The sequence below is a fragment of the Oncorhynchus nerka genome, linkage group LG2, assembly GCF_034236695.1.
Source record: "Oncorhynchus nerka isolate Pitt River linkage group LG2, Oner_Uvic_2.0, whole genome shotgun sequence".
Lineage (NCBI taxonomy): Eukaryota > Metazoa > Chordata > Actinopteri > Salmoniformes > Salmonidae > Oncorhynchus > Oncorhynchus nerka.
This window is the reverse complement of record NC_088397.1, coordinates 14,120,894-14,192,982: the sequence shown is the minus strand read 5'-3', so window position 1 is coordinate 14,192,982 and position 72,089 is coordinate 14,120,894. Positions and strand designations below refer to the sequence as shown.

At 45.9% G+C, this 72,089-nt stretch overlaps 2 protein-coding genes across 2 annotated transcripts; one reads left to right on the top strand and one right to left on the bottom strand.

The window, feature by feature from the left end:
• The first annotated feature begins 30,358 nt into the window (after nt 1-30,358).
• Nucleotides 30,359-62,411, top strand: LOC115115851 (fibronectin-like). Its single transcript, XM_065023590.1, is given in 43 exon segments — nt 30,359-30,711; nt 30,951-31,073; nt 31,261-31,398; nt 31,492-31,623; nt 32,903-33,040; nt 33,134-33,280; nt 33,803-34,036; nt 35,190-35,372; nt 35,561-35,737; nt 36,369-36,524; nt 37,590-37,718; nt 38,487-38,630; nt 39,979-40,100; nt 41,457-41,625; nt 41,796-41,975; nt 43,187-43,315; nt 44,908-45,192; nt 46,210-46,488; nt 46,719-46,982; nt 47,979-48,242; nt 48,516-48,602; nt 49,116-49,307; nt 50,522-50,803; nt 51,810-52,001; nt 52,169-52,258; nt 53,781-54,047; nt 54,990-55,271; nt 55,726-55,881; nt 56,067-56,183; nt 56,335-56,604; nt 56,680-56,867; nt 57,003-57,090; nt 57,180-57,359; nt 57,648-57,818; nt 57,821-57,928; nt 58,111-58,200; nt 58,813-59,279; nt 59,634-59,772; nt 59,987-60,151; nt 60,359-60,484; nt 61,023-61,129; nt 61,245-61,346; nt 61,466-62,411. Coding segments are annotated over 43 exon segments (7,497 nt in total). The 5' UTR covers nt 30,359-30,563; the 3' UTR covers nt 61,556-62,411.
• Nucleotides 62,412-63,680: 1,269 nt separating this feature from the next.
• atic (5-aminoimidazole-4-carboxamide ribonucleotide formyltransferase/IMP cyclohydrolase) lies at nt 63,681-69,893 on the bottom strand. The gene is made up of 14 exons (XM_065023588.1): nt 69,785-69,893; nt 69,275-69,401; nt 68,849-68,992; nt 68,001-68,089; nt 67,390-67,541; nt 66,164-66,320; nt 65,854-65,979; nt 65,571-65,764; nt 65,404-65,493; nt 65,151-65,276; nt 64,969-65,061; nt 64,603-64,785; nt 64,272-64,427; nt 63,681-64,116 (listed from the first exon to the last, which is right to left on the bottom strand). The coding sequence occupies exons 1-14, from the start codon at nt 69,801-69,803 to the stop codon at nt 63,997-63,999; spliced, it is 1,776 nt and encodes a 591-aa protein (XP_064879660.1). The 5' UTR covers nt 69,804-69,893; the 3' UTR covers nt 63,681-63,996.
• Between the last annotated feature and the right edge of the window lie 2,196 nt (nt 69,894-72,089).

Below are 72,089 nucleotides of genomic sequence, written 5' to 3'. Positions count from 1 at the left end.
GGTGGAGCATCAGGTGGGTGGTTTTAGTTACTATTGGAGCTGAAGGACATAAACTGTAGGTGGAGCATCAGGTGGTTTTAGTTACTATTGGAGCTGAAGGACATAAACTGTAGGTGGAGCATCAAGTGGTTTAGTTACTATTGGAGCTGAAGGACATAAACTGTAGGTGGAGCATCAGTGGTTTTAGTTACTATTGGAGTGGAGAATTGGAGATTAAGGACATAAACTGTAGGTGGAGCATCAGGTGGTTTTAGTTACTATTAGAGCTGAAGGACATAAACTGTAGGTGGAGCATCAGGTGGTTTTAGTTACTATTGGAGCTGAAGGACATAAACTGTAGGTGGAGCATCAAGTGGTTTAGTTACTATTGGAGCTGAAGGACATAAACTGTAGGTGGAGCATCAAGTGGTTTTAGTTACTATTAGAGCTGAAGGACATAAACTGTAGGTGGAGCATCAGGTGGTTTTAGTTACTATTGAGCATCTGTTACTATTGGAGGACATAAACTGTAGGTGGAGCATCAGGTGGTTTTAGTTACTATTGGAGCTGAAGGACATAAACTGTAGGTGGAGCATCAAGTGGTTTTAGTTACTATTAGAGCTGAAGGACATAAACTGTAGGTGGAGCATCTGTGGTTTTAGTTACTATTAGAGCTGAAGGACATAAACTGTAGGTGGAGGTGGTTTAGTTACTATTGGAGCTGAAGGACATAAACTGTAGGTGGAGCATCAAGTGGTTTAGTTACTATTGGAGCTGAAGGACATAAACTGTAGGTGGAGCATCAAGTGGTTTTAGTTACTATTAGAGCTGAAGGACATAAACTGTAGGTGGAGCATCAGGTGGTTTTAGTTACTATTAGAGCTGAAGGACATAAACTGTAGGTGGAGCATCAGGTGGTTTTAGTTACTATTGGAGCTGAAGGACATAAACTGTAGGTGGAGCATCAAGTGGTTTTAGTTACTATTAGAGCTGAAGGACATAAACTGTAGGTGGAGCATCAGGTGGTTTTAGTTACTATTGGAGCTGAAGGACATAAACTGTAGGTGGAGCATCAAGTGGTTTTAGTTATTATTGAGCTGAAGGACATAAACTGTAGGTGGAGCATCAAGTGGTTTAGTTACTATTGGAGCTGAAGGAGATAAACTGTAGGTGGAGCATCAAGTGGTTTAGTTACTATTGAGCTGAAGGAAGAGCATCAGGTGGTTTTAGTTACTACATAAACAGATAAAACTGGTTTAGTTACTATTAGAGCTGAAGGAGGTAGGTGGAGCATCAGGTGGTTTTAGTTACTATTAGAGCTGAAGGACATAAACTGTAGGTGGAGCATCAGGTGGTTTTAGTTACTATTGGAGCTGAAGGACATAAACTGTAGGTGGAGCATCAAGTGGTTTTAGTTACTATTAGAGCTGAAGGACATAAACTGTAGGTGGAGCATCAGGTGGTTTTAGTTACTATTGGAGCTGAAGGACATAAACTGTAGGTGGAGCATCAAGTGGTTTTAGTTATTATTGGAGCTGAAAGACATAAACTGTAGGTGGAGCATCAAGTGGTTTAGTTACTATTGGAGCTGAAGGAGATAAACTGTAGGTGGAGCATCAGGTGGTTTTAGTTACTATTGGAGCTGAAGGACATAAACTGTAGGTGGAGCATCAAGTGGTTTTAGTTATTATTGGAGCTGAAGGACATAAACTGTAGGTGGAGCATCAAGTGGTTTAGTTACTATTGGAGCTGAAGTAGATAAACTGTAGGTGGAGCATCAAGTGGTTTAGTTACTATTGGAGCTGAAGGAGATAAACTGTAGGTGGAGCATCAGGTGGTTTTAGTTACTATTGGAGCTGAAGGACATAAACTGTAGGTGGAGCATCAAGTGGTTTTAGTTACTATTGGAGCTGAAGGACATAAACTGTAGGTGGAGCATCAAGTGGTTTTGTTACTAGAGCTGAAGGACATAAACTGTAGGTGGAGCATCAAGTGGTTTTAGTTACTATTAGAGCTGAAGGACATAAACTGTAGGTGGAGCATCAAGTGGTTTAGTTACTATTGGAGCTGAAGGAGATAAACTGTAGGTGGAGCATCAGGTGGTTTTAGTTACTATTGGAGCTGAAGGACATAAACTGTAGGTGGAGCATCAAGTGGTTTTAGTTACTATTGGAGCTGAAGGAGATAAACTGTAGGTGGAGCATCAGGTGGTTTTAGTTACTATTGGAGCTGAAGGACATAAACTGTAGGTGGAGCATCAAGTGGTTTAGTTACTATTGGAGCTGAAGGACATAAACTGTAGGTGGAGCATCAAGTGGTTTTAGTTACTATTAGAGCTGAAGGACATAAACTGTAGGTGGAGCATCAAGTGGTTTAGTTACTATTGGAGCTGAAGGAGATAAACTGTAGGTGGAGCATCAAGTGGTTTAGTTACTATTAGAGCTGAAGGACATAAACTGTAGGTGGAGCATCAGTGGTTTAGTGGCTGAAGGACATAAACTTTAGTGGTTTTACTATTGGAGCTGAAGGACATAAACTGTAGGTGGAGCATCAAGTGGTTTAGTTACTATTAGAGCTGAAGGACATAAACTGTAGGTGGAGCATCAAGTGGTTTAGTTACTATTGGAGCTGAAGGAGATAAACTGTAGGTGGAGCATCAGGTGGTTTTAGTTACTATTGGAGCTGAAGGACATAAACTGTAGGTGGAGCATCAAGTGGTTTTAGTTATTATTGGAGCTGAAGGACATAAACTGTAGGTGGAGCATCAAGTGGTTTTAGTTACTATTGGAGCTGAAGGAGATAAACTGTAGGTGGAGCATCAGGTGGTTTTAGTTACTATTGGAGCTGAAGGACATAAACTGTAGGTGGAGCATCAAGTGGTTTTAGTTACTATTAGAGCTGAAGGACATAAACTGTAGGTGGAGCATCAGGTGGTTTTAGTTACTATTGGAGCTGAAGGACATAAACTGTAGGTGGAGCATCAAGTGGTTTTAGTTACTATTGGAGCTGAAGGAGATAAACTGTAGGTGGAGCATCAAGTGGTTTAGTTACTATTGGAGCTGAAGGACATAAACTGTAGGTGGAGCATCAAGTGGTTTTAGTTACTATTAGAGCTGAAGGACATAAACTGTAGGTGGAGCATCAGGTGGTTTTAGTTACTATTGGAGCTGAAGGACATAAACTGTAGGTGGAGCATCAAGTGGTTTTAGTTACTATTAGAGCTGAAGGACATAAACTGTAGGTGGAGCATCAGGTGGTTTTAGTTACTATTGGAGCTGAAGGACATAAACTGTAGGTGGAGCATCAAGTGGTTTTAGTTATTATTGGAGCTGAAGGACATAAACTGTAGGTGGAGCATCAAGTGGTTTAGTTACTATTGGAGCTGAAGGAGATAAACTGTAGGTGGAGCATCAAGTGGTTTAGTTACTATTGGAGCTGAAGGAGATAAACTGTAGGTGGAGCATCAGGTGGTTTTAGTTACTATTAGAGCTGAAGGACATAAACTGTAGGTGGAGCATCAGGTGGTTTTAGTTACTATTGGAGCTGAAGGACATAAACTGTAGGTGGAGCATCAAGTGGTTTTAGTTACTATTAGAGCTGAAGGACATAAACTGTAGGTGGAGCATCAGGTGGTTTTAGTTACTATTGGAGCTGAAGGACATAAACTGTAGGTGGAGCATCAAGTGGTTTTAGTTATTATTGGAGCTGAAAGACATAAACTGTAGGTGGAGCATCAAGTGGTTTAGTTACTATTGGAGCTGAAGGAGATAAACTGTAGGTGGAGCATCAGGTGGTTTTAGTTACTATTGGAGCTGAAGGACATAAACTGTAGGTGGAGCATCAAGTGGTTTTAGTTATTATTGGAGCTGAAGGACATAAACTGTAGGTGGAGCATCAAGTGGTTTAGTTACTATTGGAGCTGAAGTAGATAAACTGTAGGTGGAGCATCAAGTGGTTTAGTTACTATTGGAGCTGAAGAAGATAAACTGTAGGTGGAGCATCAGGTGGTTTTAGTTACTATTGGAGCTGAAGGACATAAACTGTAGGTGGAGCATCAAGTGGTTTTAGTTACTATTGGAGCTGAAGGACATAAACTGTAGGTGGAGCATCAAGTGGTTTTAGTTACTATTAGAGCTGAAGGACATAAACTGTAGGTGGAGCATCAAGTGGTTTAGTTACTATTGGAGCTGAAGGAGATAAACTGTAGGTGGAGCATCAGGTGGTTTTAGTTACTATTGGAGCTGAAGGACATAAACTGTAGGTGGAGCATCAAGTGGTTTTAGTTACTATTGGAGCTGAAGGAGATAAACTGTAGGTGGAGCATCAAGTGGTTTAGTTACTATTGGAGCTGAAGGACATAAACTGTAGGTGGAGCATCAAGTGGTTTTAGTTACTATTGGAGCTGAAGGAGATAAACTGTAGGTGGAGCATCAAGTGGTTTAGTTACTATTGGAGCTGAAGGAGATAAACTGTAGGTGGAGCATCAAGTGGTTTTAGTTACTATTAGAGCTGAAGGACATAAACTGTAGGTGGAGCATCAGTGGTTTAGTTACTATTGGCTGAAGGAGATTTAGTTACTATTGGAGCTGAAGGACATAAACTGTAGGTGGAGCATCAAGTGGTTTTAGTTACTATTCAGAGCTGAAGGACATAAACTGTAGGTGGAGCATCAAGTGGTTTTAGTTACTATTGGAGCTGAAGGAGATAAACTGTAGGTGCATAGTGGGTGAGCTGAAGGAGATAAACTGTAGGTGGAGCATCTGGTGGTTTTAGTTACTATTGGAGCTGAAGGACATAAACTGTAGGTGGAGCATCAGGTGGTTTTAGTTACTATTAGAGCTGAAGGACATAAACTGTAGGTGGAGCATCAAGTGGTTTTAGTTAAAGCTGCAATACGTAACTTTTTGGGTGTCCTGACCAAATTCACATGGGAATGTGAGTTATAGATTTGTCATTCCCATTAAAAGCAAGTCTAATAAGCGGTATTCTGTGTGTGCTATTTCTATGCTTCCCGTTCTTGAGTTTTGTTTTTGCATCTTTTACTTTTGGTTTTGTACACCAGCTTCAAACAGCTGAAAATACAATATTTTTGTTTATGAAAAATATGTTTCACAGTGGTTTAGAAGGTACAATGATTCTCTTTACTAGTATTGCTTGTTCTGTCACATAAACTTAAATTAGGCAAACTATTATAATTTTTGCAACCAGGAAATGGCAGTGCGATTTCTGCACAGTGCATCTTTAACTTTAAAGTAGCATAACAATCAGAGGTATGTTTGTTGAGGCTGTCACTTTGCCTGGGGGAATCTCAGTCATGTCTGTTTTGTGAGCGGATCCACAAGTTATAACTGGCCACAGTACAGGTGTGGGATCTTAATTTGATCCTGTTGTTGCACCTAATGTCACTTTGAGTGTATTCTAGAATAAAAAAGCTAATAAAATTTCTGATTTGATTTTCCCTAAGTAAAAAATTATCAACCCCTACAAAAATGTCCATTAATTACAATCCACACAATAATTCCCATTTCCTGTTGCTGCAGGATTATTATTCTGTTGTGAGAAATTGGTCAAATTAAGATCCTGCATCTGTAGGTGAAAGCAGATCAGATAGAAGCTAGAACAAAACAAGAAGCCAGGAAACTGAAGTAATTTGTTTGATTTGTTGGAGTGGTAGGTGGAGGGATGAGAGGGGTAGTGTGTCTGGTTTTCTCCTGACTCTGCAGGATGGTATCCATGGTATTCATGCACTCGTCTTTCGATGAGGTCATCCACCATCCAGCTGCTTCAGCTTTATCGTCACGATGACAGGAGCCAACTGGAAGACGCTGTCTCTGACAGGGTGCCTGTAGGTGGTGTGTGTGTGTGTGTGTGTGTGTGTGTATGTGCATGTGTGACACACACACCTGGAGGGGCACCTCTTTGGAAGGGCACCTCTTTGGTGGGGAAAACCCACTAATGAAACTCAGAGACCCATATCTGATTTCATACATTCCTTGGTAAGGATAATTTTAGGTCGGTTGGTTCCCCCCTCTCTCGCCATGCCTCCCCTCTCCACAATTCAATTCAATTCAATTCAATTCAAGGGGCTTTATTGGCATGGGAAACGTGTTAACATTGCCAAAGCAAGTGAGGTCGATAATATACAAAAGTGAAATAAACAATCAAAACGAACAGTAAAGATTACACATACAGAAGTTTCAAAACAATGAAGACATTACAAATGTCATATTATGTATATATACAGTGTTGTAACAATGTAGAAATGGTTAAAGTACACAAGGGAAAATAAATAAACAGAAATATGGGTTGTATTTACAATGGTGTTTGTTCTTCACTTCTTCACTTCACACCATCTATAAAATGTCTCCATGCTGCATTAAATGGACACTTTGGGTGTTAATGGAGGTTACCAGAACCAGACAGCTGCAGAATGTTAGCCTGGCCTCCCCCTGGCTCTTCTTCACTCTCCCTGTTCCCCCTGGCTCTTCTTCACTCTCCCTGTTCCCCCTGGCTCTTCTTCACTCTCCCTGTTCCCCCTGGCTCTTCTTCACTCTGCCTGCTCCCCCTGGCTCTTCCTCACTCCTCCTACTCCCCCTGGCTCTTCCTCACTCTCCCTGCTCCCCCTGGCTCTTCTTCACTCTTCCTGCCCCCCTGGCTCTTCTTTACTCTCCCAGTTCCCCCTGGCTCTTCTTCACTCTACCTGCTCCCCCTGGCTCTTCCTCACTCTCCCTGCTCCCCCTGGCTTTTCTTCACTCTCCCTGCTCCCCCTGGCTCTGCTTCACTCTCCCTGCTCCCCTGGCTCTTCTTCACTCTTCCTGCTCCCCCTGGCTCTTCTTTACTCTCCCTGTCCCCCTGGCACTTCTTTACTCTCCCTGTTCCCCCTGGCTCTTCTTCACTCTCCCTGCTCCCCCTGGCTCTTCCTCACTCCCTCTGCTCCCCTGGCTCTTCTTCACTCTCCCTGCTCCCCCTGGCTCTGCTTCACTCTCCCTGCTCCCCTGGCTCTTCTTCACTCTTCCTGCTCCCCCTGGCTCTTCCTCACTCCTCCTACTCCCCTGGCTCTTCTTCACTCTCCCTGCTCCCCCTGGCTCTGCTTCATTCTCCCTGCTCCCCCTGGCTCTTCTTCACTCTTTCTGCTCCCCTGGCTCTTCTTCACTCTCCCTGCTCCCCCTGGCTCTGCTTCACTCTCCCTGCTCCCCCTGGCTCTTCTTTACTCTCCCTGCTCCCCCTCTCTCTTCCTCTAATCCTAGTTATCAGTCCACATGGACAAGCCTGGCGACTCCTCTCTCTCGCCTCGCTGTTGCAACACATCTATCCTGCCTAGTGATAAACTAGGCTTCACCTCACCTCTCCCGTCACCTCTCCCTACAAACTCACTGTCATCTTCCCAGCCAGAGAGATACAGTGAAAAGTACAGTCTTCCTATAAAGCGGTCGGTCTATCAGCAGGGGATCTGTGAAGGTTGTTATCTATTAAGACCATTCATAATTCAAGACTGTGGGAGAGTGTTATGTTTGTCTATTGGTTCTGAGCCCCAAGTTAAACAAATGGACAGCTTTACGAGCCAAGGTATCCTGCTGTTACACAACTATGGAGACTGGTTATCTGTTAAAACGAGTAGGTTAGGGTTGGGGTTGAGGCTAAGCTTAGGGTTGAACCGGGATGTGGACATGAATCTAGGGTTATGGCTAGGGTGAGGCCTAGGGTTAGTTGGCTAGGGGTTAGGGTTAGTTCGCTAGGGCTAGGCTTAGTTGTCTTTGGGTTAGGGGTTTGGGTTAGTTGGCTAGGGGTTAGGGGCTAGGGGTTCGGGTTAGTTGGCTAGTATTATAGCCTGTACCTCAGGGCAGCTGTTGGTTCAACCCAGAAGAATTCACCAGTGCAGAATGTTCATTCTTCCTTATATGGGCGAATGAGAGAGGAGGATAATTATTGGAGCATTCTTACTGACATTCTTACTGTTACCGGGCAGAAGAAGAAAACGCTTATCAGACGGGAACTCCCAAAATAAAAAGTCCCCAGAGGATAACAGGGTGGGGATGAAGAACAAATGTTTTTGTTTCTTTATTTTATTCCTCTGGTTTCTTTAGGTTTCTTTATTTACTTACACTCAGACCACATCATAATACAATGGGGTATGTTATTGTCTGATACACTTCCTGCTCATATCCTAGAGTTCTCCTAAGGAAGGCTTATATGACCTTGTGACAAAACACCACAGCTAACCCCCCCCAAAAAGTGCATCCATTCACTGGCATGTCTCCCATTCCCAGTCAGACCTGTGGGTAGATCTTATAGTCAGATAGTGGAGAGATGAGAGGCTGGCTGTTAGAGTCTGGGTTAGTGAGGAGAGATGAGAGCCTGTTAGAGTCTGGGTTAGTGAGGAATGATGAGAGGCTGGCTGTTAGAGTCTGGGTTAGTGAGGAGAGAGGAGAGTCTGGGTTAGTGAGGAGAGAGGAGAGTCTGGGTTAGTGAGGAGAGAGGAGAGTCTGGGTTAGTGAGAGAGTGAGAGAGAGAGTCTGGGTTAGTGAGGAGAGAGGGAGTCTGGGTTAGTGAGGAGAGAGGAGAGTCTGGGTTAGTGAGGAGAGAGGGAGTCTGGGTTAGTGAGGAGAGAGGAGAGTCTGGGTTAGTGAGGAGAGAGGAGAGTCTGGGTTAGTGAGGAGAGAGGAGAGTCTGGGTTAGTGAGGAGAGAGGGGAGTCTGGGTTAGTGAGGAGAGAGGAGAGTCTGGGTTTGTCCTTGAATGATCATCATCCAGATGAGTCACAGGAACTCCCTGTTCTGTCCACTCCCCACCTCCCCCGTCTCCCCCTCCTCCTTCCCTGTCTCCCTCTTCTTCTCCCAAGTCTCCCCCTCTTCCTCCCCAGTCTCCCCCTCCTCAGTCTCCTCCTCCCCAGTCTCCCCCTCCTCCTCCGCCGTCTTCCCTCCTCCCCCACCTGACATATGAAGGGGTTTTGTCTGAAGTGTTTTTCTCTCACTCTCACACACACCATCCCTCCATGACTTCATTAGTTGATTATCTTTCTGTGTATGTTCTCATCATGGGGGTATAGTGTAATTAGGTTGGGAAACTCCTTGTGCTTCGGGCCATGTAGAAGAGCAAGAGGGAAAGAGAGAGAGAGAAAGCACTAAGATCTTCAGCACAGATTCTGCCAGACCTGGGCCCTGACAGTAAATCTCAGTAAGACAAAAATAGTGTTCCAAACGAGGTCCAGTCGCCAGGACCACAAATACAAATTCCATCTGTACACCGTTGCCCTAGAGCACACAAAAAACTATACATACCTTGCCCTAGACATCAGCGCCAAAGGTAACTTCCACAAAGCTGTGAATGAGCTGAGAGACAAGGCAAGAAGGGCCTTCTATGTCATCAAAAGGAACATAAAATTTGACATACCAATTAGGATCTGGCTAAAAATACTTGAATCAGTTATAGAACCCATTGCCCTTTATGGTTGTGAGGTCTGGGGTCCGCTCACCAACCAAGACTTCACAAAATGGGACAAACACCAAATTGAGACTCTGCACGCAGACTTCTGCAGAAATATCTTCCGTATACAAACGTAAAACATCAAATCATGCACGCAGAGCAGAATTAGGCCGATACCCACTAATTATCAAAATCCAGAAAAGAGCCGTTAAATTCTACAACCACCTAAAAGAAGCGATTCCCAAACCTTCCATAACAAAGCCATCACCTACAGAGAGATGAACCTGGAGAAGTCCTCTAAGCAAGCTGGTCCCGGGGCTCTGTTTCCAAACACAAACAGACCCCTTAGAGCACCAGGACAGCAACACAATTAGACCCAACCATATCATGAGAAAATAAAAAAGATAATTACTTGACATACCGGAAAGAATTTACTAAATAACAGAGCAAACTAGAATGCTATTTGGCCCTAAACAGAGAGTACACCGTGGCAGAATACCTGACCACTGTGACGGACCCAAACATAAGAAAATCTTTGACTATGTACAGACTCAGTGAGCATAGCCTTGCTATTGGAAAAGCCGCCGTAGGCAGATTGGCTCTCGAGAGAAGACAGGCAACAGTATGTGCTCACTGCCCACAAAATAAAGTGGAAACTGAGATTCACTTCCTAACCTCCTGCCAAATATATGACCATATTAGAGACACATACTTCCCTCAGATTACACAGATCCACAAATAAATTGAAAACAAACCCAATTTTGATAAACTCCCATATCTACTGGGTAAAATACCACAGTGTGACATCACAGCAGCAAGATTTGTGACCTGTTGCCACAAGGAAAGGGCAACCAGTGAAAAATAAACATAATTGTAAATACAACCCATATTTATGTTAATTTATTTTCTCTTTTGTACTTTTAACTATTTGCACATCGTTACAACACTGTATATAGACATAATATGACATTATAAATGTCTTTAATCTTTTGAAACTTCTGTGAGTGTATTGTTTTACTGTTCATTTTTATTGTTCATTTCACTTTTGTTAACAATATTAACATGTGTTTTCCATGCCAATAAAGCCCTTGAATTGAATTGAATTGAATTGAGAGGGGAGGGAAAGAGACAGTGATAGAGAGAGAGAGAGAGAGAGAGATTGTGTGACAGAGACAGGGATAGTGTGTGATAGAGGGGGGGTAGAGAGAGAGAGAGACAGAAAGAGTCGCAGGGAGAGAGGGAGAGAGAGATAGTGTGACAGAGACAGGGATAGTGTGTGATAGAGGGGGGTAGAGAGGAGAGAGAGATAGTGTGACAGAGACAGGGATAGTGTGTGATAGAGGGGGTAGAGAGAGAGAGAGAGACAGAAAGAGTCGCAGGGAGAGAGGGAGAGAGAGATAGTGTGACAGAGACAGGGATAGTGTGTGATAGAGGGGGGTAGAGAGAGAGACAGAAAGAGTCGCAGGGAGAGAGGGAGAGAGATAGTGTGACAGAGACAGGGATAGTGTGTGATAGAGGGGGTAGAGAGAGGGGAGAGAGAGATAGTGTGACAGAGACAGGGATAGTGTGTGATAGAGGGGGTAGAGAGAGAGAGAGACAGAAAGAGTCGCAGGGAGAGAGGGAGAGAGATAGTGTGACAGAGACAGGGATAGTGTGTGATAGAGGGGGGGTAGAGAGAGAGAGACAGAAAGAGTCGCAGGGAGAGAGGGAGAGAGAGATAGTGTGACAGAGACAGGGATAGTGTGTGATAGAGGGGGGGTAGAGAGAGGGAGAGACAGAAAGAGTCGCAGGGAGAGAGGGAGTGAGAGATAGTGTGACAGAGACAGGGATAGTGTGTGATAGAGGGGGTAGAGAGAGGGAGAGAGAGATAGTGTGACAGAGACAGGGATAGTGTGTGATAGAGGGGGTAGAGAGAGAGAGAGACAGAAAGAGTCGCAGGGAGAGAGGGAGAGAGAGATAGTGTGACAGAGACAGGGATAGTGTGTGATAGAGGGGGGGTAGAGAGAGAGAGAGACAGAAAGAGTCGCAGGGAGAGAGGGAGAGAGAGATAGTGTGACAGAGACAGGGATAGTGTGTGATAGAGGGGGTAGAGAGAGAGAGAGACAGAAAGAGTCGCAGGGAGAGAGGGAGAGAGAGATAGTGTGACAGAGACAGGGATAGTGTGTGATAGAGGGGGTAGAGAGAGGGAGAGACAGAAAGAGTCGCAGGGAGAGAGGGAGAGAGAGATAGTGTGACAGAGACAGGGATAGTGTGTGATAGAGGGGGTAGAGAGAGGGAGAGACAGAAAGAGTCGCAGGGAGAGAGGGAGAGAGAGATAGTGTGACAGAGACAGGGATAGTGTGTGATAGAGGGGGGGTAGAGAGAGGGAGAGACAGAAAGAGTCGCAGGGAGAGAGGGAGAGAGAGATAGTGTGACAGAGACAGGGATAGAGAGAGAGAGGGAGAGAGAGATAGTGTGACAGAGACAGGGATAGTGTGTGATAGAGGGGGGTAGAGAGAGAGAGAGACAGAAAGAGTCGCAGGGAGAGAGGGGGAGAGAGATAGTGTGACAGAGACAGGGATGGTGTGTGATAGAGGGGGTAGAGAGAGAGAGAGAGAGAGAGAGACAGAAAGAGTCGCAGGGAGAGAGGGAGAGAGAGATAGTGTGACAGAGACAGGGATAGTGTGTGATAGAGGGGGGGTAGAGAGAGAGAGAGAGAGACAGAAAGAGTCGCAGGGAGAGAGGGAGAGAGAGATAGTCCAGTGACAGAGACAGGGATAGTGTGTGATAGAGGGGGTAGAGAGAGAGACAGAAAGAGTCGCAGGGAGAGAGAGACAGGGATAGTGTGTGATAGAGGGGGGTAGAGAGAGAGACAGAAAGAGTCGCAGGGGAGAGAGGGAGAGAGAGATAGTGTGACAGAGACAGGGATAGTGTGTGATAGAGGGGGTAGAGAGAGAGAGAGACAGAAAGAGTCGCAGGGAGAGAGGGAGAGAGAGATAGTGTGACACAGACAGGGATAGTGTGTGATAGAGGGGGTAGAGAGAGAGACAGAAAGAGTCGCAGGGAGAGAGGGAGAGAGAGATAGTGTGACAGAGACAGGGATAGTGTGTGATAGAGGGGGTAGAGAGAGAGAGAGACAGAAAGAGTCGCAGGGAGAGAGGGAGAGAGAGATAGTGTGACAGAGACAGGGATAGTGTGTGATAGAGGGGGTAGAGAGAGAGAGAGACAGAAAGAGTCGCAGGGAGAGAGGGAGTGAGAGATAGTGTGACAGAGACAGGGATAGTGTGTGATAGAGGGGGTAGAGAGAGAGAGAGACAGAAAGAGTCGCAGGGAGAGAGTGGAGAGAGAGAGATAGTGTGACAGAGACAGGGATAGTGTGTGATAGTGATAGGGGGGGTAGAGAGAGGGAGAGACAGAAAGAGTCGCAGGGAGAGAGGGAGAGAGAGATAGTGTGACAGAGACAGGGATAGTGTGTGATAGAGGGGGTAGAGAGAGAGAGAGACAGAAAGAGTTGCAGGGAGAGAGGGAGAGAGAGATAGTGTGACAGAGACAGGGATAGTGTGTGATAGAGGGGGGTAGAGAGAGAGGAGAGAGACAGAAAGAGTCGAGGGAGAGAGGGAGAGAGAGATAGTGTCAGAGACAGGGATAGAGGAGAGAGGGAGAGAGAGATAGTCGGAAAGATGACAGAGACAGGGATAGTGTGTGATAGAGGGGGATCAAGAGAGAGAGAGAGACAGAAAGAGTGACTGTGTAAAGACAGGGAGAGAGGCTCCTCTCCTGTCTGGAGAGAGATAGTGTGACAGAGACAGGGATCAACTGATGTGATATCCAGGGGGGTCAACTGAGAGAGAGAGAGAGATCAAGAGATCAGACAGAAAAGTCAGATCAGGGAGAGATTTGAGAGAGAGATACTGTGTGACAGAGACAGTTTCCCTTACTTCTCTCTCTCTCTCTCTCTCTCTCTCTCTCTCCTCTCTCTCTCTCCCTCTCTCTCTGTCTCTCTCTCTCCATCTCTCTCTCTCCTCTCTCTCTCTCTCTCTCTCTCTCTCTCTCTCTCTCTCTGTCTCTCTCTCTCCTCTCTCTCTCTCTCTCTCTCTCTCTCTCTCTCTCTGTCTCTCTCTCTCTCCTCTCTCTCTCTCTCTCTCTCCTCTCTCTCTGTCTCTCTCTCTCCTCTCTCTCTCCTCTCTCTCTCTCTCTCTCTCTCTCTCTCTCTCTCTCTCTGTCTCTCTCTCTCCTCTCTCTCTCTCTCTCTCTCTCTCTCTCTCTGTCTCTCTCTCTCTCTCTCTCTCTCTCCTCTCTCTCTCTCCTCTCTCTCTCTCTCTCTCTCTCTCTCTCTCTCTCCTCTCTCCCTCTCTCTGTCTCTCTCTCTCTCCCTCTCTCTCTCTCTCTCCTCTCTCTCTCTCTCTCTCTCTCTCTCTCTCTCTCTCTCTCTGTCTCTCTCTCTATTTTATTTCTTAAATATTTTTCTCTACAGGATAGTGTGATAGAGGGGGGTAGAGAGAGAGAGAGAGAGACAGAAAGAGTCAGCAGGGAGAGGTCATCTGATGAGAGAGATAGTGTGACAGAGACAGGGCTAGTCTGACAGCTTTAAGTAGTGATAGAGGGGGGTAGAGAGAGAGACAGAAAGAGGGCTGAACTTTCAGTGCTGATCAAGAGATCTCCCCCAGGGATAGTGATGTGATAGAGTGAGGGGGGTGAGAAGAGAGACAGAAAAAGAGTCTTGGGAGAGAGGGAGAGAGATATGTTGACAGAGACAGAGGGAAATTGGGTGTGATAGAGGGGGTAGTTACACACACACACACAGAGATTAGAGAGACAGAAAGACTCTACAGCTGGAAGAGCAGAGAGAGATTAATAGTTGTAAGACATTCTGCTTCACTACTCCACAGGGATAGGGTGTGTGATCTCAGATGAAGGAGAGGGAGGAATGGGGGTAGAGAGAGGGAGACAGAGGAAGAGCCATGGAGGAGAGGGAGGGGAGGAGAGAGATAGTGAATGACAGAGACAGGGATAGTGAATGTGAGGAGGGGGGGGAGAGGAGAGAATGGAGAGAGACAGAAATGGAGGAGAGGAATGAAGGATTGAGGGAGGAAGAGAGGGAGAGATGAGGGAGGAGATAGTGTAGGAGGACAGAGATGATCCTTTCTTACTTTCTATCACCTGCCATCTCCTCCCTTCATTCTTCCTCTTTTTTTACCGGACACAAGGGAGGAATAGTGTGTGATAGAGGGGGTAGAGGAGAGAGAGAGAGACAGAAAGAGTATTGGAGAGAGTGGAAGATGATCCTTTCTTACTTTCTATCCCTTACTCACCATCTCCTCCCTTGAGAGATCCAGTGTGACAGAGACAGGGATAATGACTATCCAGAGGTTAGAGCCTACACCAGTGAGAGACAGAAAGAGTCTATGGGACTCCCAATCACAGTAGTTGTGATACAGAGGGAGTGACACCTCTAGCACTAGATGCAGTGACAGTAGACAGGGAGCCCTCTAGTGTAATGACAGATGGGGATAACACATCATATCAGTGTTCTTAGAAACATATTGCCTTCTGATATTTTACTATGTGGTTGGGAAAGAGTCATGTTTTCCAGTGTTGGAGAGAGGGAGAGAAGATAGTGACTCTGACATGTTCCAGACATTGGGATACATCTAATACTCTGATGATGTAACCTGTTGCCTTTGGGGCAGATGAGGGGGTAGAGAGAGAGAAAGAAGAATGATCAGATTTAACAGAGCATTTGCTAGGTTCTGTGTAATTACAGGAGAGAGGGAGAGGAGTTAAGATGAGGGGAGGAATGCATGACATGAGACAGGGATAGTGTGAACAGTGATCAGAGAAACATAAGGGGGCCCATCAAAGAGTCAAAACATTCTACAAAGAGACATTGAAAGAAAACTTGCAAACTTGTTGGAGAGTATCTCAGATGGAGAGCATGGAGATAGTGGGTTTGATGATTACAGAGACAGGGATTTTGTCCCAGATTTGAAATGAAGACTTTTGGTCCCTCATTATTATTAAGAGAGAGAGAGACTTAGAAAGGGACTCCAAAATGACACAATACATGAATGGGCACAAAATGATCTGAAACACAGCCAAAACAAACAGGAGGAAAAGAGAGAGGACCAAAAATAATGAGTAGATAGTGGGGAGGCAGAACAACCATATGAATGAAAATACTCTCACATTAAAGCTAACAGTCTGAACTTTAACCTCGTAGTCATTGTGTCTTTTCAAATCCAAAGTGCTGGAGTACAGAGCCAAAACAACAAAAAATGTACCACCGTCCCAATACTTTTGGAGCGCAATGTGTATTTCAGTGGCAGTATACTGTACTGTAATAACTGAGCTATGCACTATGATGAGTTATACGCTATTCTGGCCTTATTACAGAATACTTTCCAAGGTGTGGCTGGTTTTTAGGTCCTTGTTACTTTCTGCCATTGGGTTATTATGGTCTGCTGTATTAATGTAGAGTGGAGACCAGCAGAAGTAAAGCTCCACAGCTCATCGGTCTTAATGCTTAGTGTGTTCTCCATATAAAACCAAACGTGCTGCTGGAAAATTGATCTAACGGGTTCTGACACTGTTCCCAGAGACTGTGAGTCACTTGGTTGGCAGCCTGTTTAGGGCCCTGGTCAAAAGTAGTGCACTAAATAGGGAATAGGGTGCCATTTGGGAGGCAGACAGACTGCGTGAGTCACTTGGCAGGCTGTAGACTGTGGGTATGAGATCGAGCTAGACTAAATCAAATCAAATGTTATTTGTCACAGGAGGAGGAGGGGAGCCAACAATGGAGGCAACAGAGAAGGCACAGTTGGAGAATGTAAATTCTGTATATCAAATCAAATTTGTCACATGCAGCCCAGGGGGCGCAGTGGACTAAGGCACTGCATCGCAGCGCTAGCTGTGTCACCAGAGACTCTGGGTTCGCGCCCAGGCTCTGTCGCAGCCGGCCGCGACTGGGAGGTCCGTGGGGCGACGCATAATTGGCCTAGCGTCGTTAGGGAGGGTTTGGCAGGTAGGGATATCCTTGTCTCTCCCGAGTCCGTATGGGAGTTGTAGCGATGAGACAAGATAGTAACTAATAATTGGATACTACGAAATTTGGGGAGAAAAATAATCATATAAATTTGTCACATGCTTGGTAGACTAGCAGTGAAATGGTTACTTCCAAACAATGCAGAGAGAAATAGAAACATGATAGAAAGATAATAACACAAGGAATAAATACACAGCGAGTCAATGATAACTAGGATATATACACAGGAACCAGTACTGAGTCAATGATAACTAGGATATATACACAGGAACCAGTACAGAGACAATGATAATTAGGATATATACACAGGAACCAGTACAGAGTCAATGATAATTAGGATATATACACAGGAACCAGTACAGAGTCAATGATAACTAGGATATATACACAGGAACCAGTACAGAGTCAATGATAACTAGGATATATACACAGGAACCAGTACAGAGTCAATGATAATTAGGATATATACACAGGAACCAGTACAGAGTCAATGATAATTAGGATATATACACAGGAACCAGTACTGAGTCAATGATAACTAGGATATATACACAGGAACCAGTACTGAGTCAATGATAACTAGGCTATATACACAGGGACCAGCACAGAGTCAATGATAACTTGGATATATACACAGGAACCAGTACTGAGTCAATAATAACTAGGCTATATACACAGGAATCAGTACTGAGTCAATAATAACTAGGCAATATACATGGGGTATCAGTACTGAGTCAATGATAACTAGGCAATATACATGGGGTATCAGTACTGAGTCAATGATAACTAGGCAATATACATGGGGTATCAGTACTGAGTCAATGATAACTAGGCTATATACATGGGGTATCACAATGACAACTAGGCTATATACATGGGGTAGCATTACTGAGTCAATGACATCTAGGCAATATGCATGGGGTATCAGTACTGAGTCAATGACAACTAAGCAATATACACAGGGACCAGTACTGAGTCAATGATAACTAGGATATATACACAGGGACCAGTCCAGAGTCAATGATAACTTGGCTATATACACAGGAACCAGTATAGAGGAAATGATAACGAGGATAAATACACAGTAACCAGTACCGAGTCAATGATAACCAGGCTATATACACAGGGACCAGTACAGAGTCAATGATAACTTGGCTATATACACAGGAACCAGTACTGAGTCAATAATAACTAGGCAATATACATGGGGTATCAGTACTGAGTCAATGACAACTAGGCTATATACATGGGGTAGCATTACTGAGTCAATGACATCTAGGCAATATGCATGGGGTATCAGTACTGAGTCAATGACAACTAAGCAATATACACAGGGACCAGTACTGAGTCAATGATAACTAGGATATATACACAGGAACCAGTACTGAGTCAATGATAACTAGGATATATACACAGGGACCAGTACAGAGTCAATGATAACTTGGCTATATACACAGGGACCAGTACAGTGTCAATGATAACTAGGATATATACACAGAAACCAGTACAGAGTAAATGACAACTAGGATATATACACAGTAACCAGTACTGAGTCAATGATAACCAGGCTATATACACAGGGACCAGTACAGAGTCAATGATAACATGGCTATATACACAGGAACCAGTACAGAGTCAATAATAACTAGGCTATATGCATGGAGTATCGGTACTGAATCAATGATAACTAGGCTATATACATGGGGTATCAGTACTGAGTCAATAATAACTAGGCTATATGCATGGGGTATCAGTACTGAATCAATGATAACTAGGCTATATACATGGGGTATCAGTACTGAGTCAATAATAACTAGGCTATATGCATGGGGTATCAGTACTGAGTCAATAATAACTAGGCTATATGCATGGGGTATCAGTACTGAGTCAATGACAACTAGGCTATATACATGGGGTATCAGTACTGAGTCAATGATAACTTGGCTATATACATGGGTTATCAGTACTGAGTCAATGATAACTAGGCTATATACATGGGGTATCGGTACTGAATCAATGACAACCAGGCAATATACATGGGGTATCAGTACTGAGTCAATGATAACTAGGCTATATGCATGGGGTATCGGTACTGAATCAATGACAACCAGGCAATATACATGGGGTATCAGTACTGAGTCAATGATAACTTGGCTATATACATGGGGTATCAGTACTGAGTCAATGATAACTTGGCTATATACATGGGTTATCAGTACTGAGTCAATGATAACTAGGCTATATACATGGGGTATCAGTACTGAGTCAATGATAACTTGGCTATATACATGGGGTATCAGTACTGAGTCAATGATAACTTGGCTATATACATGGGGTATCTGTACTGAGTCAATGATAACTTGGCTATATACATGGGGTATCAGTACTGAGTCAATGATAACTTGGCTATATACATGGGGTATCTGTACTGAGTCAATGATAACTTGGCTATATACATGGGGTATCAGTACTGAGTCAATGATAACTAGGCTATATACATGGGGTATCGGTACTGAATCAATGACAACCAGGCAATATACATGGGGTATCAGTACTGAGTCAATGATAACTAGGCTATATGCATGGGGTATCGGTACTGAATCAATGACAACCAGGCAATATACATGGGGTATCAGTACTGAGTCAATGATAACTTGGCTATATACATGGGGTATCAGTACTGAGTCAATGATAACTTGGCTATATACATGGGGTATCAGTACTGAGTCAATGATAACTAGGCTATATACATGGGGTATCAGTACTGAGTCAATGATAACTTGGCTATATACATGGGTTATCAGTACTGAGTCAATGATAACTAGGCTATATGCATGGGGTATCAGTACTGAGTCAATGACAACTAAGCAATATACACAGGGACCAGTACTGAGTCAATGATAACTAGGATATATACACAGGAACCAGTACTGAGTCAATGATAACTAGGATATATACACAGGGACCAGTACAGAGTCAATGATAACTTGGCTATATACACAGGGACCAGTACAGAGTCAATGATAACTTGGCTATATACACAGGGACCAGTACAGTGTCAATGATAACTAGGATATATACACAGTGATAACTAGGATATATAATGATAACTAGGATATATATGCATGGGGTATCGGTACTGAATCAATGACAACCAGGCTATATACATGGGTTATCAGTACTGAGTCAATGATAACTAGGCTATATACATGAGGTATCAGTACTGAGTCAATGATAACTTGGCTATATACATGGGGTATCAGTACTGAGTCAATGATAACTAGGCTATATACATGGGGTATCAGTACTGAGTCAATGACAACTAGGCTATATACATGGGGTAGCATTACTGAGTCAATGACATCTAGGCAATATGCATGGGGTATCAGTACTGAGTCAATGACAACTAAGCAATATACACAGGGACCAGTACTGAGTCAATGATAACTAGGATATATACACAGGAACCAGTACTGAGTCAATGATAACTAGGATATATACACAGGGACCAGTACAGAGTCAATGATAACTTGGCTATATACACAGGGACCAGTACAGTGTCAATGATAACTAGGATATATACACAGTGATAACTAGGATATATAATGATAACTAGGATATATATGCATGGGGTATCGGTACTGAATCAATGACAACCAGGCTATATACATGGGTTATCAGTACTGAGTCAATGATAACTAGGCTATATACATGAGGTATCAGTACTGAGTCAATGATAACTTGGCTATATACATGGGGTATCAGTACTGAGTCAATGATAACTTGGCTATATACATGGGAACCAGTATTGAGTCGATGTTCCGGGGTACGAGGTCATTGAGGTAGATATGTTCATATACTGTAGGTAGGGATAAAGTGACTTGGCAACCGGACAGTTAGTTAGTGCAGGCTGGCAGCAGGCTGGGACAGAGACAGAGACCGTATCTATTCTAGCACCTCCTGTTACAGATCCAATGTTAAAGAGAGAGAGAGAGACTGTGTGTGTGTGTGTGTGTGTGTGTGTGTGTGTGTGTGTGTGTGTGTGTGTGTGTGTGTGTGTGTGTGTGTGTGTGTGTGTGTGTGTGTGTGTGCGCGTGTGCGTGCGTGCGTGTGCGCGTGCGTGTGTGTGTGTGTGTGCGTGCACCTCCAAGTGCAGTGACTACACCGAACTGCTAAATCCAAAGCTGATTTTCAGTTAAAACATATCATTCACACAGTCAGAACGGCAGGGCAAAATACCAAGACCATTTGGCCTAAATGGGAAGACTATCTAGAACTTTCTGGCCCTCGTCGTTCTGCAGACTGGTTCTAGTGTGGTTCTCTGTGGCGTAGTCATTAACTAACCCTGGTATTCCCCCCCAAAACAGCGTCGGCCCTTTAAGTGGCCTGAGAAATACTGAGAGCCAGTCCCACTTCCCCTCACATGTGGCCAGCGAGATTTTATTTATGACTGGGACCAAAAAAGGTAGTGGAAAGAGGGATAGAGAAAGAGGGGGAGTGAGGGAGGAGAGAGTGAGAGAGAGAGGGAGGAGTAATGTGTGTGTTTGAGGATCAGATGGAGAGATACAGAGCACACTGAAAGGAGACCTGATGAGACAGAGACTAGAGCGTCCTCAGCAGAGTTCAACTGAACTGCTCTTGTGATCATCCTCCCACCATGACACTGTGGACACATTATTGCCTTGCCCTTTATTCCCGCCATCACTATGTTGATGTTGTCTAATTAAGATGAAATACAGACAAACTTACAGAAATTACATTCTCCTCACCCCTTCTCACCCTTCCTCCCCCCTAGACTGACTCACCATATGGCAAAAGAATCAGCTGTGTGTGATGTGAACTAAGCTTTAGTCAGCACTACTGCAGACAGACAGACAGACAGACAAACACCTTTCTTCCATGGTCCCAGTCGTCTCCTCCGGCCCTCCCCACTAAGTCAACTCTCCCTGGGCATGTGGTGGTGGCCTGGCCCTGGTCCTGACATGGGGGTCTGGATGTCTCGGTGTCCAAACAGAGACCAACCACAGCAATGTCTGCAGAGAGATGGGAGCAGAACAGGGCAGACAGGAACAACAACGAAAGGCTGAAAAATGGGGCAGCTAGAGAAGGGACACTCAGCAACCCAATAAAATCATCCCCATAAAATGTTTCTGTTTGTTTTCACAGGTTTATTTGTACTCAGCTTGGAACATGACGATATTCCCAGAGGATGTGATGTAAGTGTCATGTTGAGCTCCTGTGGGGCTGATTGTGTGGTGATGACAGGGGAAAGTGGATACCTAGTCAGTTGTGCAACTGAATGCATTCAACCAAAATGCATCTTCCGCATTTAACCCAACCCCTCTGAATCAGAGAGGTGTGGAGGCTGCCATAATAGATGTCCACGTCATCGGCGTTCAGTTGTTGTTAGGGGTTAACTGCCTTGATCAAAGGCAGAACGGCAGATTTTTCCACCTCGCCAGCTTGGGGATTCAAACCAGCGACCTTTCGGTTACTCAACACTCTTAACCACTAGGCTACCTGCCCCCCCTACAGACGGACACTGGCAAGGGTTTTAGCAGTTTTGGTTTCAGAAGTATAAAGCTCGGACAAAATGGTTCAAGTAGCTCAAAAAGTTTATTTTAGAACCCTTTGAAAATAGTCATTTGCATATTTAGAGTCCAACAGTATTTGTGGCCCATAATGTGAGGTTTAGGTGAGGTGAATAGAGACAGGTCGTGAAAGCCTACTGACTGACACTGTAACTAATAAGAGCAGATTCAGAACTAAGAGCTCCGTGTCACTCTTCCAGGTGTGGTAGAAAGACCCTTACCACAGTCTACCACACACACACACTCAGACATCTACGCAAACACACACAGACGCACATACACCAGCCCACACACACACATCCAGGCAGACAACTCAGCAAATACAGTCAGATAGTTCCCTGATGTTTCTGTCCTCACCCTTTCACACCTGTGTGTGTGTGTGTGTGTGTGTGTGTGTGTGTGTGTGTGTGTGTGTGTGTGTGTGTGTGTGTGTGTGTTGTGTGTGTGTGTGTGTGTGTGTGTCCTACTTGTTTCCCCTTTTTGATTGAACGTTTCCAGATCCAGACTATTTAGTCTCCCAGCATGTATGAATTTGTTAAAGGGGATGTTATTGGAGTGAGTTTATCTGTGTAATACTCACACAGACCAGTCCAGGACAAGCATTCAATCTATGGTTCTGAACCGTGCATATCAAATGACTTGATTTATTATTGTAGCCTGAACCCTCATCCCGTGGTAACACACAACATTTACACAACCAGGGAAGAACCAGACCCAGGGGCCTCGTCGGGGAATTCCTCCCCCTTAAAAGGCCCACCTCACCTGGGGTGACTGAGGAGGCAGGTAGAACAGACAGGCTCAGAGAGTCTAGACGGGAATGAGTAATGCTGATGGCCATCGTACAGTTAATGGCATTTCCCTTCACTGGTTGAGAGTGTGGCTGTACATTCACAGCCCTGGAGCTGCTCTATACTGGGGCTGTATTTCAGCTTCCTCCCAGTCCGTGTTGGACAATATTCAGGACGTGGATGATTAACTTTACTGGCTGTGTGTGTATGCGCTCATGTGTGTGCATGGCTGGCATTGGGTGAACTAAGTATTTCCGCCCTGGCTTTTGGTCTTAAAAGTCCATGTTAGCTCTGACTGAGAGAGGAAGGGAGAGCAAGAGTAAGAGAGATGAACGTTTGCTGAGAGCTTGTAAACATAGATTATATTCCTCCAAGGGCCTTCAATGTGAAACACTTAGTAATGATGTCATTGACAGGTTTTAGGAGGCAGACGGGGCTGTAAGATTTCCTGAGCTTAGCTGGAACATAACCTGTTCTATTTGACATGTTTTGGAGAGGCGCTATAGTGAATCCAACCACTGGCCTTTTCAAGCTCTGCTAAAAGAAATAGTAGCACTTTGGGGGAAACTTCTTGTCATGAAAGCAGAAAATAGAAAAAGAATGATGGGAAACTAGCTATTTCATTGCCTGGTTTAGTGAGAATAATGTTTGTTGGAAACAAACTAGTTTCAGCTTAAGAAAAGCATAGCCATTCACATTCATAGCCATTCACAAGGGAGATCCATAAAATACTGATTCTGGATTTAAAGTAAATGACTGTAAGTGCTCTACAATGCTGTGTGTGTTCTGTGTGTATATGGTGAGTATATGAGTGTGTTTCATGTTACCTATCCCTGTGCTCCTGGGTGTCCAATACAAGGTCTAACCACTCCCCCCTCTCTCTGTATATATATATATATATATATATATATATATATATATATATCTCTCTCTCTATATATATATATATATATATCTCTTTCTCTCTCTCTCTTTCACTCTTTAACTCTCTCTCTTTCTCTCACTCCATATACCGCTTTTTCAGTGAGAGATGACGAAGCAGGTATTTGTAGAGAAGGGGCCTTGTTCAAATGCACGTCCCAGACACACACCAGCATGAGTAAGAGACAACGACGCACACACACACACACACACACACAGATAAACTCTCTCACCAGAGTCAAGACACCACACACCCACACTCTCTCTCTCTTTCACCGGAGTCAACACATACACACATACCATGTTGACCATGTTCCCTTTCTTTCGGCCATGATCCCATGTTGTCAGTATACAGGAAGCCATGTATCTCCTCAGTGTGAATATCATCACCTTTTCACTTTCATTAAGGATGAATTAAAGTGATAGATTGTGGTCAGTCACTTCCTGACCAGCTAATCAATCTTCATCTGAATCAGTGGTGTGACATGAGGAACCAGCATAGACACTTTCACATGGGTCCCAAATTCTGTGCATGTCTGTGAAGGGTAGTTCCAGTACAGACAAAGGGTCTATTTTATCTCTCTAAAGGGTAAACAAGATGCAGACGTGCCCACTCAGCTTTTCCCTTGACTTTAAACCATGAGGACAGACAGACTGGCTTGATATTCTGTCTGATGAGGCCAGTGTTTTCCCTTTTCACTCAGTGTGCATTCACTGTGACCTAACCCAGACTAGACCCCGCAGGCACGATGCATCAGTGTTTGTTTAGGAGGGTGAGAAAGTGTGTGTGGGGGGGTTCAAGGAAGTCCTTGACACCTCTTGAACTCCAACAGACACGCACACACACCACAACAACACATGTTAGTGCCCCTCCCCCCCATCCCCCACACCACCGGCACAGACACATGTTCATGCAAGCACACACACACACACACACACACACACACACACACACACACACACACACACACACACACACACACACACACACACTATGAGCCACTAGTCTTTGATCAAGTCAGCCACTTCCAGAGAGAGCGGAAACAACACACACCTTTTAAGAGCACATCGACTCGAGCCAACCAGGCCAGTGGTGTGAAAACACAGCCAGTTTGGTCAGCAAGCAGCACAGCGGTGACAGAGAGGTCTCACAGCCCGACTGCTGATGCTAGTGGTTAATGTACTAATGTAAAGTCTGCTTACTGAAAGGGGAAATTATGACAAACCAGCTCTGAGGCATCACATCGCATTGGTTGGTGAATTAGAGGAAGGCCCAAAATTAGAGGAACAATTAAGAAATGAAGTGAGTGTGTCTCGGTGGGGTGGGTAGGCTACCAGATGGGGGTGGGTAGGCTACCAGACCTCACAGTCTCACGTCCAAATTGGACGTTCATCCATGTTTCTCAAATGTCAAATTTCGAAGTTGTTCCAAACGTCAAATTTCAAAGTGTTTGAGGTTAAATTTAGGCATTAACTCCCAATGTTAAAGGTAAGGGTTAAGTTTAGGCATTAACTCTGAATGGTGAAGGTAAGGGTTAAGTTCAGGCATTAACTCAGAATGGTTAAGGTAAGGGTTAAGTTCAGGCATTAACTCTGAATGGTGAAGGTAAGGGTTAAGTTCAGGCATTAACTCTGAATGGTGAAGGTAAGGGTTAAGTTCAGGCATTAACTCCAAATGTTAAAGGTAAGGGTTAAGTTCAGGCATTAACTCCGAATGTTAAAGGTAAGGGTTAAGTTCAGGCATTAACTCTGAATGGTGAAGGTAAGGGTTAAGTTCAGGCAGTAACTCTGAATGGTGTAGGTAAGGGTTAAGTTCAGGCATTAACTCTGAATGGTGAAGGTAAGGGTTAAGTTCAGGCATTAACTCTGAATGGTGAAGGTAAGGGTTAAGCTTAGGCATTAACTCTGAATGGTGAAGGTAAGGGTTAAGTTCAGGCATTAACTCTGAATGGTGAAGGTAAGGGTTACGGTTTAGGATAGGATTTAAACAAAAATATATATTTTTAAACGTTCTATGGCTGGATTGAAACGTGCAACTTTTGGAATCAGAGGAGGATGCTTACGCCCATCCACCATCCCCATCCCCAACACCCTAGCAGAACCGAAACCTACTTGAAGGTAACTGCACGTACCGTAGCCCCTAGTGGCCGGTTCCCACTTCTTCCCCCAACGGCCTCAGACATGGATGGATGTTGAATACTGACTTGTATCGTGGGTGACCTGGCTGAGGGTAACCGGGGAGGTGTTCAAGACACTGAAAGAGACACCACATCAGCCCAAAACGGTTTGAGAAAGCCTGTAACATAAGAAGCACACAAACCTTTCCTTTATTTTGGACAGTGACCCTACTCTGCAGGGAGAGGAGTTACGGTGGTCTTCAATAGCTAGTAAAAGAACGCATGGGTCAGTACAGAACATGTGTTTAGACTTTCCTCCCTCCCACTGGGCTCTTTATGTGGATGTTACCTCATCACCAAGGTGTGGGTGGAAAGGGCTGTGGAGCACGCTGTGTGTGTGTGTCTCCCTTGTGTCCCTCTGCTAGTCTTCCCATGAGTACACCTCTTCACTAACTGAAAACCCACCTGGCTAGTGTAACTCAACACTCTCAGTCAGCGAAGCTCCATTTCCCAGTTCCAATCACTCACTCTTTCAAGTCAAGATGACCCCGTCATCCTAGAACTCTGGCGGCCCCTCTGTAACCACGGAAACGCTGCCCTTGTGGCACTGTGTTGCGGAATCTTGAGGAATGCCTGGTCAGAAGAGTCTCACTGTGTCTGACAGGGTCCTCCTCTCCCAGCCACCTCTGGCCTTCGTCACGCCAAACCACTGCACGTATTTCACATCCTGTGCAGAAGTGCAGTCCTCTCTTTGCTGATCCAGCCAACAACTATGACGATGAAGGGTGAAGGTGGACTGATGAGCCCATCAATCAAATCAAATCAAAGTTTATTTGTCACGTGCGCCAAATACAACAGGTTAGAGTGAAATGCTTACTTACAGGCTCTAACCAATAGTGCAAAAAAGGTGTTAGGTTGCTTTTGAAGTTGCTTTCATCATTCTCCTTTTAAAAATACATTTACTGTTATGCAAAATGCCACTGAGTTCTGTGTCTTGTGTCAACTGTTTTGTAACATTGGAACAAGACATGTTTCAAGCCTTCAAGATAAAACCATAATGCATAAACTGGCATGTTCTCTCTTAGAAGACTTCCTGATGCACATTTTGATTGAATACCCCAAACCTTCTGGCTAGAGCCCCCGAGGCAGATGTGGGTGTGAGTTGTCGTATCACTTCTCCAGCCCTTCTGTCCCTGGGCCAACTGGCAACAGGCTCTGGGACAGACGGACGCTCCCCAAGCCGTCTGTCCTCAGTTTGCTTGGGCAGGGTCAGGAAACCACAGGTTAACAACAAGGCCTCCCAGGACTACAGGCACAGGAACACAGTGAGGCTAGAAGAGAAGAAGAGGGAGAGATTGATAGAACAATTTGTCCCTAGCATGACATCATCGTTATTTTTCAGGTTCTATGTCTCTAACTACTAACTATTACCAGGACTAGGATATTTGTGTCCGGGAAACTGGCCCTAAATGACTGCAAAAACATATCTAAAGATGAACCAGAGACGAACTAAAGAGTGAGAGCAAATTCTGATCTACCATACCTGGGTTTCTGTCTGGGCTCAGAGTTGACGTGGTGGGGGAGAGTTGTGACACAATCCAGGCTGCTTTTCAGGGCTATGGAGAGAGACTGGTCATAAATCTGACATAACGGGTTTTGGGTTACAACCTCCAGCACAGGAAATTAAGTCATACTCAGGGGAGACCAGAAGTATGTATAGGGAGTACCCTAACCCTGACCCCAGTACAGCCTAAGTTATCTCCATCGACAGCCTGTCACCTGGGGGGATAGTTAACAGGGGACATGATATTGATGCTACTGGGTTGGAGACGAGGGTTGAATGACCCAATGGGAGCTGAAGGTGATTCATCATGAGTTTATAGGTCTATACATTTACTACACAGAAGTTTGTTTGGATCCCTTTTTTATGAAATGTTCTGGAGTTCAGCCTTACATGTCAGTTTTGACCCTCTCCTGGTTGTTCTGGAGTTCAGCCTTACATGTCAGTTTTGACCCTCTCCTGGTTGTTTTGGAGTTGATTCATGGGTGGAAAATATGTGATACTTCTGGCAGACACCTTTCTCCACATGTGAAAGGTTCAGTGATTCACCATCCGTATAAAAAACAAGGAAGTGTTTCGTTTTTGTGTTTGTGTTTCAGAACCGGGATTTGGTACCAGGTTTGTGCCAAGTGGACACTTACAGGAACCCGCCCAACCACGGATCTGACTTACTGTACTGAAGCCACCGTCCAGACCAGACCAGACCTGGACCGTGACTAATCTCAGTTAAACCAGAAGACATCCGTTTGAGGTTTTCCCAGGTTGACAGTCCACTGCCACAACCAGGAGTCATATCATCTGTCATCTCCCGCTGTCCTCTTTTTCTTCCTCTCATTGGGAAAACATTACTTTCCACAGCTGAGGGATTAATCGGTGTGACACAATATTTGGGGAGAAAGTTACCTCAACCACAGACAACCAAACATGACTCATGAAAAGAGGGGTTTATTTTCTGTCGTTGAGAGTATAAAATCTGCTATTAGCATTGATTTATTTGGTAAGGGCAGGAGGCAGACAAAAATATGCAAAGAAAAATGCAAGAACACCTCTTGCTCTGTTGCTTTCTCACACGCATGAACAAACACACACACCCACACAAACACACATGCAAGCGAGCACACATACACAAATACACACACATACTGAAGAGGAGAAGAGGGAAAAAACAAGTGTTGGAAGGCGGGCAAGAAAGAGAGAAGAGTGGGATGGGGAGGAGCAACAGGAGGAGGGATGGGATGGGGAGGAGCAACAGGAGGAGGGATGGGATGGGGAGGAGCAACAGGAGGAGGGATGGGATGATGGAGGGAGGAAGGGAGGGTGATGTTTCACAATTCATAACATCTCAAATGTACTGATAGAACTGTGTACAATAATTCAACAGAATGAGCCAATATCAAAACAGTTCTCCATCAAAATAATGTTTGGATAATTGCTCTTACGCAATCAATATAAATGTAGCTAATAGCACTAAAACGGGTTCTGTTTAATGTGTAGATAAGATGAAAACTGTTGGGTTCCTCCCTAACAGTGAACCAGTCTGGGTGCATTAGGGTCAACTTTTTCCCTCTAAACAGTGATGGAACGTAGGGGTGAGCTGTCAGTAACCCCCTCATCCCCCATCGACCTACCAAAACATGTCATTCTTAAGTCCAAACAGAAATGAGACTGCAATCCTGCAGGCCTAGTTTTATCGTTATACTTTTATTCTGTTGTTGTTTTCGTTTAACGCTTGAATTGCCCATGTTTGATAGCTAAGTCATTGTGGGTCACATTGACTGTTCTGTAAAGGACCAGTTTAGCATGATTAGCCTATCGACATTAGGCTGTCATTATCATTAGGCCTATAAATTGAAGTTTGTCTGAGGGTAGGCATTTTGTCTGAGGGTAGGTATTTGTCTGAGGGTAGGCATTTTGTCTGAGGGTAGGCATTTTGTCTGAGGGTAGGCATTTTGTCTGAGGGTAGGCATTATGTCTGAGGGTAGGCATTATGTCTGAGGGTAGACATTTGTCTGAGGGTAGGCTTTTGTCTGAGGGTAGGCATTTGTCTGAGGGTAGGCATTTTGTCTGAGGGTAGGCATTTTGTCTGAGGGTAGGCATTATGTCTGAGGGTAGGCATTATGTCTGAGGGTAGATATTTGTCTGAGGGTAGGCTTTTTGTGTTAAAGGGATAGTTCACCCAAATGACAAAATGACACATGGGTTTCCTTACCCTGTAAGCAGTCTATTTCAGATCTAACGGATTCGATTCATATACATTTGGTCAAATATGTGAATAAAATAACTCTGGTTCATTTTGTAGTTGGTCTACTTATCCAGCCTGGCCTCAAAGACGTTACATAGTAAATGTAAATCTGTGATGCTCTAATTAGTATGATATGTTACGTTTTGTATGGTTACATAAGACAGAAGGTTACTTAAGGCAAAAACGAAAGGAGGAATGTCTCTATGTTGCAACTACTTAGTAGGTTAGCTAACCCTTCCCCTAACCTTAACTCCTAACCTTAACCCCTAACCCTAACCTTAACCTTAACCCTAGCTAACGTTAGCCATGTAGCTAATGTTAGCCACAACAAATTGGAATGCGTAACATATTGTATGAATTGCAATTCGTAACATATCATATGAATTGTAATTCATAACATATCCTACAAAATGGATGATGGACAACCGCAAATTAATAAATACCATACTAAATGTAACAAATACTCATTTGAGTTTCACAGGTTTACTGTGTACTGTGTTATGTCGACGTCTGAGTCCAGGTTGCACAACCCAGCCCAGCCTCAGAATGTTAGTGCTGTACTCTGTTTGTGAGTTTTCATTCTTGGTCTGGGTCTGCGGTTTAGGATGGTTGGTAAGTGACGAGTCTGTGTTGCTCCCCTGGACCCAGACGCACATTGCCCCTCCCCAAACGGTGCCTTTGTGCTCACATATAAAAACGGTCTGCATCCCTCCAGTCTGTCTATCGCATCTGCTGCAGGAAAGGCGGTCAAAGTAGCCGCTGGGAGAAGCGGCACTGGGTAATATTTGGAAAGCAAGGGGAGAGAATACTATCCGCTCCTGACGGCCAACTTCACCGCACCTGGATCGTTCTTATTTTTACTTAGGACATAACTGGAAACATAAAAGTGTCTTGTTTTTTTTTCTTTTTAACTTGACCAAAATGACTGGTAGCCCAGTGACAGGGCTGCTGGTTGCGCTGTGCGTAAGCAGCGCGGTCCATTGTATGCCAAAGAACCAAGGGAAAAACAAGAGACAAACTCAGGAACAAGTTTACCCCGAACTCGCAGACACAGTACCCCTTGCTCAAGGTATGTAGACTTGCTCTTAATGTGATATTTTGCCCCTTAGATAAAGCATTTGAATGCACCTTGAATCCACATCTTGTCATTAAGAACTGTAGTTACAATTCCATTTATGAAGGACATCTAATATTATTTAGATTATCACTACTGTACATGTATTGAATATGGGTGTTTAGCTAACCTATCATGCGCCGAATTTGCTCAGGACTCATGGCTCTTTTGTGTGTGTCTCCCTCATCTTGCAGGCTGCGATGAGAACGGACATTCTTACAGACTAAACGATCAATGGGAGAAGGCTTACCGCGGGAGTACACTGCTTTGTACCTGCAACGGAGCGGCAGGGATCAAATGTAAAACAAAACCCCAAGGTGAGCTGGAGCACCAGACTTGAATGTATAATGAAGTAGGCAATTTGTTTCGTTTTTTTGCACAACATCCGTGCGCTCTTAGAGCGCGTTCCCTTTTTGGCACTTTTGCCATTGCGCACAGAAGTCGCTTCGTTTATCTCAAACGTTTAGGCCACATGTTGAAAGTCTTCTCTGGTGCATTCTGCAGGGGAGGAGACCTGCTATGACAAATACAACGACCAGACGTACCCTGTGGGTGCGACCTACGAGAGGGCGAAGGACGGCATGATGTGGGACTGCACCTGCATCGGTTCCGCCCGCGGCAAAATCAGCTGCACAATCGGAAGTGAGTTGCCCTTCAAACCGTATAGTATTATTTGTGTACTTATGTAGTACGTTGGTGTTTATGAATAATGATGTTTGGTATTTTCGTTTCCAGACCGCTGCCACGAGGGAGGCAGATCCTACAAAATCGGGGACACTTGGAGAAGGCCCCACGAGACCGGAGACTACATGCTGGATTGCGTCTGTCTGGGAAACGGCAAGGGAGAGTGGACCTGCAAACCCGTGTGTGAGTGTCTGTCTGTCTGAGGACCTGTAAACCCTGTATGTGTCTGTCTGTCTGAGAACCTGCAAACCCTTGTGTGAGTGTCTGTCTGTCTGAGGACCTGTAAACCCTGTATGTGTCTGTCTGTCTGAGGACCTGCAAACCCGTGTGTGAGTGTCTGTCTGTCTGAGGACCTGTAAACCCTTGTGTGAGTGTCTGTCTGTCTGAGGACCTGCAAACCGGTGTGTGAGGGTCTGTCTGAGGACCTGTAAACCCTGTATGTGTCTGTCTGTCTGAGGACCTGCAAACCCGTGTGTGAGTGTCTGTCTGTCTGAGGACCTGCAAACCCTTGTGTGAGTGTCTGTCTGTCTGAGGACCTGCAAACCCTTGTGTGAGTGTCTGTCTGTCTGAGGACCTGCAAACCCTTGTGTGAGTGTCTGTCTGTCTGAGGACCTGCAACCCGGTGTGTGAGTGTCTGTCTGTCTGAGGACCTGCAAACCCTTATGTGAGTGTCTGTCTGTCTGAGGACCTGCAAACCCTTGTGTGAGTGTCTGTCTGTCTGAGGACCTGCAAACCCTTGTGTGAGTGTCTGTCTGAGTCCTTTGAGTAGGAGAGACTAGATGTAATCTGAAAGGAATGAATGTGTGGTCTGTGGGTTGTTGGGGTAAACGTTTTTCTTAATATGGGGATGTCCTTAAACCAATCAAACTGCAGTTCAAAGTCCTTCTTCGAGTCATTTATTGGAAATAGTGCTAGATGTCATTGTAAATATTTGAAGGCCATAACAGTCATCTCTGTCCCAAACGTTGCCCCATAACTGTTGATTTAGCTCAGTTGAGTGTTTTCATGGAAAGTTAGGTGAGGTGACTCATATGGAGGTAGGCCCTAATGGTGAAGATGATTTGGTGATAATGTAGGCATGGTTTTGGAATTAGAAATATATCTTCTATAATCAGAAATATGTCATGTGTATCTGAGACTTTTATTATTATTATTATTATTATTAGCTTTTTTTGTTGGGACTCTTATTCTGGAAGAGATGGAGATGTGCACTCTGTCGAAATAAATCTTATTCTGAAAATACCTTTCCAAGATTCACCTGTGCGTGAGGAGGTTTCACAGGAGAGATGTGGGACAGAGAAGGGAAGTGATGGAGATGTAACCTGTTGTTCCACTAGGAAATAACCTGATTGTAACTCCATCATCAAACCCACAGGCCCTTTGGAGAAGGTGATGGATAATTAAGTTCAAATAATTAGGTTACAATAATAACAACATTTTTGGAACTTGTTTTTTTGTGCAGCGGAGCGTTGCTATGACAACACAGGTGGAGCATCCTACGTGGTGGGGCAGACCTGGGAGAAGCCGTACCAAGGCTGGATGATGATCGACTGCACCTGTCTGGGGGAGGGCAACGGACGCATCACCTGTACCTCTAGGAGTAAGTACACACACGCAAGCACATACATACACACTCATGTAAACGCCAACACACTTAAACACACACTCATCATTCCTTTCCTTATTTCTTTAGACCGTTGTAATGACCAGGACACCAAGACCTCCTACCGCATCGGAGACACATGGACCAAGACAGATGCTAACAGGCACCAACTCCAGTGTCTGTGTACAGGAAATGGCAGAGGAGAGTGGAAGTGTGAGAGACACTCTGCCACTACTGGTGAGTCAGCCCTCTTGTGTTTTACACACACTCTTTGTAAAATATTACAAGATTACCGCTGCGTTCTAAGGCACTGCATCTTAGTGCAAGAGGCGTCACTACAGTCCCTGGTTTGAATCCAGATGGTATCACATCCGGACGTGATTGAGAGTCCCATAGGGTAGAGAACAATGGGCCCAGCGTCGTCCGGGTTTGGCCGGGGTAGTCCGTCATTGTAAATAAGAATAAGAACTGACTTGCCTAGATTAATAAAGGTAAAAAAAAATATATATATATATATTTAAATGCATACATAATTAAATGAACAGGTTATACACTGACATACAGGTTATAAATTCATATATAGGTTACAGAGGAGGCTGGTGGGAGGAGGACAGCTCATAATAATGGCCGGGATGGAGTGAATGGAATGGTATCAAACCCATTCCATAAATTCTGTTCCAGCAACTACAATGAGCCCGTCCTCCCCGATTAAGTTACCACCTTGGTAAATACATGTCTCTTTGTCTTCCTGGTGCGCAGGCACAGGTGTTAGTACAGGAACAGGTGTAGGAACAGGTACAGGAAGTACTCATGTGACCATCCAGACGGAGCTCCACCAGCCCTCCACCCTCCCCGAACCCCCCCAGGAGGGGGCTTGCCGCACGGACTCGGGCGCCACCTTCCACGTGGGCATGCGCTGGATCAGGACCCAGGGCAGCAAGCAGATGCTGTGTACCTGCCAGGGTACTGGCGCCGTCAGCTGTGAGGAGAAGGGTGAGTCTTAACTCAGACTAAAAGTAAAAGGTTGTGTCTCAAAAAAGTATATTTCCATAGTCAAGGCCTGTCTTACCTCTTGTCTCACCTCATCTAATCTGGTCTAAACCTGTCTCACCTCACCTAACCTGGTCTAAACCTGTCTCACCTCATCTAGCCTGGTCTAAACCTTTCTCACCTCATCTAGCCTGGTCTAAACCTTTCTCACCTCATCTAGCCTGGTCTAAACCTGTCTCACCTCATCTAGCCTGGTCTAAACCTGTCTCACCTCATCTAGCCTGGTCTAAACCTGTCTCACCTCACCTAACCTGGTCTAAACCTGTCTCACCTCACCTAACCTGGTCTAAACCTGTCTCACCTCATCTAGCCTGGTCTAACCTTTCTCACCTAATCTAGCCTGGTCTAAACCTGTCTCACCTGGTCTAAACCTGTCTCACCTCATCTAGCCTGGTCTAAACCTTTCTCACCTCATCTAGCCTGGTCTAAACCTTTCTCACCTCATCTAGCCTGGTCTAAACCTGTCTCACCTCATCTAGCCTGGTCTAAACCTGTCTCACCTCATCTAGCCTGGTCTAAACCTGTCTCACCTAACCTGGTCTAAACCTGTCTCACCTCACCTAACCTGGTCTAAACCTGTCTCACCTCATCTAGCCTGGTCTAAACCTTTCTCACCTAATCTAGCCTGGTCTAAACCTGTCTCACCTGGTCTAAAACTGTCTCACCTCATCTAACCTGGTCTAAACCGGTCTCACCTCATCTAGCCTGGTCTAAACCTGTCTCACCTCATCTAAACCTGTCTCACCTCATCTAACCTGGCCTAAAACTGTCTCACCTAGCCTGGTCTAAACCTGTCTCACCTCATCTAACCTGGTCTAAACCTGTCTCGCCTCACCTAACCTGGTCTAAACCTGTCTCACCTAACCTGGTCTAAACCCGTCTCACCTCATCTAACCTGGTCTAAACCTGTCTCACCTCACCTAACCTGGTCTAAACCTGTCTCACCTCATCTAACTTGGTATAACCTGTCTCACCTCATCTAACTTGGTCTAAACCCGTCTCACCTGGTCTAAACCTGTCTCACCTCATCTAACTTGGTCTAAACCTGTCTCACTTGGTCTAAACCTGCCTCCCCTTCTCTCTCCCTACCCTCCAGAGGGCCAGAGCCAGGTGTACGGTGGGAACTCAGAAGGCCAGGCCTGTGTGTTCCCCTTTGTGTTCATGGATAAGACCTACTACTCCTGTACCTCAGAGGGACGTACTGATGGACAGCTGTGGTGCAGCACCACCTCTGACTACCATAGAGACCAGCAGTACTCCTACTGTACCGAGAAGAACTGTGAGTCTGGGAGGGAGGGAGATGGATGGATGGGTGGTGGATGGATAGATAGATAGATAGATAGATAGATAGATAGATAGATAGATAGATAGATAGATAGATAGATAGATAGATAGATAGATATATACTGTAGCTAGCAAGATAGATAGCACCATATCTAACTGTTGAAAGTTTGATCTGCTCTGTAGCCCTGGTGTCGACCCGAGGGGGTAACTCCAATGGTGCCCTGTGCCAGTTCCCCTTCCTCTACAACGGGCGTAACTACACTGACTGTACCGCCGATGGGCGCCGCGACGGCATGAGGTGGTGCGGTACCACAACCAACTACGAAGGGGAGCAGCGCTACGGATTCTGCCCCATGGCTGGTGAGTGTGTGTGTGATTTGTCAATTCACATGTCTCTTCCTGTCTCAGGCCCTCACACCAAACAATAAACAATCACAGGAGCAGTCAGGCACATTGACTAGCCCATCTTTACTGGCATGCAAACAAGACTATTGTTAGGTAAGATCGCTCTTTTGAAAGGTCATTCAGGCTCTGTATGGTGGGCGTGGGAAGGTCTGGTGGGCTACTGTCTTCAACATTCACTGAATTCCTCTATTTGACAGAGGTCTTATCAAGATAAATGTACTAGGCTTGTCTTCATCCGTCTGATGTTGTCCTTACAGATGGTAAGAATGACTGTTTAACTGAAAGGGTTACTTACGGTCTACAGAGCCGTCAGAGGTTCAATGGGCAGTTAATGAGTTGGTCTTTAAAAGCTATTAAGTGAGGGGGGACGGCCATGAAGAGGGCTGAGTAATGCCTCTATAAGAGCCTGTTAGAATGATTATGAATGACTCTTGGCTCCACTGGGCAGAGGATAGGACCCACACCCTGGCATGGGTCCAGAGTCTGTCTGGAAACTAAATCTGTCTCAGTTCCAAAAGAGATTATCCATGCCACCTACACACGCGCACACACAGCCCCTCACTGACCCCTCTCTTCCTCCGTCCAGCCCACGAGGAGGCCTGCACCACCAACGACGGGGTCATGTACCGTGTGGGAGACCAGTGGGACAAACGCCACGATGTCCTGGGTCACATGATGCAGTGTACCTGCTTGGGCAACAACCGCGGAGAGTGGAGCTGCATCGCCTACTCCCAACTCAAAGGTCCTACCGCCTTACTAGCACCTGTTCTCTTATGTGTTGTTAGACAACAGTCATAGGAGTTGTACTGTCATTACCTGGTTCTAGACCCAGTAGCTTTGACAACTGGAATGTAGAATGAACTGAATGTCTCCTTCCTCCTCCAGACCAGTACATCATTAAAACCCCTTGTCTCCTTCCTCCTCCAGACCAGTACATCATTAAAAGCCCTTGTCTCCTTCCTCCTCCAGACCAGTACATTATTAAAACCCCTTGTCTCCTTCCTCCTCCAGACCAGTACATCATTAAAACCCCTTGTCTCCTTCCTCCTCCAGACCAGTACTTCATTAAAACCCCCTTGTCTCCTTCCTCCTCCAGACCAGTACATTATTAAAACCCCTTGTCTCCTTCCTCCTCCAGACCAGTACATCATTAAAACCCCTTGTCTCCTTCCTACCCCAGACCAGTACATAATTAAAACCCCTTGTCTCCTTCCTCCTCCAGACCAGTACATTATTAAAACCCCTTGTCTCCTTCATCATTCCTCCAGACCAGTACATCATTAAAACCCCTCCTCCAGACCAGTACATCATTAAAACCCCTTGTCTCCTTCCTCCTCCAGACCAGTACATTATTAAAACCCCTTGTCTCCTTCGTACCCCAGACCAGTACATCATTAAAACCCCTTGTCTCCTTCCTCCTCCAGACCAGTACATCATTAAAACCCCCTGTCTCCTTCGCACCCCAGACCAGTACATCATTAAAACCCCTTGTCTCCTTCCTCCTCCAGACCAGTACATCATTAAAACCCCTTGTCTCCTTCCTCCTCCAGACCAGTACATTATTAAAACCCCTTGTCTCCTTCGTACCCCAGACCAGTACATCATTAAAACCCCTTGTCTCCTTCCTCCTCCAGACCAGTACATAATTAAAACCCCTTGTCTCCTTCCTACCCCAGACCAGTACGTCATTAAAACATCTTGTCTCCTTCCTACCCCAGACCAGTACATCATTAAAACCCCATGTCTCCTCTCCTTCCTACCCCAGACCAGTACATCATTAAAACCCCTTGTCTCCTTCCTCCTCCAGACCAGTGCATTGTGGATGGGCTGACCTATGAGGTGAGCCAGACCTTCACCAAGCTCCATGACCAGGGCTACATGATGAATTGCACCTGCTATGGACAGGGACGCGGGCGCTGGAAGTGCGACGCCATCGGTGAGTTTCTCTCTGGTTTCTCTTCAGAGCTTCAATAAAGCCTTATCACACCTCTGGCTCTTTCTATCTAAGAGGAGGCTGACATTCTAAAGAGATTTTTGGCAGCAGGAATTTGAATCGCTTTCCTTCCCCTCCTCTCTCTGTCTCTCTCTCCCCTCGTCTCTCTCTGTCTCTGTCTCTCTCTGTCTCTGTCTCTCTCTCTCTCTGTCTCTCTCTGTCTCTCTCTCTCCCCTCCTCTCTCTGTCTCTCTCTCTCCCCTCCTCTCTCTCTGTCTCTCTCTCTCCCCTCCTCTCTCTCTGTCTCTCTCGCTCTCTCCCCTCCTCTCTCTCTGTCTCTCTCTCCCCTCCTCTCTCTCTGTCTCTCTCTCTCTGTCTCTCTCTCTCTCTCTGTCTCTCTCTCCATTTAATTTAAATGTAAGGGCTTTATTGGCATTGGAAACATATGTTTACATTGCCAAAGCAAGTGAAATAGATAACAAACAAAAGTGAAATAAATAATACATGTACAGTAAACATTACACTCACAAGTTACAAAGGAATAAAGACATTACAAATGTCATATTATGTACAAATAGTTAAAGTACAAAAGGGAAAATAAATAAACATAAATATAGGTTGTATTTACAATGGTGTTTGTTCTTCACTGGTTGCCCTTTTCTTTTGGAAACAGGTCACAAATCTTGCTGCTGTGATGTCACACTGTGGTATGTCACACTGTGGTATTTCACCCCATAGATATGGGAGTTTATTCCTCTCTCTCTCCCTCCAGACCAGTGCCAGGAGCCTGAGAGCAGGGCGTTCTATCAGATTGGAGAGACCTGGGACAAAACCATCCACCAAGTCCTCTACCGCTGCTATTGCTACGGCAACGGTATTGGTGAGATGAGCTGCGAGCCACAGCAGACCTTCCCAGGTAAGGAGAGAAATCTGATTGGCTAACAGAAGTGTGACCAGTGAGGCAAAAGTGGAACTGTCTGAGTGTGTCCTCTGGGCAGATAACCCAGGTCAGGGCTGTCTTCAGTGGGGTGTTGACATTACCCCTCCCTCCCTCGCCGTCCATGCCCACCCCCTTCTCTTTACGCTTGGGACACCTGCTGGGAGTTAATCGTTGTTAGCTCTTCTTTTTAACTCTCCCATTCACTCCCTCCTTTAAATACCCTCCATCCCCCCTCTATCGAAAGGCCCTTTCAAATTAAACGAGGGGGCGGTGTGTCACCCCTTCACCACCTCTGCAGGGAGGGGGGAAGGGACTGCTAAACGTTGATGTGGGGCAAATGGAGAGGGGTGCATCCGTCCACCCCCCCGGGTCTTTGTAGTTTCGGAGGTCTTTGTTGGCTCTCCCCTATTGTTGTTCTACCCAGCTGGGCAGGGAGGGCCGAGAGGTTGGGGGTCTTAATTACCTGCGCACACTACCTGTCTCTCTCTCAATCCACTGGGTGGTAACACGCTTTGGGCGAAACAGTCCCAACTCCACCTCCTAAGAGGCCCCTCACAGCACTGGCTCGTCCTGCACTGAGCCAGTGCTCTATAGGTGACGGTGTCAATCAGAAAGGCTCAGCTGAGCTGTGTTCAGAACACACCAACCAGGAGTTACCAACTAGCCACTTTGATGCAGTGTTCTGAAACACTTTGACCCCAGTCTAAGTTCTGAATCCTGCACCCTGTTATCCTGCCCTAGTTTTCCCATGTGGCCTGTTACAGATACAGAGGAATAAATGTATGTTTTGATTAGAGTTATGTTTGGTGCAGGCCAGGGACCTTAAGAGTGCAGGTCAAATGACTCCCCGCTGTTGCTGTGAGTTGCTCACCTGTGACAGGGAGGTGTTTGTATGTGTGGTGTGTGTGAGTGAATGTGAGTGAGTGGGGGTGGACATATTGCCCTGGTGTGATTTCAGACACTGAAGACACCTTGTGATTTACAGGCCCAGTGGGTGTCATAGTTGGTTGAGACCAGAGAGTGGAGAAACTTCTGGTTCGGACTAGTTCCATCCAAGCCACTGTACTGACAAGTTAGTCTAGGATCTTTTTTGGTCACACCAGGTCTGTCTGGTGTGAACAGTGAACCAATTGACACTGAAAAGCGAATGTGACTTTTAACAATTGTGTGTTTATTTACAGAACCTTAATATAAAGTTGTTCAAGGAGAATACGTAGCATTTGTTCAGTACCATCTTGTCTGTGACATTTGGCTTGATCGTAGACTACAGACTTCTAATAAAATATACTCTCTCTTCTTCCTCCTCCTCCTCCTCTCTCCCCAGGTGGCCACCGCCCAGTCCAGGTGATTATCACAGAGGCAGGGAAGCAGCCTGACTCCCACCCCATCCAGTGGAACGCCCCAGCCTCCTCACACATCACCCAGTATATCCTCAAGTGGAGAATGGTAAGTGGCTCTCTACTGCTCATCCTAGATACTGGTCATTGGTGGTAGTGCAGCCACACTATTTTATTTAACTAGGAAAGTCAGTTGAGAACAAAGTCTTATTTACAGTGACGGCCTACCCCTTCACAGCACTCAGCCAATTGTGCACCGCCCTATGGGACTCCCGATCCCGGCTGGTTGTGATACAGCCCAGGATCAAACCTGAGCCTGTCATGACGCCTCTAGCACTGCGAGGCAGTGCCTTAGCCTGCTGCACCACTCGATAGCCCTTGAAGCCCTATGCCACTAGAGGTGGACTGACTCTCATAGGAAGCAGTACCACAAGAGTTGAACATACTCTCTTGAAGTACTCTACCTGTTTTTAATTCTCCGATATCCAAAGTGGAAACAAGTTATTCCAGGTACTGTCCAGGTACATGACGTTCTTTAAAAAAACTCCTGAATCACTTGAAGTGGATGTTCCTATTCCATTCCTGAAAGTGTTGCTGAAAAGTAATGAGTAAACCAGTGCCCAAACAGGAGGTTGCAACATTTAGTTGTCTGTGTGTCAACTCTGAAGAAGAGGACAGGTTTTGAGCACAGAAAAACAAGGTTGTGGGGGGGTTCTTGAACTCGCCTGAAAAACACACACTCACATACACATAGATCCAAATTATATCGGACGGTCACAAACGACCCTCAACATCCTGCTACAGTACAAATGCTGTGTGTTTCTCTCCTAAAGGAAAAATCCAGTTTCCTCTTGTCTCACACTCTCTCTGAAGGGGCCCTGATCTGCCAAGCTGTTAACCCTTATTTAATTCAAACATATTTCCTGCTAAGTGGTAGTGGTTTGTATGTTTTGGATGGGGGTCCTCTATTCCTTCTCTCTCCCTCTCTCTCTCTGTCTCTGTCTCTGTCTCTCCTCTCTCTCTCTCTCTCTCTCTCTCTCTCTCTCTCTCTCTCGTGTTGTGAAGAATCTGTAGTTTTCCGATCGTCCGAAGCCAAGTTGAATGTCCCCAGAAGCAGGGAGGGGCAGAGAGACAGGGTGCCAGAGAGTCAATGCCAGTGACCACATTGGCAATAGGCTGGGCTTGGAGAGAGTGTTGGAATGAGTCTTAGTAGTGCAGACTGTAAATGTTGCCCACCGTTTTTCATTCCATATCATCTCATTCATTCATAGTCCTGACACTGTAGGTTAAATATATATTTGTACCCATTTGTATCTGAAGTAATGTGTGTGTATATACATATACAGTACGTCAGATAGAAATCGGTTCGTATCACCATGATGTATTCAGCACTTTGACCCTTGCTATCTTTGAAGTTCACTCCCTGACCTCTCCCTTCTGTTCTCTGCCCTTTGACCCCTGGTAGAAAAACACCCGTGCCCCCTGGAGAGAGGCCACCATCCCAGGTAACCTGAACTCGTACACCATCGCTGGGCTGCGGCCAGGTATTACCTATGAGGGTCAGCTGATCAGCATCCTGCGCTATGGACGCCGCGAGGTCACCCGCTTTGACTTCACCACCACCTACGGCTCCCGTAAGTCTCCCAACTGTGTGTGTTTTGAGTGTATTAATGTTACACCGACCGTTGATTCCACTGTGTCCGTCTCTTTGGTTCCTCTATATAGCTACACTTTCACAAGCCTGTCTCTTTTTCTCTCCTACAAATCTTAAGTGTTATTAATGTGTTATTCCCCCCTTGTCCAGTTGGGGTGACCTCTGAGGGTGAGACGACCCAGCCTCCTCCCGTGGTGGACACGTCTGAGTCGGTGACAGAGATCACGTCCAGTAGCTTCATCATCTCCTGGGTGTCAGCCTCCGACACCGTGTCAGGCTTCAGAGTGGAGTATGAGCTGAGTGAGGATGGAGCCAAACCTCAGGTCCTGGGTGAGTAGCTCCAACATTTACTGGACTAACTCCTGCAGTATAGACCATCCAGAAGAGTTTTCCAGTTTATTCCAGTCTTACTCCTGCAGTATAGACCATCCAGAAGAGTTTTCCAGTTTATTCCAGTCTTACCCCTGCAGTATAGACCATCCGGAAGAGTTTTCCAGTTTATTCCAGTCTTACTCCTGCAGCATAGACCATCCGGAAGAGTTTTCCAGTTTATTCCGGTCTTACTCCTGCAGTATAGACCATCCAGAAGAGTTTTCCAGTTTATTCCGGTCTTACTCCTGCAGTATAGACCATCCGGAAGAGTTTTCCAGTTTATTCCAGTCTTACTCCTGCAGCATAGACCATCCAGAAGAGTTTTCCAGTTTATTCCGGTCTTACTCCTGCAGCATAGACCATCCAGAAGAGTTTTCCAGTTTATTCCAGTCTTACCCCTGCAGCATAGACCATCCAGAAGAGTTTTCCAGTTTATTCCGGTCTTACTCCTGCAGCATAGACCATCCGGAAGAGTTTTCCAGTTTATTCCGGTCTTACTCCTGCAGCATAGACCATCCGGAAGAGTTTTCCAGTTTATTCCGGTCTTACTCCTGCAGTATAGACCATCCAGAAGAGTTTTCCAGTTTATTCCGGTCTTACTCCTGCAGGATAGACCCTCCAGAAGAGTTTTCCAGTTTATTCCGGTCTTACTCCTGCAGTATAGACCATCCAGAAGAGTTTTCCAGTTTATTCCGGTCTTACTCCTGCAGTATAGACCATCCAGAAGAGTTTTCCAGTTTATTCCGGTCTTACTCCTGCAGGATAGACCATCCAGAAGAGTTTTCCAGTTTATTCCGGTCTTACTCCTGCAGTATAGACCATCCAGAAGAGTTTTCCAGTTTATTCCGGTCTTACTCCTGCAGGATAGACCATCCAGAAGAGTTTTCCAGTTTATTCCGGTCTTACTCCTGCAGTATAGACCATCCAGAAGAGTTTTCCAGTTTATTCCAGTCAGTTTATTGGTTTCCTGCAGGATAGACCCTCCAGAAGAGTTTTCCAGTTTATTCCGGTCTTACTCCTGCAGTATAGACCATCCAGAAGAGTTTTCCAGTTTATTCCGGTCTTACTCCTGCAGTATAGACCATTATTTTATTGGTTAGTTGGTTGATTGGTTAATGTGTTAATTGGTTTCTAGCCCAATTGATTGATTGATTGTCTCTGTCCATCAGACCTGCCCCGTACCACCACCTCTGTGAGCATCAGTGACCTCCTGCCTGGCCGTAGATACAACGTCAACGTGTATGAGGTTTCCCCTCAGGGAGAACCCACCCTCATCCTCACCACCTCTCAGACCACAGGTATTATACCAGCTTTCACACACCCTTCATCACCGTTACTCTTCATCCCCTTTACCCTTCATAACCCTCACCCTTCATCACCGTTACTCTTCATCCCCTTTACCCTTCATAACCCTCACCCTTCATAACCCTCACCCTTCATAACCCTCACCCTTCATAACCCTCACCCTTCATCACCCTCACCCTTCATAACCCTCACCCTTCATAACCCTCACCCTTCATCACCCTTCATCCCCTTTACCCTTCATAACCCTCACCCTTCATAACCCTCACCCTTCATCCCCTTTACCCTTCATAACCCTCACCCTTCATCACCGTTACTCTTCATAACCCTCACCCTTCATCACCGTTACTCTTCATCCCCTTTACCCTTCATAACCCTCACCCTTCATCACCGTTACTCTTCATCCCCTTTACCCTTCATAACCCTCACCCTTCATCACCGTTACTCTTCATCCCCTTTACCCTTCATAACCCTCACCCTTCATCACTCTTCATCCCCTTTACCCTTCATAACCTCACCCTTCATCACCCTCACCCTTCATCCCCTTACCCTTCATAACCCTCACCCTTCATCACCCTCACTCTTCATAACCCTTACCCTTCATAACCCTCACCTTCATCACTCTTCATCCCCTTTAACCTTCATAACCCTCACCCTTCATCACCGTTACTCTTCATCCCCTTTACCCTTCATAACCCTCACCCTTCATCACCTCACCCTTCATAACCCTCACCCTTCATAACCCTCACCCTTCATAACCCTCACCCTTCATAACCCTCACCCTTCATCACCCTTACCCTTCATAACCCTCACCCTTCATAACCCTCACCCTTCATCCTTTTCACCCTTCATAACCCTCACCCTTCATCCTTTTCACCCTTCATAACCCTCACCCTTCATCCTTTTCACCCTTCATAACCCTCACCTTTCATCACCCTCACCCTTCATAACCCTCATCTTTCATCATCATAATTCACTCTCTGACAGGAATACATTGACCTCTTCTCTAATCAAATTATTTTTTATTTCTACTGCACATTCTTCCACTGCAAATCTACCATTCCAGTGTTTTACTTGGTATATTGTATTTACCTCGCCACCATGGCCTTTTTTTGCCTTTACCTCCCTTATCTCACCTCATTTGCTCACATCGTATATAGACTTATGTTTCTACTGTATTATTGACTGTATGTTTTGTTTATTCCATGTGTAACTCTGTGTTGTTGAACTGCTTTGCTTTATCTTGGCCAGGTCGCAATTGTAAATGAGAACTTGTTCTCAACTGGCCTACCTGGTTAAATAAAGGTGTTCTCAACTGGCCTACCTGGTTAAATAAAGGTGTTCTCAACTGGCCTACCTGGTTAAATAAAGGTGTTCTCAACTGGCCTACCTGGTTAAATAAAGGTGTTCTCAACTGGCCTACCTGGTTAAATAAAGGTGTTCTCAACTGGCCTACCTGGTTAAATAAAGGTGTTCTCAACTGGCCTACCTGGTTAAATAAAGGTGTTCTCAACTGGCCTACCTGGTTAAATAAAGGTGAAATAAAAGATAAATAAATACAAATCCAGTGCTCCTTATCCCCCCTCAGCTCCTGATGCCCCTGCTGAACATCAGATCACCCAGGTGGGAGAAACCTCTATCTCCATCAGCTGGTCCAAGCCCCAGGCCCCCATCACAGGCTACCGTTTGGTCTTCACCCCGTCAGTAGAGGGCAGCAGCACCGAGCTCATCCTCCCAGACACTGAGACCTCCGTGACCCTGGTTGACCTTCGACCTGGCCTGCTCTACAACATCAGCATTTACGCTGTGGAGGAGAACCAGGAGAGCGAGCCCATCTTCGTCCAGGTCAACACGGCCGGAGAGCCAGCACCAGGTAGAGAACTGGACAGCATACAGAACAACAGAACCAAACATGACCCTAACCCTACACACACTCTAACCATAACACAACCTCAGACTTGACCTACTTGACTTCAGCCCATGGCTCCTATAAGGAGCATAGGCCATTGACCAATGTCCTCCAGTTGAATTGGCTTGCAGTCATTTCTACCTCAGACTTGGTTTGAACTGACTTAGAGTTGATTTTGGCATGCACTTTATCACCCTTCCAACATTAGAGTCAATCATTTCCTATACAGCTACATTCCTATTCAAAGGGTTCTCCTATGGGGACAGCCGAAGAACCCTTTTAGGTTCTAGATCGCATCTTTTCTTCTGAGAGTGTTGGCCCAGGCAGTAAAATTATAGTTTGAAGCCATGGAGCCATTTCATTGTACCTTCTAGGGGAGTGCTTCTGTCTCTCTCTCTCAAGAGGAACATTTGAAGTTGTGCTGTCCCCCGGGTGGAGTCAGTCCCTGCTGTGAGTGACAGTTGGTAGAGTGTGAGCTTGGAGGAGCCAAGGGCTCTGCGCTAGCCATGTATGGCCAGATGGAACCTGGGGTAGGGTTTCTCCTCTGTTTGGTTCTGGACTGGGCCTGTCAGACTGGTTCTCTCACCTCCCTCACTGATTTAAGTACTTTCACATGAGAAAGATACAGACTCACACACTTGCACGTGCACAGACACACACATAAAAAAACAACACACACACTCGCTATCTGGGTCATTCTTGTTGATGTCTTATCCTCCCTTCAGCTCTAAATCCTTCTCATCTTGACAGCAGAGTTTCTCCATTTTCAATTTCCTGTCTGGCATTGTCTTTTCAACTTCCTCTCAGCTGGTAAAGTAGAAGTATGTTCCACATTACAATCCAACACTGACCTTAGATCAGCGTATAGTTTCAACTTCATCTGACTCCTTCTTTCTTGCACCGCAACACAAGGCAATAGGCCATCAACACACAAGATGGCCTCAGTCAACTCACGGACCACTTCCTACTTCCTGTCCACAGAGGAAGTCCGCTCCCCGACCGACCTTCAGTTCTACGAGGTGTCTGACGTGAAAATCATCATCACCTGGACCGGCCCTCCCAGCGAGGTGTCGGGTTACCGCGTGACCTTCGCCCCCGTTACCCCCGGTGACACGCCCCAGAGGCCCCTGCAGCTGCCCATGACGGCCAACGCGTACGCAGAGATCACCCACCTGCAGCCCGGAACCCTGTACCGCTTCAACATCTACGCCATCAACGGAGGAGTGGAGAGCGAGCCGCTGACGGGAGAGAGAGCCACCAGTGAGTACACGTGTGCAGACACTAACAGCGTGTTGAGGGGATCCGTTTGAGGAAGTCCAGGTGCATCAGGTTCTAAGTAGTTACTCTATGTGAGAAGGGTTGGTAGATCAGTGATGCTGAGCAGTCCGACTGCAGTGTCGTCCATCTCAAACCTGCAGATAGACTGAGATTCTCATAGATATACTGTGGTTGGACCCATGTTGTGACCCTACGTGTGTTACCCCTGTCAGAGCCCGACGCCCCCACCAACCTGCGTTTCACTGACATCGGCGAGGACGGTGTGATAGTGATCTGGGAGGCTCCCAGGGCTAGCATCAGCGGCTACCGTCTGTTCCTGAGCGTGGAAGGCTCCAGCCCAACCCAGAAGAGAATCCCCGGCGGTCAGACCCAGTTCCCTCTGCGAGGCCTCCGCCCCGACACAGACTACACCGTCAAACTGCACTCTGAGCAGGACAACGTGTTGAGTGAGGAAGTCAATGGCATCTTCACCACCTGTGAGTACTGTAGTCTTCTGTTGAGTACTGTAGTCTTCTGTTGAGTACTGTAGTCTTCTGTTGAGTACTGTAGTCTTCTGTTGAGTGCTGTAGTCTTCTGTTGAGTGCTGTAGTCTTCTGAGTACTGTAGTCTTCTGTTGAGGACTGTAGTCTTCTGTTGAGTACTGTGTTGAGGACTGTAGTCTTCTGTTGAGGGTTGAGGACTGTAGTCTTCTGTTGAGGACTGTCGTCTTCTGTTGAGGACTGTCGTCTTCTGTTGAGTACTGTCGTCTTCTGTTGAGTACTGTCGTCTTCTGTTCTGCTGAGCTTGTGGCAAGGTGTTTAAATGGTATTGATCAATTCAACTCCAGATTTGAGTTTATTTGAATTATGCAGCAGAAAAAGGAAAGACACTGATGTTATTCTCTCTCCACCCCCCTCTGTCTCTCTCCACCCCCTCTGTCTCTCTCCACCCCCCACCCCCTCTGTCTCTCTCCACCCCCCTCTGTCTCTCTCCACCTCCCCCTCTGTCTCTCTCCACCCCCCTCTCCACTCCCCCTCTGTCTCTCTCCACCCCCTCTGTCTCTCTCCACCCCCCTCTGTCTCTCTCCACACCCCCTCTGTCTCTCTCCACACCCCCTCTGTCTCTCTCCACCCCCACCCCCTCTGTCTCTCTCTCCACCCCCTCTGTCTCTCTCCACCCCCTATCTCTCTCCCACCCCCTCTGTCTCTCTCCACCCCCTCTGTCTCTCTCCACCCCACCCCCTCTGTCTCTCTCCACCCCCTCTGTCTCTCTCCACACCCCTTTGTCTCTCTCCACACCCCTCTGTCTCTCTCCACACTCCTCTGTCTCTCTCCACACTCCTCTGTCTCTCTCCACACCCCTCTGTCTCTCTCCACACCCCTCTGTCTCTCTCCACACCCCTCTGTCTCTCTCCACCCCCCCCTCTGTCTCTCTCCACCCCCCTCTGTCTCTCCACCTCCCCTTCTCTCTCGCTCTCTCTCTCCTCCCCTCAGCCCCAAAGATGGGTAATGCCCCTCGCTTCACCACTGATGTGACCGACACCTCTATCATCATCTCCTGGACCCCTGTCAGCAGGTTCAGCTTCAGGCTGTCTGTGAGGCCCAGTCAGGGAGGAGAGTCACCCAGGGATGTGACCTCTGACTCAGGAAGTATCTTTGTGTCAGGCCTGACCCCTGGGACTGAGTACACTTACAGTGTACAGCCCATTATCAACGGACGTGACCGCGGCAACCCCATCACTAAAAATGTTGTCACTCGTAAGTAACCAAGAAAGAGAGAGAGACTCCGGTCAACGATTTATTTTATTGAGGTCAGAATGCCTTTTTTCCAAGGAAGACGTGTTGTTGCTGTAGGCATTTTGGGGTCAAAAACTAATCTATATAGATTTTGTACAGTTAGGGAGTAATGAGTTGTTTCAAGCCTTCTGCAGTCAGTTTACTTAAACCATGTAAGGTAGTCTGTCGTTTTTAAAAATGTGCCACAGGGTGTTCTTTTACCACGTATAGACTTAAGTGATGTTTCCCCTCCAGAACTGTCTCCCCCCACTGACCTCAGTACGCAGTCCAACGCGGACACGGGTGAGCTGACTGTCCTGTGGGGCGGCGCCAACACGCCAGGTAAATATTGACTCTGCTCCCTCCTACAGCCCACGCCACAGACACACTGCCCAAGGCCCAGGATCCAGGACAGGCTCACTGTGGCTCTGGATCACTCTGTCTGGACCTTGTCTTTCCTCAGAACGTTGTGCCAGCAGGAACAAGGCTTCTCTCTGTCGGTGTCTGTCTCTCTCTCTCTTTTGAATGGTTACAAGTACTTCCATGAAATCCTGGCAGATCTAAGTTGGTTAACTCCGCTGCTCACTTCCCTGTCTCCTCTGCCCTCCTGTCCCCTCCCCCAACAGACCCTGGCCGTGACCCCACTCTCTGAGGTTGTCTCAGGGGGAGATGGGATATGCAAAAAACACATTTCCAATTCACACATGCGTATAATTCGTACTTGTACATATATGAAATACAAGCACCCACCAAATTATAATTGTATTATTGTTGTTATTATTGTTATTGGGATGATTATTGTTATTTGGATTGTTGTTGTTGTTATTATTATTATTATTATTATTATTATTACAGACATCACAGGCTACAGAGTGACATGCACCCCGACCAATGGGCAGCGAGGAAACTCCCTGGAGGAGTTAGTCCAGCCGGTCCAGAACCAGTTAATCCTGGAGAACCTGAGTCCAGGAGTGGAGTACAACGTCTCTGTCTACACTGTCAAAGACAACCTGGAGAGTGTCCCTGTGTCCACCACTGTCACCCAAGGTAGGACTCAGATCAGTGGACCTGAGCATGGACTGAGGTTGAGCTGTGCTGTGTTGAAGGGTTAGACTGATTCTGGATCAGGTAGTGTCTGTTTGCTGTGGAGCTGGTGGTTCTGTTGTTCCGACAGATAGAAAGACACACAAAGATATAAACACACACACAGATTCAACACACACACACACACACACACACAGGGATACAACACATAAAACACAGATTCAACACATAAACACACACACAGACAGATTCAACACAAACACACACACACACACAAACACACAGGGATACAACACATAAACACACATAAACACACACACAGATTCAACACACAGATACACACATTCAATGGTTTTGTCTTCGCTATTGGTTGATTTTAAGGGGAGTGTTTGAGTGTGTGTGTGTGTGTTGTGTGTGTGTGTTGTGTGTGTGTGTGTGTGTGTGTGTGTGTGTGAGTTTATTGGATAGCTTTCCTTCTCAATCCGTGGCCAGGAAAGGTTGAAGTACGATTGGATACTTCTGCCACCCCTTCTTATATTCACCGTTCCCAACTCCGATTTATTCCCACGTCACACTCCGGTACACGGTCCATAAAAGTGGTATACCTGGACAGGCCCAGCTTCCCCTAAACCTCCCAGTCTGGCTTCTCTCTGAAGTACGGAATCTCCCTGCCAGCAAAACACACTGTCACGGCTGATCACGCTGAAAGCACTTTTCACTGAAGGATCATTCCTAAAATCACTCTTAATTTCAGTACAAATCCCCAGTTGTTCATTCTGAATTACCATTGCAGTACATGTTTGTCTTTTGTCCGTTGTGATGCCTCAATTGCACACTGTCCGGCTAACATGGTCATTGGCTGAACTGTAATTATGTTCCATGGCTGTTTGTTTGTAAGATATGCATGGAGAAGGTAGAGCTCTTAATTCATTGAGGATATCATGTGAATATGCCGGTTGAAAAACCATTTCTCTGAAAACCCATGAGCATCCTTTCCTGTCATTGATCTAGTCGACGTAATTGATGGGTCTGATAATCTAACTCTTACCAGCATGGCTACTGTTGTTCTGCTACAGGGTGTTGTGCTGTCTGTCCCACTGTGTATGGCTATGCATCACCAGGAATGTTCATTCATCTGCTTTCATTCTGTCTGCTATGGTTTCTGTGTCTGTATGTCTTATTCTGCCTGCGCCTCGCTCTGCACTCAAACCTCTCAGACGTGCCCAAGCTAAACGACCTGGACTTTGTCGACGTCACCGACACCACTGTGGGCCTGCGCTGGACCGCCCTGGTAAACGTTACCGCCATCACCAGTTACCGGGTAACGGTTATGGCGTCGGGCGAGAGTTTGCCCATCATCATGGATACGGTGGACTCGTCGACGGGCCATTATACGGTGCGCGGGCTGGAGCCCGGTGTGGATTATGACATCAGTGTCACTACGATAACGGAGGAAGGGGAGAGCGAGCCGGCCACACGCAGAACGCAAACCCAGACTGGTGATTTGAACCTTCAACTTTACAAGGGGAGGTGGTCGTTAGACAGGGTGGGTGGGGGGGCTATGAGAGAAGCCAAATACTGAATATACTGCCTCACAAACCTTACATACTCACCATACATACTCACCTTACATACTCACCATACATACTCACCTTACATACTCACCTTACATACTCACCTTACATACTCACCTTACATACTCACCATACATACTCACCTTACATACTCACCTTACATACTCACCTTACATACTCACCTTACATACTCACCATGTTGTAGATATATTCTCTGATCGTAGCAGTAATGTCATTGTTGATTGCGTCCAGGTTTTTCTTTCATACCTGCCATGCTCTCTAGTGTGTCCTCTCTTGTCTGGTTGACTTGTCCCATCTGGACATGCCACAGAAGGCCTGGAGGTAACTGTGAGGAGCTCCCCTCTCCTTGGCATGCTCTTATATTACTTCTCATTGTAAATACCACTTTACAGTGCTATACATTACCATCAGATGGTAATAACCTGGTCATTACGTGGTCAGATGGTAATAACCTGGCCTGGAGGTAACTGTGATGGTAGCTAACCTGGTCCCTCTCCTTGGCATGCTCTTATATTACTTCTCATTGTAAATACCTGTTGGTTATGCTTTACTTTACAGTCAGTTATACATTACGTGGTCAGATGGTAATAACCTGGTCATTACGTGGTCAGATGGTAATAACCTGGTCATTACGTGGTCAGATGGTAATAACCTGGTCATTACGTGGTCAGATGGTAATAACCTGGTCATTACGTGGTCAGATGGTAATAACCTGGTCATTACGTGGTCAGATGGTAATAACCTGGTCATTGCATGTTAAAATTGTCATAAAATAATGAATCATTATCAAATACTATAATTTTGGTCTTCTTGGGAATAGAAGCAATCAAGTTAAATTCGTTAAAGGTATCTATTGTTACCACATCATTTCCTAGTTAGTATCCTAATTATCTCCCCTCTCCCACCCCAGCTGTCCCCGCCCCCACCAACCTGAACTTCGGAGGGGTGGGCCCCGATCACATGAGGGTCAGCTGGACCGTCCCCAACGTCCCCACGCCCAGTGACATCACACGCTTCGTCATCCGCTTCCACCCCAGCAGCAACGACGACGATGTCAAGGAGCTCAACGTGGGCGGAGCCACCAACACCTTCCTGGTGCAGAGTGAGTGACATCATCATGACCTGTGACCTACCCCTGAACTAAATAGAACAGTATTATTACCGTTGTATGTATTGTGTCATACACCTCACTGGTTCATGCAGTGTGTTGTGGCGTCGGACTAACTATGAGGTAACTAACAAGTGTTTTCCTGTCCATCTCTCCTCCAGACCTGCTGCCCAACACAGAGTACAGGGTGAGCGTGGTGTGTGTTTACGAGGAGAGAGAAAGCGCACCAGTCACTGGCACTCAGAGAACAAGTGAGTATGGACAGACACAGGACAGTTTGTCAGGCTAAATGTCTTCAAAAGAGAGATAAATGCACATGTATTTTTGCACAAATAGTAAATTATATGTATGCCTACAGGATGTAGTAAGTGATATGTATGCCTACAGGATGTAGTAAGTGATATGTATGCATACAGGATGTAGTAAGTGATATGTATGCTACAGGATGTAGTAAGTGATATGTATGCCTACAGGATGTAGTAAGTGATATGTATGCCTACAGGATGTAGTAAGTGATATGTATGCATACAGGATGTAGTAAGTGATATGTATGCCTACAGGATGTAGTAAGTGATATGTATGCCTACAGGATGTAGTAAGTGATATGTATGCCTACAGGATGTAGTAAGTGATATGTATGCATACAGGATGTAGTAAGTGATATGTATGCCTACAGGATGTAGTAAGTGATATGTATGCCTACAGGATGTAGTAAGTGATATGTATACAGGATGTAGTAAGTGATATGTATGCATACAGGATGTAGTAAGTGATATGTATGCCTACAGGATGTAGTAAGTGATATGTATGCCTACAGGATGTAGTAAGTGATATGTATGCCTACAGGATGTAGTAAGTGATATGTATGTACAGGATGTGTAAGTGATATGTATGCTACAGGATGTAGTAAGTGATATGTATGCCTACAGGATGTAGTAAGTGATATGTATGCCTACAGGATGTAGTAAGTGATATGTATGCCTACAGGATGTAGTAAGTGATATGTATGCCTACAGGATGTAGTAAGTGATATGTATGCCAGGATGTAGTAAGTGATATGTACAGGATGTAGTAAGTGATATGTATGCCTACAGGATGTAGTAAGTGATATGTATGCCTACAGGATGAGTAAGTATAAGTATGCCTACAGGATGTAGTAGGATGTGATATGTATGCCTACAGGATGTAGTAAGTGATATGTATGCCTACAGGATGTAGTAAGTGATATGTATGCCTACAGGATGTAGTAAGGATATGTATGTACAGGATGTAGTAAGTGATATGTATGCCTACAGGATGTAGTAAGTGATATGTATGCCTACAGGATGTAGTAAGTGATATGTATGCCTACAGGATGTAGTAAGGATGTAGTAAATATGTATGCCTACAGGATGTAGTAAGTGATATGTATGCCTACAGGATGTAGTGCATACAGGAAGTAAGTGATATGTATGCCTACAGGATGTGTATACAGGATGTAAGTGATATGTATGCCATACAGGATGTAGTAAGTGATATGTATGCCTACAGGATGTAGTAAGTGATATTTTTTATTTATTTTATTTTACCTTTATTTAACCAGGTAGGCATGTTGAGAACAAGTTCTCATTTACAATTGCGACCTGGCCAAGATAAAGCAAAGCAGTTCGACAGTTCGATATGTATGCATACAGGATTTGATATGTATGCCTACAGGATGTAGTAAGTGATATGTATGCCTACAGCGTGTGTATCATGTAGATCATGGCTGTGTGTCTCTCTTCTCCTCCGTAGCCCTGGACTCTCCCACTGGCCTGGACTTTGCTGACGTCCTGACCAACTCCTTCACCATCCACTGGCTGGCCCCCAGCGCCGTGATCACCGGATACCGTATCCATTACCAGATGACCAGCGGAGGCAGGGCCAAGGACGAGAGACTGCCCCCGACCAGGAGCCACTTCACCCTGACTGGCCTGGCTCCCGAGACAGAGTACAGTGTTGAGGTCTACGCTGTCAGCGGGAACCAGGAGAGTCTGCCTCTCACTGGCACTCAGGCTACTAGTGAGTAGTATTGACTGGTTTCATTTTTTAATTAACCTTTATTTAACTAGGCAAGTCAGTTAAGAAAAAAATCTTATTTACAATGACGGCCTACCCCGGCCAAACCCTAAACCAGACGATGCTGAGTCAGTTGTGCACCGCCCTATCGGACTCCCAATCACAGCCGGTTGTGATACAGCCTCATGTCTCTGTCTTTATCTGTTATCGTTCTATGCTTTCAGTCTCTCGCTCTGTCTGTCTGTCACTCGCTCTCTGTCTGTCTGTCTTTCTCACTCACTCTCTCTCTCTCTCTTACTCTCTCTCACTCTCTGTCGGTCTGTCTGTCTCTGTCTGTCTGTTTCTTTCTCTCTCTGTCTCGCTCTGTCTCTCTCTCTTTCTCTCTCTTTCTGTCTCGCTCTGTCTCTTTGTCTGTCTGTCTGTCTTTCTCACTCACTCTCTCTCTCTCTTACTCTCTCACTCTCTGTCGGTCTGTCTGTCTCTGTCTGGCTCGCTCGCTCTCTGTCTGTCTCGCTCGCTCTCTGTCTGTCTCTCTCTCTCTCTCTCTGTCTTTCTCTGTCTCGCTCTGTCTCTCTCTCTGTCTCTCTCTTTCTGTCTCTTTCTGTCTCGCTCTCTGTCTTTCTCTCTCTCTCTCTCTTACTCTCTCTCACTCTCTGTCGGTCTGTCTGTCTCTGTCTGTCTCGCTCGCTCTCTGTCTGTCTCTCTCTTTCTCTGTCTTTCTCTGTCTCGCTCTGTCTCGCTCTGTCTCTCTCTCTGTCTCTTTCTGTGCTGCTCTCTCTATCTCTCTGTCGGTCTGTCTCTGTCTGTCTGTCTCGCTCGCTCTCTGTCTCTCTCTGTCTGTCTCTCTCGCTCTGTCTGTCTCTCTCCCTCCTCCTCTTCATCCTCCCTTCTCTTTGGTCTTCCTAATCTGTCTAGTCTTATTTCCTGATCTCCTCTCTCCACTAGTCTCTGACGCCCCCACCGACCTGGAAGTGACCTCAACCAGCCCCACCAGCATCACCATCCGCTGGGACGCCCCCTCTGTCACCGTGAGGTACTACAGGATCACCCACGGAGAGACAGGTGGAGAAAGCCCTGCTAAGGAGTTCACTGTCCCCGGCTCCCAGTCCGAGGCCACCATCTCTAACCTGAACCCAGGGACCGACTACACCATCACCGTCTACGCTGTGACAGGGAGAGGGGACAGCCCGGCCTCCAGCACACCCATCTACATCAGTCACAAGACTGGTACGGGGCTGATGGTTTAATGCACCTTTATTACATCAACATGTTGGTCATTTAGCAGACACAATTATCCAGAGAGACTTACAGGAGCAGTTTGGGTTAAGTGTCATGCTCATGTTAATTACAGGTGATCAACTACATATTTAAAGACATGTTCATGTCTGGGACAGGCTCTGATCTGGTGTCGCCATCTAGTGTCCATTATTACAATTTCAGATTTCATATGTATTTGGTTATCTGGAAATGATCTACCAGTAGTGAGGAATGATCAGATGAAGAAAATAGTTTTAGATTCATGTGTAGATCATTTGTAATGTATTTGTATCTTCCTCCCATACCACAAGCATTTCGCTACACTCGCATTAACATCTGCTAACCATGTGTATGTGACAAATAAAATTTGATTTGATTTATCTCCCTCGTTCACTCCCTCCCCCCTCTCTTCCTTTCTCCGTAGACGTGGAGGGCCCCACCAACATGGACGTGACTGATGTGAAGGACAACACCATCACAGTGCGCTGGTCCGCGGCCCAGGGCCCCATCAAGGGCTACAGGGTCACCAGCGTCCCCAAGAATGGACAGGGCCCCTCTTTCTCTGAGGTGGTGGCCCCTGGTAAGACCTGCCCCTGCTCTCTCCCCTGCCCTCTGCCCGTCTGTGATCATATGTACGGCAGCCATTTTGTGACTGTGTTATCAGACATTGATAAAAAGGAGCTTTAGCCTCTGTTGTTCTACAGCTATACTCCTGTGCTCAACCTCTCTCTCTCTCTCTCTCTCTCTCTCTTGCCGTGGATCTAGATCAGACTGAGATTACGTTTACTGGCTTGATGCCCACGGTGGAGTACGTTCTGAGTGTGACCGCTCTGGGAACCGATGGAGAACCTTCCACACCTCTGGTAGAGAACGCCATCACAGGTGCGTGTGTGTGTACATGCGTGTATGCATGCATTCGGATTGTAAAAGAGTTTAAAACATTGATCTGTCATGATAACAAAGGAAAGAAATGTTCAAATGTATGTTATTCTGATGTTCCTTTCTTTCTGGTCTTCACCCCGTTTCCTTGCAGCAATGGACCGTCCCAAGGCCCTGTCCTTCTCTGAGGTGGACTCCACCTCCCTGAGGATCACATGGGACAGTCCGGACGGCACGGTGACATCATACCGCGTGCTGTACTCCAGCCCTGAGGAGGGCGAGAGAGAGCTGCGCCCGGCGCCCAGAGGGACAGACGATACCGTGGTACTGAGGAATCTCCGCCCCGGCACAGAGTACACTGTTAAGGTCATCGCTCTGCACGGACGCACCCCCAGCACCCCACTGGTGGGCACACAGGCCACAGGTAGGAGATACCAGACACACACACATACAGACACGCACACACACACAAATACTTAATGTCCATCTCTGCCCCCAGTTATCCCTGCTCCCACCAATCTGGACATCTCTGAGGTTGGTGACACCTCCTTCATTGTCTCGTGGCGCTCCCCCAGCTCCGGGCTGTCTGGGTACCGTGTGGTTGTCAACCCCAAGAACAACAATGGACCCACCAAGGAGATGACCATCGCCCCAGACACCACGCGCGCCGTGGTCCCAGGACTCATGGTAAATAACAGACTACAATGTTCTGAATGTATGTCATAACTGTGTTCTAGATAAAGGTGTCTGTTAAACGGTCTATATTCAGGTCATGTATTGTCACTGTATTTATGTGTCTGTCAACATGTGTTTCCTGTGTAGGTGGCCACTCTGTACACAGTGCATGTTTACGCCCTGAAGAACTCTGTGACCAGCCGACCCCTGGAGGGAGAGGTCACCACGCTGGACAGTAAGCAGCTTTCACAGAGTTTTAACTCTACTGGCCACTGGTTTACTCACTGTAAACTCACCCTCTCTTTCTCCCTCTCCCTCTCCCAGACATCAGTCCTCCTCGGCGTGTGCGTATCTCTGACGTGAAGGACTCGGCCATCACGCTGACCTGGCGTGCTAAGGTTGAGACCATCACCGGGTACCTCATCGAAGCTCAGCCCCTCGGCGGCAGCCGGCCCGCCATCAAGAAGACAATCCCCGGAGAGCAGCGCACCTACACCATCACTGGTACTGTACAGTAGACTACATTACCCAGCTATCACCACTCTCATCTACAGTCAACTACATTACCCACCCATCACCACTCTCATCTACAGTAGACTACATCACACAACTTTCAACACTCTCATCTATAAATAAACTACATTACCTATTATCGCCCCATCTACATTCAACTACATTATCCATCCTCACTTTCACCTAAACTATCATCATTATAGTGAACTACATAACCCATGTACAGTACAGAGTGGGCTCTTGACTGACTGACAGTGTGTTGTGTTTGATGTCCCTCAGGTCTGGAGCCAGGCACCTCCTACACTATCCACATCTACACCATCAACGGCGATGCACGCAGCGCCCCCTTCACCCTCACGGCCACCACAGCCAAACCAGCGGTGCATTCTCCCACCAACCTCCAGTTCACCTCCCTGACCCCCAACTCCATCTCCTTCAGCTGGGAACCCCCGCCACGCGCATCACAGGATATTACATCACCTACGAGGAGGCAGGCAGGGCGCAGCCCCGTGAGCTTACCCCCCGCCCCCACGCTGGCCAGAACTATGCCACCATCTCTGGTAAATGTCAAACTCTGCTCTCAAGTTACCCTGCCCTCTTAAACTCCACCCCTTCCTCTTCACCCTCTGAAAGCTCAAGCCTCTCAACACGTCCAGTTTATGGAAAACACCTGAATCGACTCAAATCGACATCTAATTTCCTCCAGCAGAGTTTGATGCTTGATGTTGTTGGATGTTTTTAGGTTTGAGACCAGGTACCGAGTACATCATCAAGATCATCGCTCTTCAGAATGTCCAGAGAAGCACCCCATTGGTGGGCACGGCCAGGACTCGTGAGTACAGCACATACACACACTTTACTCATACGTCTACATACACACACTCTACTCATACGTCTACATACACACATGGCCCAAAACCAGATGTTTGTTGTACCTGAATGGTGATGTTACAAAGAAAGTTTTGGGAAGCTGCATATGTGCTTAGCTGCAGTAGAATATTGTAAGAACAGCCTAGCAACTCATAGGCCGAGATGTTAGATTTGGTTTGTAGTCGTGCCAGCATCTGTTACAAACAGCTGTGTCTTCTAAAACAATAATACTGCTCACTCACTTTGAATACGTTTTGAATAAACAAGCGATTCAAAAGGTATTGACGGCAGTGGCAGGCTTTGGAGTAGATATTTGCCCAAACCACTGATACAGGGTCAGATATTTTCCCACTCCCCTTAATGGTTAAAACTAAAACAGGGGGAGGGTAATCTGATCTTAGATCTGTGCTTAGGGGCAACTTCTACTTCAAGTGCAGTGCTTTGCAGTACAGTAGTGGCTCTAGTATGTGGACTTACTGCCACCCCCTGCTGGCGGCATCATGCTACTGCAGCTCCTCTAACTCCCTACTCCCTCCCTAACTCGCTTGCTTCCTAACCCCTCTCTCCCGGCCAGAACGTGAATCCCTGCTTACACTGCCACTCCCCAACCGCCCCGGAGGCTACGACCACCTGGACGTGCCTGAAGAAAAGGAGAGCCGTGTCCCAACAGTAGTAGGTAACAACGGCCTAGACACCCTGGGGGGCCAGGGCCAGAACGTGGAGTACACTGAGTACAACAACCAGAACCCCCAGACACCCTATGGGAACGGCCAGACACCCTATGGGAACGGTCAGACACCCTATGGGAATGGCCAGACACCCCTGGTGTTTGTGCCCCTTCCGGACGCGGAGGGGCGCAGGGTGCCGGTGGTGAGCGTGAACGTGCCTGGTGGCTCTCCCTTTGGTTTTCCAGAGAAGGACACAGGAATCCCTCAGGAGGCCCAGACCCAGACCACCATCGCCTGGAAGCCTTACAAGCAGAGTTCAGAGTACCTGGTGTCCTGCAACCCTCTGACTCACGTCAATGAGAAGATGTTCCAGGTGAGAGGTTACACACACACACACACACACACACACACACACACACATATAAAGACACATCTAAGAGACACTTTTTAAAAGTGCAATCTTTATTTAACTAGCCAAGTCAGTTAAGAACAAATTCTTATTTATAATGACGGTCTACACCTCTCATTCCCATTCATCTCTCCCAATCTCTCTATCCTTCCATCTCTCTCTCTTTCCTTTTTCTCTCTCTCTCTCTCTCTCTCTCTCTCTCCTTCTCTCTCTCTCCTTCCATCTCTCTCTCTCTATCTCTCCTTCTCTCTCTCTCTCCTTCCATCTCTCTCTCCTTCCCTCTCTCTCCTTCCATCCCCTCTCTCCCTCCTGTCTCAGATGCGTCTGCCTGGTACCTCTACCAGTGCCACTCTGATCGGCCTGACCAGCGGAGCCTCCTACAACGTTATCGTAGAGGCCCTGAAGGGGGCACTCAAACACAAGATCCTGGAGGAGATTGTCACCGCCGGCAACACCCGTAAGGAACCAGCAGTGACTATGACAACTGATCTAGGATCAGTACTGACATTTAACCTATAGAATAGATGGTATGAGTGAATCCTGATGTTGTTTTGAGTCATGCTGTTCCACGGTCAGATAATATAGTTCAGAAAGTTCATAGATAGGTGTTTACTTACACAGCTTAGCCTGTGATTCTGTGGTGAAATGAACCCCCTCTCTTTCGCCTGTAGTGACAGAGGGTTCCACCGGCACAGATAAGGACTCGTGCTACGACACCTTCACAGCGACCTACCATGACGTTGGGACCGAGTGGGAGCGCATGTCTGAGACGGGCTTCAAGCTGTGGTGCAGGTGTCTGGGACTAGGCAGTGGACACTTCCGATGTGACTCCTCTAGTGAGTATTTAACTACCTCTTCAATGCAATTTAAGAAACTTTATTGATCCCTTGCCACCTGACTGGCTGGGTGTAATGGTTGCCATATTGGTTACACCAATCCGATCTAGGGGCTGGGAGACAGTGTCGGATGTTATGCAACAGGTCTGACCTTTTTGTTTGTTCTCTATATCTTCCCCCTCTCTCGCGCTCCCTGTCCATCAACAGAGTGGTGTCATGATGGAGGTAACAACTACCGTATCGGGGAGAAATGGGAGCGTCAGGAGGAGAAGGGCCCCATGATGAGCTGCACCTGCCTGGGCAACGGGAAGGGAGAGTTCAAGTGTGAACCACGTAAGTAGCACTTTAACATCAGTCAGCACCTGCACTTGTTTGGATATTAAAGGAAGAACACAGAACTTCTCTGGCAGCATGTCAGAATACAACACAATACAGGTCCAATGTCTGCCTGTGTGACCTCATCAATGTCTGCCTGTGTGACCTCATCAATGTCTGCCTGTGTGAACTCCTCCATGTCTGCCTGTGTGACCTCATCAATGTCTGCCTGTGTGACCTCATCAATGTCTGCCTGTGTGAACTCCTCCATGTCTGCCTGTGTGACCTCATCAATGTCTGCCTGTGTGACCTCATCAATGTCTGCCTGTGTGACCTCATCAATGTCTGCCTGTGTGAACTCCTCCATGTCTGCCTGTGTGACCTCATCAATGTCTGCCTGTGTGACCTCATCAATGTCTGCCTGTGTGACCTCCTCCATGTCTGCCTGTGTGACCTCCTCCATGTCTGCCTGTGTGACCTCCTCCATGTCTGCCTGTGTGACCTCCTCCATGTCTGCCTGTGTGTGTGATTCCCTCTCCTGCGTGTGTGTTTACAGATGAGTCCACCTGCTATGACGATGGGAAGATGTACCAGATTGGTAACCAGTGGCAGAAAGAATACCTGGGAGCCATCTGTACCTGCACCTGCTACGGAGGACAACAGGTCACTTTTACTGCTAATGGCTATGCTTGTCTTACCGACCTTAGTTGAATGCAACTTGGACAAGCACCTGCTGAATGACCAACGTGTGTAAATGTAATGCTTGTCCTCCTCTCAGGGCTGGCGTTGTGAGAACTGTCGTAGACCAGGTGCTGAGGTGGACTCTAGTCTGCTGCAGCCCGTCCGATACAGGGACCCCACCAACATACTACGCAAAGTGGTGAGTCATAGACTACGCTCTCAAAAGACAACTGAGAAAATGTGTTGGATTAGAACTTGAAATCCCCATGCTGAGGTTGGACCCATACTGACCTCTTGTCTGTCTGTCTCCTTCTGCAGAACATCCAGTGCCCCATCGAATGCCTTCGACCTGAACTACTGGCAGACGCACTGGCAGAAGGACACATCCCCCAGAATCCCCTGGAGTAAAAAATCAATCTCCTCTGCCTTACCCATGGTCTGTCAAGTCTCCTTGAAGAGGAGGTCGCCCTGTAAAGTCAGAGACAGACCTGAACTAACACATCGGTGCCTTACTGATCAGCTTAACCACATCTAACACACCTACATACTGTAGGTCCATGCCTTCCTAGTCTTAAGAGAACCCCCTGCACACTTTCAGGATGTTGGTTAAGTTGTCTGTTGTCATTTCCCTTTGAGACACTTAAGAGGTCAAAAGGAACATTCCTTGTGTTCGTGCCTTAAAGAGATTAAAATCTTCCCCTGTCCCTGAAGGTATGTGTTTGAAGTGCTTGTTAACAGTTCAGATGTGCTTGTCTTTTACAAATGATACATTTCCAAGACTACCTGTCCAGTATTACCGTTTGTCCTAATCATTTATTATTATTTTTTTTTACTTCTATAAAATCTAAAACCATCTGAAATCAAAAGCACTGTTTTGAGAGAATGTTGGTGTAGTTGCCATGTCGACAAGTGTTTGAAATCATTTTGCTTTTTCTGTAGCCTCTGTGTAGACAGGGGTAGCACTGCCTGTGTGATTGACACTGAGTTGTTGTAATTTTGAAACTCTTTAATGCATTTAATTTATCCCTTTAATCACAGCATTGTTGTGTGAATGTGAGACCTGGGGTGTCGACTTTGTTCTGGTTTTATTTTTGTACTAAAAGGTGCCAAAGTTTGATGGAGATTCCCTTGTTTTGATAAAGTTGAAAAGAACCTCATGAATTGCCTTTGTTTCTTGAATAACAGTTTATACGTAGATTGATGCACCAGTGTAAATCTACGTAACATAATAAAATAAATCCTCATCAAAATCTGTCAGTATAAACTAGAGATCAGTTGTTTTTGTGTTGGCTGCGTCTGAATCACTGCAGTGCCTTCAGAATGTATTCATACCCCTGGACTTATTCCTTCAGAATGTATTCATACCCCTGGACTTATTCCTTCAGAATGTATTCATACCCCTGGACTTATTCCAACAGAATGTATTCATACCCCTGGATTTATTCATACCCCTGGACTTATTCCTTCAGAATGTATTCATACCCCTGGACTTATTCCTTCAGAATGTATTCATACCCCTGGACTTATTCCTTCAGAATGTATTCATACCCCTGGACTTATTCCATCAGAATGTATTCATACCCCTGGACTTATTCCTTCAGAATGTATTCATACCCCTGGACTTATTCCAACAGAATGTATTCATACCCCTGGACTTATTCCTTCAGAATGTATTCATACCCCTGGACTGGATCAGAATTATTACCCCTGGACTTATTCCATCAGAATGTATTCATACCCCTGGACTTATTCCATCAGAATGTATTCATACCCCTGGACTTATTCCAACAGAATGTATTCATACCCCTGGACTTATTCCAACAGAATGTATTCATACCCCTGGACTTATTCCATCAGAATGTATTCATACCCCTGGACTTATTCCATCAGAATGTATTCATACCCCTGGACTTATTCCATCAGAATGTATTCATACCCCTGGACTTATTCCAACAGAATGTATTCATACCCCTGGACTTATTCCAACAGAATGTATTCATACCCCTGGACTTATTCCAACAGAATGTATTCATACCCCTGGACTTATTCCACATGTTGTGTTACAGCCTGAATTCAACACAGATTAGATAGATGTCTCACCCATCTACACACAAATACCCCAGAACGACAAAGTGAAACCCTTTTTTTCCTCCACATATGTATTCACACCCCTGAGTCAATACACGTTAGAATCACCTTTGGCAGCAATTTACAGCTGTAAGTCGAAGTGCTTTCCACACCTGGATTGTATGTTTTTACGGTCTTCTGGCCAACAATGAAAACGGTCTAAGACTGTCTAAGCCATTTGTGTTACTCAATGTGTTTCTATGAGCTATAATAGTAAGGGGCAATTTCAAAACTTTAAATATTTTTGATACCTAGAAGCATCCTAAAATTCAAATAGCTAAATGGTCCATGGTATGACCATCATAAAACAATTCCATGTTAGTGTAGTAGTCAGTCCCCGACTTTCAGCTTAATATTGCTATAACGTAAAATAGTGTTTGCATATACACACACACACTCCACAGGATTTCTCAAGAAACAGTTTATTTCATGGTAAAACGTGACCTTCCAGACAGTAACATTGTAACTTAGATACAACTATGAAAGCAAGCTCGGAATGTAACGGAATCTGAATGATCCTCAGCATGACTCATGATAACCGTAGGACAGGAATGTCTCAGTGTAAATAATAATACTGTTAGTACCTTTGTTGATCACTATTCTAGAGCAGTTAGTGGACCTCCAACATGTAGACACACATGGCTACATGTTACTCAGGGCCATAATAGTGTGTGGCGTGTCAAATGTGTCAGGCAGCGTTGTATGACAGCCACTCCAGGTATTCAGTGGTGGAAGAGTCTCAGGTTGGTGTGCACCAGGGTGATGCCCTGCTCATTACAGGCATTGATCACCACCTCGTCAGCTGTGGACCCAGCCGGGGCAGCAATGTACTCCACACCACTCTACAGAGACAGACACCTCAGAATAATAAGTCCATGTGGGTGACAAACAGAAAAGACCTTGGAAGGCACTAGAAGGCTAGAGACCAACTAAAGAACCAAAAGCAGAAAGTCGGCCATCTTAGACTAGTGAAAAGTAATAATTCAGCAGTGTTTACCCGTTTGGCACGGTCCACGTTGTCTCTGAAGGGGAAGAAGGCGTCAGAGCTGAGGGCTACAGCCTGTAGAGAGCTCAGCCAGTTCCTCTTCTCAGTCTCATCCAGAGGCTCTGGGACCTCCTCATACATGGCCTTCCATACTGCCAGGTCTGGACCCTGAACACAGAGGAGTTAGAGAGCAGGACAGACTCATCTGGAATTTGATTTTTTTTAAATAGACAGACACCTACAGTAGGAACCTACACAAAACATACAGCAGAACTGTACATCCGACAACAACCATTTCAGATGCGTAGAGTGCATGTCCCTAATTGACCTCTGACCCCCTCACCTCTCCGATGGTGCCGCTGACATACTGATCGATGGCATTGGCCATCTCCGCCCGCTTCACTCCACTCCTGAACCTCATGCCCAACACCCGCGGGTGGTGCCTCAGCCACCAGTTATCAGCCTTGTCCCCTGCCAGCCGCGTGCAGTGGATACGAGACTGCTGACCCGCACCGATCCCAATCACCTGGTACACAGGGAGAGGAGACAGATCGTGACCCAGAAAAACCACAGTACATCGTGTTGAATGTTTCAAAATTCGTTCGGAAAAAGGTAAACAAGGATGTAGGTGACAACAAGGGGAAACTCAGTGCCCAAACACTATTTCAACAGGAACCTCCCATGTCTCCTCCCTCTCCAGGTTGGTTACCTGTCCATCCTTGGCGTAGCAGACAGAGTTGGACTGGGTGTACTTCACTGTGATGCTGGCCACGATCAGGTCACGCAGCGCCTCCACCGACAGCTTAAACAGGAGACCGACAGAAGGTCAGAACAGGTCATCAGTGAGCAGCTCTCACACTATCAAGACACGCACAAACCACAAAGACTCACCGCACCCATGGAGACGACGTTGCTGAAGAGATCCTTGTCAATGACAGCTCCATTCCTCTTCTGTTTGAGGTGGAGGCCAAAGAGAACTCTGACCTCTGGCTCATCTGGCTCATAGGCTGGGTCCATCTGACAGATTTAGACATGCAGCACCCCCCAACCGGTGAGAAGATTCAAATAAACTTCAAACTTCTTTTTTCTAGGAAAGGCTGCAACAGAGGATGATCACCAACTGCTTTTCCATGTCCAACCATACCTGGAGAACACAGTAGTTTCCATTCTTCTTCTTGGACAGAATCCTGAGGGCCTCCTCTTCGTAACCAGGGGCGATGATGCCATCAGAGACCTGAGAATGATAGACAGGGGTTGGAAATGCAGGAAACACACAGGACGGACAGACACACGACACCTGGGAAGCCCTACCTCTCTGGATATGATCTTGGCAGTGGGAACGTCACACACGTCAGACAGAGCGATGAAGTCGCCGAAGGAGGACATCCTGTCTGACCCTCTAGCCCGGGCGTAGGCTGTAGCCAGTGGGGTCAGGTTCTTCAGCATGTCATTCACCATACACACCTTGGCCTCCTCATCACTCAGAGGAACACCCACTGCAGCCCCTAGAGAGGGAGAAGACAGCCTAGGTCAATGTTACTGGGATTCCTTGCAATCTTGTTGGCATATGCATTGGAAGCTCTGATTGTCTAACCTGCAGGGCTGACGTGTTTGAAGGAGGTGGCAGAGGGCATGCCCAGGGCACTCTTCAGCTCTCGGACCAGCTGCCAGGCGTTCAGGGCATCACAAAGGTTAATGAACCCAGGAGAACCATTTACCACTGACAGAGGCAGGAATGGAATGGAGAGAAGGGAGGGTCAATACAGTTAGTCTACCCAGACAGGACAAGGTCCCCCTGGACGGTTTCAGTTGAACATATGACACCAATTAAAATTAGGGTTGACATTGTTTCCCTATTGTCATTTCTGAGACTGCTAGCTACAAAATGAGGGGGTGACGCCTACCTGTGAGGGGGAGGGTGGGGCGCAGGGTGTAGAGCTGGGCGGGGGCTTGGTGGGGGTTCATGCCGTAGCGCAGGGGCAGCTGGGATACCCCACGGCTGTACTGGCCCCGGAAGTAGTCCGCGATGGCCTCATCATAATGAGCCGTGTGAGTAAAGGCCTGGGAGAGAGAATGAGGACAACTAGATAGCAGACACCAGGATCCTGTTCATTATGCAACACATGGAAGAAAAGGGACTGAAACAGGAAGGGAAAACCTTGATGTCCAATAGGAAATGCACATCTGTTTACTGCAAAACGTTTTTCTACGGTGTGCCCTAATGAACATAGCCCAGGGTAAACAGCTGAACCAGACAGCGTTGTAACCTATTCCATGATCAAAGCCAACATGGGCTTCTATAGTTTTATCTGGAGGCAGCTTTAATACAAACTATCACTAAGATTTGTAATGCCTTCACAAGGAACACCATGTGCTAAATGTATCCATTCTACTCCATGTAGTCTCAAGACTCAATGTCAAATGCACAAGTACAGTGAAATGATTTTTTGCAAGCTAACCAACAATGCAGTAATCAATAACAATGTAATATTAAAACAACAAGGTAGAACAAAAACAATCATGTAAGCAAACTATATAAAGGGCAGTTCCAGTAGCATATTTCCAATGTCCAGGGATACTGGATCAATAGAATACTGAGGGCTGACCTGAACAACATGGCCCCAAGGACAAGAGAGGGCAACATGGGAGGTAATGGACTCTGAACTTTACCTCACATTAACCAACAAACAATCAATTCAACAAAAACCCAATGACCTGATTGCAATTGTGCTTTTTGACTATATAGACTCCATGGTATCTGGTCTACAATTGTACAAATTGATCCTTTTAACAGAGGGTCAATAATCTGTCAAAGACACAGTATGAGGCCTTCCCCAGTTGTTTTGAGATGTCCGATTTGCTACTACTGAAGAGTCTCTTAAGACTTCAGTTGTGTCCATGTCCAGTTTGGTTCCTGATAGCATCATTTCTATATCACTCAACATCCTCTGTTCACAGTTGAGGTTGACAGACATGTCTCAACAGGAAGGCAGAAGGAGAGCACATGGAAGTTAAACTAGATCTCACCATTCCCAACTTGTCCAGAAAGTAGATTGATATACACGAGACAAAAAGGACCATGTAAAAAAAAGTCCACTTTCAACCCGTGCTTTCAAGTTGCCCTAGTTACCTTCAGGGCCAGAGTCTTGCGGGTATCCAGGGTCGTGTCTTTACCCTCGGAACCCTCCATCTCCACAGCGACCAGCTGGTAGTCGGCAGGGTCGCACACAATGGTTACGCGGGCGTGGTTCTTGGCCGCTGCTCGGAGCAGGGTTACCCCACCTGAGGACACAGCCAGGGTCAAACAGGGTAATCACCATGGCAACCTAGGGCATTTCAGGTTATAGAACAGACTTCAGAAAGTAAAATGTAGAGCTGGCCTTAAAAGGTGCAATATGAATGAATTGTGCCACCATTTCCTGGTTGCTAAAATTCTATTTGTTCGCCTAAATTCAGTTTGTGTGCCAAAACAAGCAAGTATATGGTAGAGAATCATTGTACCATCTAAACCGCTGTGAATTATTTTTCCATAACCCCAAATATTGTATTTTCAGCTGGTGTACAAAACTGAAAGTAAAAGCAGCAAAAACAAAACTTCACAGAAAGCATAGAAATAGTGCACATAGAACAGATCTACCGCTTCTTATACTTGCTTTCAATGAGAACAATTCGATGTGAATTTGGTCAGGTCGGACAAAAAAAAAAAAAAAAAAGGTATTGCAACTTTAACATTCCACTCACCAATATCAATCTGTTCCACTGCATCTTCCACGGTCACATTAGTGTTGGAGATAGTCTTCACAAACGGGTAAAGGTTACACACCACCACCCTGGTCAAAGACCGGCAAAGGAAAGCAATACAAGTCAAGAAATGCAATGCATTTCACTATGTTTTTCTAACCATCTAGGCAATTTGAAATAATGAGTAGCGTGGCTGTTCAATCCCCCACATTGCGTGTGCCCTAGATGACTCAACGAGAAACAATATCTTACAAAGGAAAAAAGGGTGAAGTTTTGACTTTTGTAAATGGGAACATGTGTCAAGTAAGCAGGTCACATTTTGCAGCCTTGAACCCAAATTGTTAAACATACATGCCCATAGGATCCAAAGAGAATTCATGGTTTATTTCAGAGGCTGTATGCATTGCACACTTTCTCCTCAAAGCCAATCATATTCCATGAATGTCAAATAGGCAGCTTAAACAGCCAATCAGACTCCCAAAAAATGTAAAGTGTGTAACATGATCAGATGTGTGCAGATGCAGCAGCATTTGAATCAGCCGGTTTATTAGATTAGCAACGCATACTTCGATGTTTCCCCACTTTACAACCGTACTGCCCTGCATTAGGGCCAAATCTAACAGTCTTGTGCCCGATCACATGCATGGTGTTTTAGGTCTGCTCATTCACACAAAGGCTGTTTTTCAAAGACCCCTAAAAACCACATTAAAGCAGTAGTGGCTCTGGGGAAAAAAAGTATAGAAAAGTTGACTGAGATGGACAAGTCCTACTCTTAACTATTGAGGAAAACAGATCGGAGCTTAGATCAATGTCTAGAGCCTAATTAAACCTACTTCCCTGTCTCTTACCTAACCAGACTGTAGCCCAGTTTCTCCATGTCAGCCTTGTCCGAAGGGGTGTGCCGGGCCAGGATGCCCCCATGTACAGCAGGATGCAGGGTCTTCACCCTCCCACCAAGCATCTCTGGATGGCCAGTCAGCTCAGACACATCCCTGGAACAAAAGGGAGATGGATGTTAGGTGATTCAGTGGCACACATTCTCAATTGCATTTAGAGGCTGGGAATGCCGCTCATCTGAAAGGTGGTCAATGACTGCAGAATACTAGACAGACCTACTCTTTGAAGTTCCAAACAGTAAGGTGACTTAAAGGAATACATTGTTATCAGCATAACATTGAACCGTTTGAGCATTAGCGCAAGAGAACGTTGGTGGCTGAACAATATAAACAAGGATAGATGAGATATTGGAAATGTATGCAAACGGTTACACCTACCGAACAGCCAGTCCTGCATCGCGCAGGGTTTTGGCGGTGCCACCTGATGCGACGAGTGACAGTCCCACGTTCACCAGCCTTTTGGCAAAGTCCAGAAGTCCAGACTTGTCGGACACACTCAACAGTGCTGTGTGTGTAGAATTAAGAGACAAAACGGTGACAAAGTTAAAGAGATTGATTGAATGGCACCACTGTGAAACGAAGCTTGCTTTTCAAATATCGGTAAATATGTTGACTCCACTGAGACGTCATCGATAGGTTATTGCTCCTTTGTAGCCACCCGTTGCTAACTAAAATGGAAGGACGTTTTTCGTGGCATGCTAGTTGTAGCTAGCCTACCTAGCCTGTCTAGCACGACGCAAGAAACAATTGAATTGGATATTGACCACGCAGCATAAAAACTACGCTCAAACTTATGCTTCAACATAGACTACTCCGTCTCTAAACTACATTAGCTAAAGCTAGCTAAAATATATATTTTTTTAATTTCAAAAGAAGAAGAAAGTTTACCCAGTTCTGAGCAGGCCATGGTTTTGGGTAACGTTCTCTGTCTAGGAATGGGAGACGAGAAGCATGTGTATAGTTGTTTCAATTTATGGCATGATGGGAACTTTGTGATTTGACAGGACCGCCCTTTTGACCGGTTTTGACTAAACGGGATACAGCTTTTGTCAGATGTGACTTTTCGTTCCAGTCTAGGAGAATTTACGCAGCATGTTAGGATAATTAACGTGCAGGTTAGGAGAATTAACGTGCATGTTAGAATTAGATTACGGTTAGAAAATATAGTTAGGGTTTGCTAGCCATGACCCATTTGTACCCCTCAAACTAAAAATTGACCTATAAGAAACAATTTGAATATCAAACTGTCAAAAATCATTACACAATTACACCATAACATGTGCTAATTGGGATGGTGGCTATTTTGATTATCAAGGTGACACCCCCCACACATGATATCATTGAAAAGCCCAGAATGTCCTCTCATATATACAGTGCCTTGCGAAAGTATTCGGCCCCCTTGAATTTTGCGACCTTTTGCCACATTTCAGGCTTCAAACATAAAGATATAAAACTGTATTTTTTTGTGAAGAATCAACAACAAGTGGGACACAATCATGAAGTGGAACGACATTTATTGGATATTTCAAACTTTTTTTAACAAATCAAAAACTGAAAAATTGGGCGTGCAAAATTATTCAGCCCCTTTACTTTCAGTGCAGCAAACTCTCTCCAGAAGTTCAGTGAGGATCTCTGAATGATCCAATGTTGATCTAAATGACTAATGATGATAAATACAATCCACCTGTGTGTAATCAAGTCTCCGTATAAATGCACCTGCACTGTGATAGTCTCAGAGGTCCGTTAAAAGCGCAGAGAGCATCATGAAGAACAAGGAACACACCAGGCAGGTCCGAGATACTGTTGTGAAGAAGTTTAAAGCCGGATTTGGATACAAAAAGATTTCCCAAGCTTTAAACATCCCAAGGAGCACTGTGCAAGCGATAATATTGAAATGGAAGGAGTATCAGACCACTGCAAATCTACCAAGACCTGGCCGTCCCTCTAAACTTTCAGCTCATACAAGGAGAAGACTGATCAGAGATGCAGCCAAGAGGCCCATGATCACTCTGGATGAACTGCAGAGATCTACAGCTGAGGTGGGACACTCTGTCCATAGGACAACAGTCAGTCGTATATTGCACAAATCTGGCCTTTATGGAAGAGTGGCAAGAAGAAAGCCATTTCTTAAAGATATCCATAAAAAGTGTTGTTTAAAGTTTGCCACAAGCCACCTGGGAGACACACCAAACATGTGGAAGAAGGTGCTCTGGTCAGATGAAACCAAAATTGAACTTTTTGACAACAATGCAAAACGTTATGTTTGGCGTAAAAGCAACACAGCCCATCACCCTGAATACACCATCCCCACTGTCAAACATGGTGGTGGCAGCATCATGGTTTGGGCCTGCTTTTCTTCAGCAGGGACAGGGAAGATGGTTAAAATTGAGGGGAAGATGGATGGAGCCAAATACAGGACTATTCTGGAAGAAAACCTGATGGAGTCTGCAAAAGACCTGAGACTGGGATGGAGATTTGTCTTCCAACAAGACAATGATCCAAAACATAAAGCAAAATCTACAATGGAATGGTTGAAAAATAAACATATCCAGGTGTTAGAATGGCCAAGTCAAAGTCCAGACCTGAATCCAATCGAGAATCTGTGGAAAGAACTGCTGGGGATATGACTATGGATCGTATAAATGGATTCCACAAATGATCTTGACCACATGCCACCACCACACAATTAGGCCAGAGAGATTTAGGCTATTTGAAATGATAACAATGTGAGATTTTAGACTCTCGCTCTGCCACTGGAGGGTGAGTTTACACCACTATAGAAGGACCATATAGGCAAATAGTGGTGCTGTTAATCTGAGAGAACTAAACACACTAAAGTGAATGCCCAGTAGACATCCACCATTTTACTTTAATAAATCCATTATTTACAGATCAGTAAGGGATGAAAGAAAGGAGAAAAGGTGAAGAAGCATTTGTGGACTACTGACATACACCAAGCCACTGGAGCGGTACTGACATACACCAAGCCACTGGAGGGGTACTGATACACACTAAGCCACTGGAGGGGTATTGATACACACCAAGCCACTGGAGGGGTACTGACATACACCAAGCCACTGGAGGGGTACTGATACACACCAAGCCACTGGAGGGGTACTGACATACACCAAGCCACTGGAGGGGTACTGATACACACCAAGCCATTGGAGGGGTACTGATACACACTAAGCCA

Excerpts from the sequence above, each read along its gene's own strand:
- atic (XM_065023588.1), bottom strand. Across the intron at positions 66,321-67,389 it reads GCAAGACTCTGGCCCTGAAG|GCCTTTACTCACACGGCTCA; the intron begins GTAACTAGGGCA and ends TCTCTCTCCCAG. Across the intron at positions 64,786-64,968 it reads GCTACGCCAAGGATGGACAG|GTGATTGGGATCGGTGCGGG; the intron begins GTAACCAACCTG and ends CCTGTGTACCAG.